Here is a 71,002-nt window from a genome sequence, read left to right as displayed (position 1 = left end):
TCACTTTCATATGTTATTTCCTCCTACTGGCTCTCTATTAGGTCACAAAGAGGGGATAGCCCTAATCGGCAATCTGCTGTTTAAACCTTCTGTTTGCAAGTGGCAACCAATCAGAAATAAGTTGGGTTAAAGGAAGAGGAAGTGAAACTAAATTTCACACATAGAAGATGAACCAAGGGACTGGAAAAGAGCAAAGCCGGTAATAAACAAAGCATGGAGTCATTTGTTGAATCTAGTTTTCTTGTACCGTAACTCTACCTTGGTACACTCAGATTCACATATTTTTCTTGGTTACATTCTATACAGCATCTCTGTTTTTAGTCTGTTCGGAGAAGGAAAAGCTTGACATAACAGCCTTTAGATTTAGCAATGAATGGGGCAAATTCTAGCAATACATGGAGGAGATAACAGGCATAATTTTTTTGGACTGTGTGTTGGTAACACAACTTTTTCTTATCATTTAGAAAAGCTGCAGTACATGTAAACCCCACTGCTTTGACAACAGCAAGCGCGGACACATATCGTCACCGTCCAATCTACAATAACACTGCCAAACACTCGTCAAACAGCTGGACTTTCAATAAGACCCTCTCCCACCTCATCAGGTATTTTTATCACCCTCCACAATTATCTCCACAAGGTTTTACACTTCGCTGTAGACGGGCGGTCATAATTGGCGCATATTTTCTCTTTTCACAGGAAAAACATTCTGAGATTCCTCGACCCGGAGAGAGACATCTCGATTCTGAAGGGCACGCTGAAACCGGGAGATATCATCCACTATGTTTTTGATCGCCACAGTACCACAAACATCTCAGAAAATCTCTACCGTCTCTTGCCAACCGTATCCCCCATGAAAAACCAGCATTACAGGCGCTGTGCCATCGTGGGCAACTCCGGGATCCTTCTGAACAGCAGCTGTGGGCCTGAGATCGACTCTCATGACTTTGTTATCAGGTAACATGGGTGATTTAAGTCTTAGAAGCCTTTTGCTTGAAATAAATCATAAAACACAGCAGTTAAAATGGACTATAATTGAAATAGATTGGTGCATTAAGTTTTAGGCTTGTCTTATCTCCTGCACTGAGTGTATAATTCATATTAGTATGATAATCGATAGCTGGTGGCCACACGGCTGGAAATATTTTAATTGCGCATTTGAAAAAGCTGTCAAAGCCTCTCTGATGGCTTAAATTTGGGAGCCAACTGTCAAGTTGAGAGCTGTTAGATGAACGATTATACATGAAATTGACATTTTGAACAGCCTTTGCATTCAGCGGTAAGACGTTGTGCTTTTCAGAGAAACACCAGTGTTCTCCTGGGCCCTGCTCTCATTTAGCAGAGCGCGCTGTTTGCGAAGCCATCGGCCAGGTCTGTTTGTGTTTGGGTGCAAGCTCGCGAGTCCCTGAGTGGGTTATGTATCACCATTCATACCTGCCACCAGAGGTAAAGAAAAAAAAGCCTGTCAAGGCTGTATTATATTTGGCAGATGGAAAAAAAGAAAAGAAAAGTGTTCTGGTTTAAATTATCTTTGGAGTTAGGCATGATCGAACAGAACCGCCCAACCTGCACACTCTCAGAAATCAGTGTTGTTAGAATTAGAGCAGCACCTCACTGCGCTGGTTGATCGATAGCTCAAAGTCTTGCACACCTTTCACGAGTGGATTCTGTTGTATGCCTGTCTGTCTTGTATCTTGTGCTGCCGTGTTACCCTGATGAGAAGAGGTCATGATTTCTAGACTCCCTCAGCATCATGATAATGCCAGGCGATGGCAGTAATGGTCAGCTGAAGTCACAGAACAGGAAATGTGTCATTTTGAGAAGCGGAGGAATTCGCTTCTGTGCTCACATATCCGATCGGCAGATAATGTTGCAGCTAAATATAGTTCCCTGCCCTTCGCTCGGTTCCCACAAAGTAGGTTGACAGCGTTCGGGGTACATAGATTGCTTCAGCTCATCATGCACCATCTGTTCTTTGCAGTGGGTACATTAGCTGCTGTGGACAGCGACAGCAACCATTAAGATGTAAAACACAACACCCCAGAGCGGAGAACACCCACACAGATAAAAGATCCAGGGTTCATTTGCTCAAATTAATTAATTAATTAATTAAAAAAAAAAAATCAAATCTGTGGCAATTAAAGTTTTAACTCCAAAGCCTGCTGAAGTTTTAGCAAATTTGGCAAATGTGATTCACTTTATAATTACGGTTTAAAACATAGATTATGAAAGAGATAGCATGGCGTTGGTGGCACCTGACCAGTCACAAAAAGGGAGCAATTAAATGAACACGAGGCTTACAGAACAAAATCATTTTTGTTTAATTAAAAATTGCCTTATGAGGCTTTGATGTATTTATTTATTGAGATTCTGAATTTCTACAAGACTGTGATTTCAAGAGGTTCTGTGTTTTTATAATACCTGTACTGATTTTACTAAATCTTGCCTCTGACATATTCCCTCCATGCAACAATAATTAATAAAGACTAAATCTAAGACTGAAACTACAGTGGGGCAAAAAAGTATTTAGTCAGCCACCGATTGTGCAAGTTCCCCCACCTAAAATGATGACAGAGGTCAGTAATTTGCACCAGAGGTACACTTCAACTGTGAGAGACAGAATGTGAAAAAAAAATCCATGAATTCACATGGTAGGATTTGTAAAGAATTTATTCGTAAATCAGGGTGGAAAATAAGTATTTGGTCACCTCAAACAAGGAAAATCTCCGGCTCTCACAGACCTGTAACGTCTTCTGTAAGAAGCTTTTCTGTCCCCCACTCGTTACCTGTATGAATGGCACCTGTTTGAACTCATCATCTGTATAAAAGACACCTGTCCACAGCCTCAAACAGTCAGACTCCAAACTCCGCCATGGCCAAGACCAAAGAGCTTTCGAGGACACCAGGAAAAGTATTGTAGACCTGCACCAGACTGGGAAGAGTGAATCTACAATAGGCAAGCAGCTTGGTGTGAAAAAATGAACTGTGGGAGCAATCATCAGAAAATGGAAGACATACAAGACCACTGATAATCTCCCACGATCTGGGGCTCCACGCAAGATCTCATCCCGTGGGGTCAAAATGATCATGAGAACGGTGAGCAAAGATCCCAGAACCACACGGGGGGACCTGGTGAATGACCTGCAGAGAGCTGGGACCAAAGTAACAAAGGTCACCATCAGTAACACACTACAACGGCAGGGAATCAAATCCCGCAGTGCCAGACGTGTTCCGCTGCTGAAGCCAGTGCATGTCCAGGCCCGTCTGAAGTTTGCCAGAGAGCACATGGATGATACAGTAGAGGATTGGGAGAATGTCATGTGGTCAGATGAAACCAAAGTAGAACTTTTTGGTATAAACTCAACTCGTCGTGTTTGGAGGAAGAAGAATACTGAGTTGCATCCCAAGAACACCATACCTACTGTGAAGCATGGGGGTGGAAACATCATGCTATGGGGCTGTTTTTCTGCCAAGGGGACAGGACGACTGATCCGTGTTAAGGACAGAATGAATGGGGCCATGTATCGTGAGATACTGATGGAAGGAGCCAAAACCTCCTTCCATCAGTGAGAACTTTGAAGATGAAACGAGGCTGGGTCTTCCAACATGACAATGATCCAAAACACACCGCCCGGGCAACAAAGGAGTGGCTCCGTAAGAAGCATTTGAAAGTCCTGGAGTGGCCTAGCCAGTCTCCAGACCTCAACCCCATAGAAAATCTGTGGCGGGAGTTGAAAGTCCGTGTTGCTCGGCGACAGCCCCAAAACATCACTGCTCTCGAGAAGATCTGCATGGAGGAATGGGCCAAAATACCAGCTACTGTGTGTGCAAACCTGGTAAAGACCTATAGTAAACGTTTGACCTCTGTTATTGCCAACAAAGGTTATGTTACAAAGTATTGAGTTGTATTTTTGTTATTGACCAAATACTTATTTTCCACCCTGATTTACGAATAAATTCTTTACAAATCCTACCATGTGGATTCATGGATTTTTTTTTCACATTCTGTCTCTCACAGTTGAAGTGTACCTCTGGTGCAAATTACTGACCTCTGTCATCATTTTAGGTGGGGGAACTTGCACAATCGGTGGCTGACTAAATACTTTTTTGCCCCACTGTAAATGGAAACAAGCAAAGTCACAGTGGATACTAAGTGAAACAACTGAATTAAAATTTAAAAAGATAAGCAAAAGCTGGGACAGGCAGCTCTAGTTAAACTATGGCTTTTATATAAAACTTGTCATTAATCTTTAGTTAAGAATCACTGCACTGAATTTTGATTCTTTTTACACTGATGTTTCAGATGATGAAAGTTTGACTGAAAGTAAAGAAGTCCTGGTAATTTATCATTGAAAATATGAACAAACCCCGCAGATCTGAAGTGCTCAGACTAAACAAACACTGTAATCAGTGTGTAGATAAGAGAATAAAAACGTATTAACAACAAGGCCTCCTGATGTCTCCTCCCTGCCTACAGAATGGAGATGTTTCGCTGTGAGGATAATTACCAGCTTTGTGTTTTTCTGACATTTACTTTCAGGCGGAGACTAACATCAATGAAGAAAATGCCACCCTGCTTTCCTGCTGAATTTCACCTTTACTTCTGCTCTGTTTCACTCTTCAGACTTTGGGTGGTGGTGGGGGAAACAGATGGTTGCTAAATTACGTGGAAAAAATAAACGAATAAACAAAAGCTTCTCGTCAAGGTTTCACGATGAGATGATCGAACAGCTTCCACCATTTGCTTAATGCAACCCGTCAGTTATCCACCTGTGTTTCATTAATCAGAACCACATAGGGAGGTGAAAGTTACTTAAAAGTTGCCTTCATAGAGGATATCAGAGCTTTAACTGTAACATAAAGGTGGAAAGTTTTGACTTTCTTTACTTTTGTATACTTGTAAAAGCCTTACACATCATTAGCGAACCATATATTTGATTCATTTGTGTAAATCCTAGGTGTTTAATAGAGTATTTCCCCATGTTAAAACTGAACGCTCTTTGCTTTAAGGTGTAACCTGGCACCGGTGGAGGAATACTTTCAGGACGTGGGATGGCGGACCAACTTGGTGACCATGAACCCGTCAGTAGTGCAGCGAGCCTTCCAGGACCTGGTCACCAATGAGTGGAAGGAACGCTTCTTACGGCGTCTTCGAAGCCTCAGCGGCAGCGTGTTGTGGATCCCAGCCTTCATGGCCAAGGGCGGAGAGGAGCGCGTGGAGTGGGCACTGCGTCTCATCCTGCTGCACACCGTAGACATACGCACCGCCTTTCCATCGCTGCGCCTTCTCCATGCCGTCAGAGGGTAAGATGCTCAAGCACAGACTTATAAGAACACCTGTGAGCAGCACACTCAAAGGGGCTGACGAAGCCAATCTGCAGCCCAGGTGGCTATTTTTAAGCACAGCTGATCACCGGGGGCAGTCGGTGAGATAAAGCTACTCTGCCTTTCTCCACTCAAGGGCCCACCTATCAAATTTACCTAAAAGGGAAACTGTTATGCTCATTTTTCAGCCCTATAGTTTTATTCTGGGTCTCTGACTGAGTAGCTTTGCATGACTCACAGTTCCAAGAATGACTTATTTTGGTTAAACGTCCCTCCCCACTGTGCAGCCTTTAGTTGATCTTCTATTTGTAACAAGTCATTTTAGCTAACTCCATTTAAGCCAACTTACTGCTTAAACTGTCAGTGCTTTTGTCTTTGGGAAAGCCAAATTGAGTATTATTTTGGACAATAACTTCTTTCTAATAATTTGAGGACTCTCGGTCTGTCCGTCCATCTGTTCTCCAACTGTTCTTTCAATCCACTTCAAATTTTGCAGGGGTATTAGTGGGGCCCCTGGCTGAGTGCAGTGCCCAGTTTGACGTCATTTGAATGAACGGCTCACAAGATTTTGACTAAAAGAGTGACAGCTGTGCTGTGCCGTTATCGTTCTGTGCTTCACTTTTGCCTCTCAGCCCTAAGTTTAGGATCACAGCTAACTGCCAAACACTAACCTGAACCTAATTCTAATTTTAACCCTAAGCTTAGTCTTAACCCTCAAAAAGGGCCTTGAAATTTGAAAGCATGACAGAAAAGTGCCAACTTTTAAAAAATGTAATTAAAAAAAAATCGCACGAAGACAGCTGAACAAGTATGAACGACATTTCTTTGTTTACACTTTTATCTCATTGTATGTGTTTGCTTTCCTGAAACGGTCTGTCTGTTCTGCACAGGGCTGTTTGAAACGGGCACCATCGCACTCATTTGTTCGGTTGCTGTCTCCTTTTATAGCTGTCCTCTTTTCAAGTCTGCAGCTTTAGGATCGCCTGCTTGTGACACATTTATGGGACACTTGTAAATTGTGGAAACTCGGGGAAAAAAGGGAGGAAAAGAAATGGGTTTCTTTTTCCCGAAATGAGCACTGTGACAAAAAAATAAGGAAAATATAAAATAGGCCCACTTTATATATAAAATACCAATTTAACCCTGGATACAATGTGATGGGGTCAATTTGGGAAATGTACTTCTTTCACATGGGCAGATGTTGCTTCAGGTCTAGTCTTGTCTGATGTCATGTCAGGTAAGAAGCATTTAGCTTAGTGTGAATATCTTGAGGAAAGGAAAGGAAAAGTACTAGCCTGGTCTCTTTGGCTCAAGTTGAATGTTTGCATATGCTGCTTAGTTCTGTCCAACAGTGCTGCACCCGCACAATGCTCAATGCTTGCTTTGAGGGCAGGGTGCATGAGAGGATTCAGTACAAGTCCACAAGGACACGCACGGTGTTTAAGTCCATCTCCTTGTGCACACTTTCCACTAAAGCTGCTTGAGCACAGAGGGAAGTTAAAAATTCTCTAGAAATTGAGTGCTGTGTCTGCCCACCATGCTTGGGAAAGGCTTTTCCATAGTGCTTAGCACGCATGGTAATCAACATGGACCAGTCTTTAAGCAGCTGCTGTACTTCACAGCAAAGATACCGTGGCTAAAAAGTGTGAGAGTCACCCAGCGTTTCGTAATCATCCACAGGAGCTCTGTGTGGTTTGATTAGATGGTCCTGCCCAGTTACAGCTGGGAGAGGTTAACCTGCATCATCACTCCAAAATGAAACCACAATATCATCCTCATGGTGAAATCAAAAGAAAAGTCACGGGGTCAGAGGTGGTGCTGGACCAAAATATAATATGACATTTCCATTGAGTCACAGCGCTCCCACCATTTGACTCTATCTTGGTTAAAAAAAAGCAGGGAGCAGCGAGTCCTGCACCCGACACCGTGACATTGCCAGGCAACCAGCAGAGATGCTGCATTAAAAAGCTGTGTGGACTGACCTCATGGTGTTCATAAAGTCAATCTTTCGACTTGATTCTCTGCAAGAAAGCAAACACACACATTTCACAATTCAGCGTCACGCTGAGGCTTCGCTGATGAGGCGAAGTCAAAATCTCGGTGATCACATGTTCCCGTCAGCTCTTTAGCCTGATTTATACGAGCTTGTGAAAAGATCAGTTTGCCTAATTATTTGCAAATGTTGTTGATTTGTTCCTTCTGCTGCTTTTTCCGGAGCTCCTGCATAGCTCAGATAATAGGAAAAGCTGCTGCGCTGTGGTTTAATGTGTTGTGTTTAGTGCATTTGGTTAATCATGTTATAAATTCCATTTATTATCATTACTGTTATCTTTTTTTATTTAACAGCTTGTCATTGATTTTTTTTAAGAAGTCCTCTTTACACTGATGTCAGATGTCCTAAAGTGCATTTGGACATTTATAAAAATCCCTCTCTGCTATTGTTTGTGTGTCCTCGCCTCTGTTATCATTAGCACACTCTGCCCTGGTTCTTTCCTGCCTCGTTAAAAGCCTAACAACCACCGCTGGTCGGTGACCAAATTATGCGATTTTCTATGCTCCAACTCACTCTCGGTATTGCAAAGAGGTACAACCAGCCATGATTTTTCTTGTTTACAGACCGTAAGAAACAGTCTTTGCCCTAAATCGATAGTCGTGCCTGATAAATGCTCCCCTGACCTTTCCTTGGAAAAGCTGAACTTTAAATCGTGCTAGTTTGCAGTAGAGAATAAATCTTATGTGCTCATATTCACCGCAACCAAATCTCAAATCTCACCTCGGATGATGCCACTGATAATTAAACCCTGTTCTCCTGCCCACTGTTTGTCCTGCACGGCTCATGAGCTGATTAGAGTGGGAGGTTACTGCTGCTGCATCTCAACATGAGCTTCCACATTAACTATAGAGGGTGTTAGAGGAGAGGCTGTTGTGGCCTCAAGGCTGGGCAAATGGACCAGTGACTGGAAAGGAAAATGAAGCTGATGCAAGCGAACGTGTGACCATCTGTCCCCGAAGCTGCTCCCAAGGGGAGCATGTGGCACGTCACTGTCACAGGAGCTGCTAGTCACCTCAGGTAGAGAAAATAGTCGTGCAGAGCAGCTGTGGCGTCTGCAGCTTTTGTTAAAAAGGCTCACGCAGTGAAAAGAACGTACAGTCTGTGCTGCTCAGCAACACTCTGCAAAAAAGTAAAACATAAAAAAATCGTCCACCTAAATATTTTTGATTTCATGTCAAATTCAGCAGCCAGGAGTTACTGCAGTTCTGCAACTGCAGTGAAAAAATCCAACTCTCGACAGATAGAAGTCATTTTCTTTCACAAAATTAAAAATCCCATTTCCTACAGCTTCAACCAATCACCAGTGGAAAACTCAAAGGTAAAAGAGAGAGAGGGAAGAAAGCAGCCAGTCATCACGTTTGAAAGACTGAAATTATTAAACCAACTGACCTACAGAAGACTTTAGGAATATGCGAGACAGTTGTGAGGCCAGTGTGTTGTTGTTTACATCAGAAAGGTGTCGGTCAAACTCTCTATTTTTGCTTGTGTCGCACAGGATTCAACTCCTCCTCTTACTGAAGGAGAAAAGTGGTTCTTCCCAGTGAATGCAGAGCTCACTGTGTACCCAGAAAAGAGTTATGGACACCTTCATTGCTCATCCTTTTGTTCTGGTTCTGTCCGAGTGTCTCCTGTTTTGTCCCTGAATGTCTTATCTTACAGCTCTGTCTCTGTCTGCATCTGCAGGTACTGGCTGACGAACAACGTCCACATCAAACGTCCGACCACCGGCCTCCTCATGTACACAATGGCCACTCGCTTCTGCGAGGAGATCCACCTTTACGGCTTTTGGCCCTTTTCGCTCGACCCGCAAGGCAAACCGGTTAAATACCACTACTACGACACCCTCAAATATGAGTACACCTCCAGCTCGAGTCCTCACACCATGCCTTTGGAGTTCAGGACCCTGAGCACGTTGCACAGACAGGGGGCGCTACGGCTCCACACTGGGGTTTGTGGCATCCAGCAGAGACCACAGAAAGATCTCCAGAGCAAATAGCAGAAGGTTCTGCGGCAAGCAGACTTGAATACGAGCAGTTTTTCTCGTTGCTAGCACTTTTATGAGACTTGAATTAACTTATTTTCAACAGCTGGAATGAACAATTTTTCTATTTCAAGCTCAAAGAGTGACCAACTCCACCCTCAGGCCTGAGGTCTCTCCACAAGCACATCTTTTTTTGCGTGTCTGTATGTGTGTTGATTAAATAAATTAATGAATATAATTTCATTTTTATATTCTAAATTAAAAGTAGCTGACATCCCACAAGTGTTAAAAGTTAATAAGGCTGGCTCTGAAATTCATATTCCAACTTTGCGATGACAAGACTCAATTTAGGGGTGTTTTGTGAGCTGTTAAATTACTGGTTCGCTTGTTGAGCCACAAGATGGAAGCACTTAATAATCAGGAAGAATGATGATAGAGGAAAAAAGGGGACCAACATTTCTTTTTAAAACACTTTGAAATGGAATCTCTTAAACGCTTTCTATGACATAACCTTACTTTAATGTTAGAAGGTTAATAACAAGCAAAAACTCAAACCTCCAATAAACCAGAGCCACCATCTAATAAAGTTAGGTTACCTTGAGAACCAAATCAAGAAAGGAAGGCGTGAGCATAATGGAGGAGTGTACCAGCTGTTCACATACGAATGTTTACTCAGACTTTGCCAACGGTAAACCCACTTTGTAAACTTTCCTCAAACAGCACCAGCCCTGTTTCCTCACCGGAGGGTGAGACGGTAGCTGGATGTTTGTACTAAGAAGAGGTTTACTTTTTGAGATGAATGTATTCGTTGGCTTCCTTACAAACCTGGGAACAAGCAAGCTCCATAATGTGCTTTTAAATTAACATTAAGTCGCAATCAGCAACTATTTCAGTGAAATATCACTGAGAGGACCCCGAGCTGGACATCTGTATGCCTTTATTCATGTGGAGCAAGGTTTTTATGACCAATGTAGGGAGAGGAGGTCTGCACACATCACAAACACTGGAAATGTGTGTGACGTGTCTGTTATTTGTGTTTTTAATTGACTTTTCGCGACACTTAATATGTTCAGTGTTGCATTTCTTGACACCAGCTATATATGTCAGTGGTAGAAAGGTTTAGTCTGCTATAATGGCTGTAACACAGATATGTGCTGCTACACTCACTGGCCACTTTGTTAGGCACAGCTGTTCAACTGGTTGTTAATGCAAATATCTCATCAACCAATCATGAGGCAGCAGTGCATTTGGGAATGTTGGCAAATGTGGTCAAGATGACCTGCTTAGGTTTGAACTGAGCATCAAAATAGGGAAGAAAGGGGATTTAAGTGACTCTGAATGTGTCAGACAGGCTGGTCTGAGTATTTCACAATCTGCTGATCTGCTCGGATTTTCCCACACAACCATCTGTAGGGTTCACAGAGAATGGCCTGATAAAGAGAGGAGCTCACTGGATCGTGAGCAGCAGTTCTTTGGGTGGAAATGCCTTGTTGATGTCAGAGGTCAGAGGAGCATGGCTAGACTGCTTTAAGCTGACTCAAATTATTGTTACAACCCAGGTATGCAGAAGAGCTTCTCTGAACACCCAACACGTTGCACCGTGAAGCAGACGGGGCACAGCGACAGGAGACCACAACGGGTGGTCGTGGAATGTTTCCAGCACATATCCCATAGAGCATTAAGGCAGCTTACTAGCAAGGTAACCTAATGAAGTGGCCAGTGAGTGTAAAGAATAGTTTGATGTGTGGATTAGTTAAATATAAACTAGTGCATTTCTTTCTTTGTTGCCCTGAAAGACCTCGTAACATGTTACCAAGAGCTGCTACGGGCTCACAGGTCACACTTTAAGAAATATGGAGGTAGAGTGATGTGTTCATTTTTCTTGTAGAGCATGTTTGGAATTAGTATTAAACCAATATAATAGTTTGATACATAGTATTGTGCCTGTAATAAATCAATTCCACCAGTCCCTAAGTGGACCATCCCCATGCCCAGACACTATAAAAGGTTTTATTCGGCTGTGAGTTCTTTAACCTAGTTATCAGTTTAAAATAAAAACAGAGTATGCAAAAAACGTCTCGTCGTAGGCCTCTGGTCAGGATAGAAACTCCTTTTTATGTACATTTTAAGGCCAGTAGTAGACTGGCTTTTCAAACGGGAACATCTTAACACAAGATTAAATTGTATTTTTGTACTTCGAGGATCCACCTCATCAAAAGGGGTTTTGTTTTGGGCTTTTTTTTTTTTTTTTTTTTTTTGGAGTTATCTCGATGTTGAGATTTTGGCCAAGAAGCTCTGGGTATTTTTCTGTAACAATATGCCTCTGTTATAGAAAATTAAAGGAAGCATTTGAAATAGTCCAAGAGCTCCATAGCTAAACAAATAGCCTCTCATGCGCTCTCAGCCATGTGATTTGTCCACAAAAAGTGTTGTTTTGACAGGATGCGCCTGTTGACTTGCATGTCGACCTTATTACACCGCCAATTAAGTTAAGAATAGACATGAAAGTTGTACTAGAGACGTCAGCAGTCTGAAGCAATGAAAGGTTTATTTGTGTGAGCTTGTCTGACTTTGGCAAAAAATAGAAACGGTTTGTGACCAACGCTATTAAGTTAATTAACCCAGAATGTGGAGTTTGCCACAGATGAGAAAAACTTTCTCACACATGTTCCCTGCTCTGAAGATTGTACAGTTTTTATCTTGCTCCCCCCCCCCCACGTACCCTGTTAACATCTGTTTAATGTGCACGTTTGTCTTGTGTTAATGGATACAGTTTGAGCATATTCCAGTCTTTTTGTTCGTTTTTATGATCCTCAGTGTGACTCACTGATGCTTAACGTGTGCATTTATGACAACGTGAATGTACTTTTCTGTGGCAAAAAAATACACAAAATTTTTCCTTGACACTTCAAAGGAAGCGGGTTTATTTCAGTGGCTTTTCAAATAAATGGAAACTGAGGAAACAGACAGGGCTACACGCACATCTGTGTCAGAAACCAAGCAGGGGCTTGTTTACTATAAACTTTTAAAACAGTTCCACTTGTAATTTTTTTTTCTTTTTTGTTTTTGGGTAAAATGCGGAATCATGGAAATTAGTTTCACCGCTACAGCTTTAATTTCTCTTTACGAGCGACCATGTGCAGCAGATGATTCGGTGAAGTTTTTCCATCATTTCACACAACTCCAGCCAAGAAAAAGAAAAAAAAAAACTTTGACAAAGGTTGGCATCTTTGTCTGAGCAGGCACAAACACATTGATCTGCAGCTTTCTGCACAAACAGTTAAAGACACGGGACAGAAGAGAAAAAGTGGAAAACAGTAAATAACAGCAGCCAGCTTGAGGAATATTACAGAACATCATATTTCAAAAAATTCAGTATGTTTACAAGTTTGATTCACATATGATTCAATGAATGATTCTGTCAAGACAATAAACACATCCAGCTTTACCCAAAATTCCAAAAACACTTTATTTCAGACAGGCGTGGGGAGAGAAAGAAAACGATAAATTGATTGTGCAAGTTTGGTCACGGCAGTCTTTTTATTTTCTTATTAAACCGAGGATGGAGGTCATTTGGAAACAGCTGCACCTGCAGGCCACAGTGCACTATCAGATAACAGTTTGGATTAAAAGAGAAGGTCACAGACGGCAACCGCGCGACCGTGTGCTGCAGAAAAGCTCATCTGTGTCTGTTCTGCCTCGCTCCTCAAACAATGTAATTATCGTTATTGGGCAGACGGAGACGTGAGGGTCTTGTGATCTCCTCTGCTTTTCCTTTCATTCACTGTGAATAAAACTTTAGATAGATAATCGTAATTTAATTTTTTTTAATATGAGCTTTTAATATAGTGGTTTAGTATTTATAAAAAGTAACAATCACTTCCCCAAATGTCAAAAGTGGCCTTTAATACAATCATAGCCCAGGAAAATTTCTTCTTTTATGAGAAGAAGTCAGTTAGCCATTAGTGAATATTACAGTGAGGGACTTTAATTTGTTAGCTCGTATAAAGAATATCAAATTTGGGGATATTTTTAAAGCGAGCAACTGGACTTTGACCCTGAAAAGTCAAACTTTAACTTGGCCTTGAAAGTAAGATACTGGGCGCATGTTAATCACTGTGGCGGCATGACCGCAGTCTCCACAGGCAGCGCCGATCCTGCTCAGCGGTTCCTTTTTTAAGGATTAAGCGTGTTTCAGCGCACTCGATAACAGCAGATTCACATTCATAGCAAACTGGTATATACTCCATAAATATGACACAAAGTCTTTGCGCTTCGAGTCAAATCTGATAACCTTAAAGGTCAACGTCAGCTGTGATAGCAGCGAAACAGGAATGTCTGAAAGAATACACGGTAAAATATATATATATATATATATGTAGCGTATGCTCACTCCTGACCGGAAAGCCTTTAACAGTATATACGCACAACAAAGTGGTTAGTACATATAGGTAATATTTGGTTTTGGTTAAAAAAATATCAATTAAATTTTACAGTTGAAGAAAGTACTCTTGGTAAATGACTACTTTACGCATTAGGCGATGATCTGTAGTGACCACCATGTATTTATTTAGTTATTTAAAGTGTGATTAACCCTGGATTACGGACATGGCTTCAAAGCAGACATTCGCTGAAAGACTTTTGGAGCCTCCTTATCTCTAACATTAGAAATAACCTGGGAGATTATTTGGCTCACGTGATAGAAGCTTTAGGAAAGCAGCGAACAGTAATGTCAAAACACCATTTAACCACAGATACAAGCCATGCACTGACAGCATTAAGTTGCTGATATGGTAAGACTTGGAAATGCGCGCGCGCGCGCGCACACACACACACACACACACACACACACACACACACCAAAAAATACAGGAAATCACTTGTACTTGTCCCGGGCCAAGTGGGAGTCATCAGCTCAAACACGCTGACGTCCACGCCGGTATTCACCTGCAAAGCAGAAACTTAGAGTTACTTAACGAGCACACAGTGAGGAGGAAGTGTGTTTGCCCGTCAAGAGTCCTGTCTGACTTGGAAGTCAGGAATGTCAATTAAACAAGGCGTCCCTTTGAGGAAGTGACTGTGTGAACAATGGAAAGCACGGAAGGGTGAGACCTAAAGTCAACAGTGCATTAGAATTAAAGTAGTGTGTTTCTTTAGGATGACCAAAGCTGGTCAGACACACAGTTTTTAATCAAGCTTTGTACTTAAAAAAAAAAAAAAAAACTTCCGGGACGGCTGGTAAATTTGCCGTTGTGCAAAATTTCACAGTCAAAACCAAAGTGCAATCTTGCATAAGCAAATCAGGGTTTCAGCATTTTATGACTGTAATAGTAAAGATTAAGGCGCCTGAGGAAAACGTATCAGTGTTTTAAAATCTACATTAACCTTACATTTGCTGTGTAAGAACCTGTACAAAGAAACTTATGATCTGTCTTCAAGGCCATCATTTTTAGTACTCATGGCTTCTCATGGTCAGCATCTCATCCACATCTACATTTTCTCTTCTCTGATACACGTAGAACATTCTCAGTACATGAGGCTCTCGTGTTTTCTTTCTTCTCTGCTTATGTGACCAGTAGAAATTGAAGAAAAGGAGTTTTTCCTCTGGTTCTGCTTGGAATATGATGAATGTAACATGATGAACTTGTCATTGCTTAAGTGATCCAAAAGAAATAAAAACAAAACAAACCAACCTGTATTTGACATCGAAAAGGGTTGAGTCATCCTCTTCATCGTTTTCTTCATTGAGAGGCGCCATCTCGACGCGCTCTGCAGGTGTAGTGATAATATCATACTTCCGAGTCTTCCTGATTCTTCTGCCAGATCTGCGAGAAAAGACAACCGTCACACATGAGGTGAGCAAGAGAATTAAAACTTTGCCTTTTGGACCACAAAGCCTACAACCTGAAGTTGTAATCTTCCTTTAGTTCTGCCATATGAAGTGTGTTAAAGTGCTCAGACTGGCCCAAAAAGTGGGGCAAATATTATTTCAATATGGTGATAATCAGTTGCTTAAGTAAGCGCCAACCTCCCAAAGAAGAAGTTCCAGTTTGACTGCAAAGGAAAATAGCAACTAGCAGAATTAGATCTGACCTGGATCTTACACTGTTTTTATTTACATCAACTTCTTAAATGCTAGGGACTAAAAAAAACCTCACTGATTAATTAGAAATATGATCAACAGTTTGACTGCAAAGGAAAATAGCAACTAGCAGAATTAGATCTGACCTGGATGAGCCCGAAAATAAACTGTGCAATCAGAGAAATGTAAACAGAGTAACAATGTAGCCCACTTCACTAGATTCAAGGCTTACGGGCACATAAAACGACTACATAAGGCAGTATGACGCTAAACTTATCAGTGCCTAGAAATCCCCGTAAGATGAGAATCAACAGGCCCAGACCCTTCTCCATCACATCACACGGGGACAAATCAACCACACGCAAATGTATAAACAATCCTGCTCTCATAATGTCTGCATGACTTTTACAGCTTCACAACCGTTGCAACGATTGCTTTGTTTTTTCTGCGCCAACCTGCCTACCTGACCACTTTGATGACCAGGCACGTGACGAGAGCAGCTGTTAACACGCAGATGAAAATAACAATGTTTTTCAGGGTCGGAAGATACGTCATTAGAGATGAAATCCGGGATCCCACGGCAGCATCCGTGGCATTGTTAGTCAGTGAATCTTGACTGATGACGGATGATGATGATGTTGAATTTAAGTGCGTCGCAGATGAAGGAGTGAGCAATAGTTCGCCGCTGACCCCCCAAAGAGCCGCGGCAATAAAGGTTAAGGCCAGGTTATGAGCCACCATTGTCCTGAAATAATAAAAACGCAAGCGGGATACTGCCCGTAGTTTCTCCCGAAATAGATGAGCGGCGACAGCAGCTGTCACATTATAGAGAATCCGCTTATCGGTGTCAGATTTGGTTGTTTACACAATAAAGCCAGAGGGAGAGATGCGCAGACATTTCTCTACACGTCCAAGCTGTCCTCAAAGCTGCGCTTCCCCCGTCGTAACTTGCATTTGATCCCAAAACGTGTTCCTCTCGAGGGGAGCTACAGCGATCCCTTCCTGACTGTACGAGGACTTCGCGCAGAGAAGGGGATTATCCGCCTCCGGAAGAGCTCTGCAGGCTGACCCGCTGTTCCCGGTGCTGAAGAAGAGCATTATGTGGGCTTGTGCTGCGTTCAAGCTAATCGTGTAATTTCAACAACTTCGTGCGATTGGGGGAAAATTATGCTGGCAACTTTAGTTTGACCTGTTAGTAGCTTACCTTAATAAAAAACAAATAAAAAAAAAAAGCTCATAAAATACAAGAGACATATCAAAGAAATGTGCAGGTCCAATTTCATGGATTTCCTTTCAACACGGCTCATATTTTGAATCATTAGAAGTTATTAGAAGTGTGGACGAGACTTTCCTTAGCTGACAGAAACAACGCCTGGTGTAGTTTTATGTTGCTGTGGCCCATCTACTTCACAGTTCAAGATACTGGCTACTGATATGGTTTCAGTGTTAATAGATAACAGCTTTTAAATGTATTTGATTTTTAGAAAATGGTCATTTTTAGTCATCAGCGTTTAAAGAGCTATTGAAGGAAATTAAAAAACAGTTTATTCTGTCCCATCCAAAGCTACTTTTCTTGGTATTTTACAGTGTTTTCATTTATTTATATGTGATTTTAGAACAACATATGAATTTCTGTTCATGTGCACACGTTTATGGCTCCATGAAATGTGGTTTTCATTGTTACCAGACCACCTGCACACAAACAGTTAAATAGGGTGGGGTAAACATTTATGTCCAAGTTTAAGCAAAAACACATACCATAATTTCTTCACAGTGAAATTTTCCTGATAGCTGTAATCAAAATTCAACATTATGTAAGTAGTATAAAAATTAATCTAAGAATAAATGCAATCTCAACTTGTCTGCAGGTATGTAGTCAACGTAAAGTCCTGGACAATTTTACTTTATCATTACTCTCTGACACGGTTCATAGGTGGAAGAGTATCCTGACTTCTTCAAGCACATTTAAAGGTCGATTGGTAGTTCCCAAATTTCCGACTGTACTGAAGGCAGCCCTTTTCCCTTCTAACGGTGGGCCGTAGCATACGCAATTTTACAAGGGCAGCAGACACCGGGTTCACGACCGCAAATTCCTGGGAATCTTGACCAGAAAATACCTAGAAGTCAGTGGGTCAGTGATAACCACTGACAACCACATCAGTAAGGATTAAAAAATGACTAAATCAGTGTCTTTGGGTCTGTCTTAAAATAGATGCAAATAATGATCCCCCTCCCCAAAAAATAAAAATAAATAAATAAAAAATTACGTCTTTAACCAGAATTATTGTAAGAAAAACAAAAAAACGAAGAAGCGATATTTACAAGTTATTTTTACAAGGGTTGCCTGTAACTGAGAGTAAGGAAGGAACTTAAAACTACAGTAGATGTAGACATCAGACCACAGACAAACCTGTGGGGACTCCCTGTGTATGAAAACAAAGACAAAAGCTAGTCTCATTTTGTGTGTGTGTGGTGTGTTTAATTATTTCTGTACTTTTGTACATTTCCCTTACTAGAACTCTTTAATCTGAACAAGGTCCACCAGATGGCAGCACCAAATAATAATAGAGCAAGCATTTTCTCCTCAGATGAGGTTTCAACATGCAGCACACTCTGTTTAGCGAAAACCTCGAGAATCAGAGGCATTTTGAAGCAAACAATCCATTTAGTGGTTGACTCTTTTTTCATATTTAAAGACGTATTTTATGACGTAAGATCTAACACGGATTTGTACGCAAATTACAATAATGTCAGAGGAGCTTAAGTGAACCACAAATACCAGACAGACACACAAAACAACCATTATAAACTGTCCAAAGGCTGGATGTATATTATATATAATCATTTTTGCTCAGATGTATTTGCTTTTTGTGGTTTTCCCCATGTGGGGCAAGAGTTTGTTTCAAAAGGGAGGATACAAATTTTTAGCTGACAAGGATATTGTCACATCCTGAGAACAGGGCTTGAACTTTGCACAGAAAAACAGCTCAGGTTATGAGGCGATCATGTCATGCATTTCCTTAAACTAGATTGAAACACATCAATACTCTATAGGATCTATATTACCTGTGCTATGAAATATGCTCATTATAATCCATGGTATTTATTTTGAATCTTATTTCTCTTTACCTTCAAAGATGGTTTAAGCATTAATTTCCTTGTTTGACTGTCACATTTTGTGTGTATTCACATCTTTCGAAGTGAAAAATCAAACATAAGAACCTGTTCTTATGTTTGATTGTTGGGTCAGTCTTTGCTAGAACCAACATCCACACCTTTCTACAACAGTGCTGCATTTACAGGTTTCAATTCTGAGAACATGTGTTCCAAGATAAATGTTAACACTTTACACTTTACCTTTTTCATCTCCAAAGCTACCATTATAAGCCTAGTTTCCCCAAAACTACAAATTTTTTTAAAGAATTGTTAAGAACGGATGAAGAAAAGAAGTTGCAAGTCATACACATAAAAAACACCACAAATAACAGTATAAAAAAGGTAGGTCGGACACTCTATATATCATTTATCCATACATTTACTCACATATATAAACGGTAGTCCTTCATATGCTAACACATGTGTTTAAAGTATTCTAATCACACTATTTTCTATAGAAATGCGATTCTAGTGATTAATTTATAATTTCCTACCATTTTCCTACCAAACTACGCATAAATAGATCCTCCATTATCTTTGATTTACGGGTCATTTTGTCAATAAAATGTACTACATGTATCATACTTTTCTATATTTAAATTAAGGGGAGTGAGTTTTCCACTTGTTTACTGGCTCTATAGTTTAGTGTTGTTCATACATTTGCCCAGTAAGTGAAAGAGCCTCAGTATGGCCCCAGGAGGAGACACAAATCTCTTGTGAAGTTGTGTGTACAGGTTTTAAAACCCTCTTCTACACTCTATTTTCTTACCAAAATGCATTTATTAATTTCATTAAAACTGGAATCTATACATAAATATAAAATCTTACATGACTGTAACTACACCACATTAAGGACATTACAAAAAGCAACATTAAAATAAACACATTTAAGAACCAAATAGGAGTGGCACTTGTACAATTGGGGCACAGAGGCGAACCCTGTCAGTCTCTCAGAGCACAATATTTAGATTTCAGCATTCAGGAAGGACCATCCATCCAACCAGTCATTTAAAATAAGGCCATGGTCACTTCACTTGAGGCGTCTGAATTTGTAATACCTCAGCAGGGCACTCCTGTTGCTAGGCTGATGATCTTTTTATAGAAATTTTCCACTGGAAAGAGCATGCGCTGCTGTGTGGAGCATCTCATTGGCCCACGATGGGGGTGGAGTGCGTGCATACCAGAGTCTTCAACAAATAGTGTCCAACAAAGGCTGCATTCACTGAACAAGCCAAGCTTGCCATGTTTGGCTGTTCTCAATAGATTTCTCAATGCATCCATTACATTATTAGTTTGAGTTTTCCTTTCTATTTCCTTTTGTTTATTTGCAGTTAAGGTTAATAATGGGCTGAAATCAGTTGATTTTTGCCAGGTTGTCACAAGCAGTGTGGACCTCTGTTGTCTATTTCACACCTGTGCTTATATCCGGCTACATCCTCATGTATGTCTTAACCCTGAAGTAGATTTGGTCTTTCCAGTCCATTCAATTCATCTTTTTTTTTTGGGGGGGGGATTATGCAGTTAAATATTTGAATTTTTTGTTCAAAACTAACAAATAAAAAGTTAATTTCATAGCACATCTAGCATGGCATCATCTTAGGCTAAGAAAGACTGTGTGCAAGGCCTCAATGAAGCTGAGTTCACATGGTAGCAAAAAAACATGTATTATAACTTAATAAAGTGTTATTAAGGTCCCCGGCAAGCCTTTAAGGCCATAAAAAGGAAGGGGGTCAAAGAAGGTCAGCATTATGGTAAAGAAAACCCCCCAACAACAACAAACTATTTCACATTTGATTTGTGAGAAAAGAAAAGAAAAAAGGGTAGCCTGAAAGCACACACTAGATTCAAGTGTTGGTATACCCTCAATAAGCTAACTGTAGCTTCGTGGCCAATATTCATAACAATATTCGTACAAAGTTTTCTCACTTGGACTTCTAGCTAGCGTCCTAATGTAGCTCTATCTGACAAATATACAGCTACACTTGGCCAACATAATGTTTTGTTAACTTCTTTCATTTACGACAATGTTTTAAATATGCTGTTTTTAACGTGGCATGAGCTCAGCCGAAGAAAGAAAAAAAAAAGGAGGACATTTCTTTTATGTTCAGTATGATGCTAGCGCTAGCTAGATGGGGCTGTAGAGGAAGTGGAGCTTGGCTTACGTTGAGAGCAAAAGTGGGCAGAGCCGCTGAAGGATATCAGCTCAGGCAGAGGCAGAGAGGAGGACACACGCAGCAGAGGAGCAAAGCGTCGACGACGGAGTGGAGGAAGGGCTCAGCGATGCGGCTGAAAGACCCACCAAAACGGCGAAAATCGCGCAAAAATGCGGCACTGACCGAGGCAGATGACGGGGGATAGACACGGCCCGTGAAATTGGTAAGAACTTAAGAGTAATCATACATTAATAGCTGAAAAATACGAGCCAGGCATGTAAAGCAATATGGTGGAAAGAACGACAGATAGGCGCAGTGTTGGTAAAAATGGCTATGGTGTGCTGTTAGCGAAGAAAAAAAGAAAAGGGTCTGCAGAGTTTAAATTGCATGCATTTGTTTTTTAGTTTGTGGATTTTGTATGTTTGTAAGGGCAGCTTTGAGTTAGCTTAGTTTAGATTTTTGAAAGTGTATTTGTTCGCGACCTGTTTGGAGTTATTTCAACCTACGCATTTAAAATTTGCTTTGTCCTTGAAAGGGCAAATGCCCTTGTCTGAATTTGTTCGACAAAACCAGCAAAAATAAGCAAAAGTTTCGTTTTAAAAATGTTGTATCGGGAGCTGATTGATATTAACGCAACAACCTCAAGTACATTTTTGCTTATTTTCACAGTATTCGGTTTTTGAGGTTTTTCATCGAGTTTTAGATGAAAAAAATATTTAAAAATCGATGATTTCTTACATTTTATTAACACAGACCGCTCAGATATAGTTTGTAGCAAGATGTAACAAAGTATTATATACTCATTGCTTATTAATTAAAAATACTTTACATAAATTGTGATAAGTTGCTAAAATGTCCAAAATATGACTATTAACTAAAATCCTTTTATTTTAGACACCATACATAAACAGTACATAACTTGATTGTGAAAATGTAGGTTCTGTACATTATAAAAGCCAAGATATACTTAGAAATACAAAATAGGGTGTTGGCTTTTAACCCTTTGAGGTACTGAAGGGAGAAGTCATTTAAATATTCTCATAAATTTTCTTCTTCAAGTCACTTTACATCTGTAAATCATGTAAAGAAAAAGTTATGCTAGAAAGCTTCACCAAAAGTATGTGAATTTAAGGAAATTCTAAATTCTGTAATAAAATTAAATAAAGACATAAAATCATGTTAATATCTCAGTCTCATGGATGAGGTTGTTGATTTCTAAACATATAAAGGGAAATGCAACACATAATAAAAGCAGATGATATTTAGTCTTTTATGGCATAATACATCTAACTTTGACTATATCGTTAAATCCAACGGATTAGTACCACCCTACACATAACAAAATGTCCTCCTTAAGGTATTCTCTAGTGGATGTTACTGTTTAAGACAAATTTAGTCGTGTTTTGAGTCAACAAAGCACGCAAAGATAAAACAGTTTTACTAAGTAACAACTAAATATGTAAATACTTATTTAGGGTTTTTGTAATATGGTAATATGTTAATGAGGTCTTGGCTAATCCTAAAATATTGCTTTAAAAAGGTATTAAAACAGATGGCTTGCTTATGACTGGCTTGTATGCCTATGTAAGTTCTGATTTTTTTTAATTGCGACTACTAGAATAATCAAAATAATGTTTTGTTTTTTGCAGGGATTCGGTGTGATGTTTCCCAAATGACGTCAAAGAAGAGCGGAGATTGCTTTGCCTTATCTAAATGGTATGTTTTATATTTGTACCAACCAGGGTATTTTGCGTAGTCTTACCATTCGTTAGTCTTTACTGTTGCATACCTGCAGCCAGTAGGGCGTGCTGTTGTCACAGTTCCTTTCTGAAAAAAGTTTTTTTTGTTTTTTGTTATTTCAAAGGGTTGACATTTAGCCAACGTGAATGGAAGAATTTGAGTGATCCGTACTGCAAGTAGACACTGTAAGTATCATTTTAAGGCAGTTTGAGTGTCTTTAGAAGAATTCTTATAAGCAGTTTGAGCTTTGAACTCTTAAAAAAAGTGCTGAATTATTTAAAAAAAAAAATCACAATAACAATTAAAAAACAATAACCTTACTAATTTGATTTAAAAAAAAGCAACGTTGTAAAGTCCACATTTATGTTTTTTGCTTGTACATCAGAATCATTATTAGGAAGTACCGCTACGTCTACGCTTCTGAACAAACACAGTTCTGCCCCCTAGTGTATGATGTAACACATAAATTCCAAATGTATAGAAGTGGGCTCACTTACTATGGATGGCAACGTTACGCGGTTATTTCGAAATAATTTTCCCGCCACTTAGAATAAAGTGTACTGCAGACACGTAAGATCACTTCGCACATTTTTATAGCTTACAGCACATTAATATTTAAATTGCTTAATATTAAACTGCTATTGTGTTGTTTTAAGAGAACATCTCTATTTGCAACACGTTGATGATAATTTTACAATTGACTAGCTAACCTGTGACTAATCTTAAGGATTGTTCTTTTCATAACTCTTGTGTCAGATTTTAAACGATGACACCAATTGTAGTACATGGGCAAGAAATGCGTTTCGTGTGTGATCGTAAATTATACTTGAGACAATGTTTTTGTAACAGATGTGTAAACGACAGGCTGTGGAAACTTTAGCACATCATCATTAACGTTTCTGCTTTTAATGCTTTACCACTTAAGAACTTTTGTTGCATCTCATTTGCAGGTGTACTAAAACTTAAAGTGTTAAAAACTGCAATTCAACTCCTCTGGGGCAGAATTGTTAATCATTTATACCTAAAGTGTCACTGAACCTTTTCTTTTCCTCTGAACTTTAGTGTCTGGAAGCAGTTGACAAATTTTGCAAATGCTCCACATTCAATTACATCTTACATTTTAAAATGTTTGATAAATTGGGAAGCAAAATTCAACTTGAAAGTCACTAACTATAAATGGTAAATGGTAAATGGCCTGCATTTGTATAGCGCTTTACTCAGTCCCTAAGGACCCCAAAGCGCTTTACACTACATTCAGTCATTCACCCATTCACACACACATTCACACACTGGTGACGGCAAGCTACATTATAACATAAAAATGGTTATAGTCCCTGGATTATTGGAATGAACGGGTCTCGTAGAAGTACTTGGAGCCAAGAATGTGACCATTTTGAATTTTGGAAAATTTCTTGCACAGATGGGTAACAAGTATAAGTAACTAAGAATTTTCTCAAAATGGAAAAAACAGATTATTTCCCATAAATGTTGCCAAACCAATTAAAGTGGCAACCACAATTTGTTCTCCGCACAGAAATTCAAGTCTTTCGGTGTCCTTTTCAGGTGTGATTTAAAAAAAAAAAAAAAAAAAGCATTCATTTATTAATCTCGTCTTCTAATCGTAAGAAGTAACTGTAAAAATCCTAAAATAAATCCACAGGTTAGATATACCCACACACAGAACATAAAGGAAACACTCTCCAGTGAGCAATACAAAGTATTTCATTTGATAGAATAAATTTGAAAAGAAAGAACTGCAATAGTTTTAACTTGCGAAGCTACTTGAGTTACACAGCACATAAATGTACCATACACCAACACCTGAGTGTCTCGACAGTGACTTATAAATTGCCAAGTATTTTTTTTTATCTGCATTAGATAAATTATAAGTCTGCAAAACGACTAAGAAGATCCTGCCAGCTCTAATTGTCATTCAGTCCAGTACATCTACCATATAATATGTGCTTGTGTGTGTGTGTGTGTGTGTGTATGTATATATATATATATATATATATATATATATATATATATATATATATATATATATATATATATATATATGATCTTTTAAAGCACAAAATACTGATTTTACATTAACAACAAAGGTTGAAGTCAGTATGAGTTTAAATATGACCATTTCTCCTCAACCTTTATGTTAAATAACATTATCTTTCAAGTCATTATTGCTATAAAAGTTGGTTTTGTTTTCTCAGAAATGCGTTCCTCACATTCAAATCATTCTCAACTGGAAACAACGAAAATGAGTGTTTGGAAGCCATCTTTGACAGTTAGAATTAGCATTTATAGATTAAAAGGTCCAAGCACTTAAAGCTCAATAAAGCCTGTAAAGCTGGAAATCTTTCTGTGAATATTTTAAATGGGTGTCATTCATTGTTCCTCATCTTTTCTATAGTGGAGACAGAAGACACTGCGGAGAAGATTTCAATTTGTGAAGAAAAAGAAGACAGCTCTGTAAGTTCCTTTTTTTTTTTTTTTTTTTTTTTTTTTTTTTTTTTTGACCTGATTGCGTTTGTCATGTGCTTTTTGATTGGCAAATTTAAGTTTCAACAGAATATTTACATTTAGATCCAGTTCAACTAGGTTTGCTTTAAGTAGAGTTTGTCCATGTTTTATGACTGACGTTCACTTTTAGTTCTAAGAGGCTAGCAAAAAACAGCTGTGAAAATGAATTAACAAAGGGGAAGTTTGGGACGATAAATTTCATTGTAGGATACACACAACAATTTCATGCGGCTACACGCAATTTTTGGGGATGTTGCCTGTATTGCCTCCTGTAGGCATTTAATAAAAAAGCCATATTTACCTATATACTTAATTTTGCCAAATCTTATAGATTTTCATTGTGCTGAAAAACTGATAGAACAAGACCAATACCAAACCACAGTTAACTTGTTGCTGAATAGTGGACAACTGAAAATGACCATAGTTTGAACTGTTGCTTTAACAGTTATTGGATGCTAATGTGTTGTTCATCTGTTGCTCATGTAATTGGTTAGTCTGGTAATTGATGAAGTGGATCATATTTTTCATATAGTAATATTTGCTTACAGATCTGTGTTGTGCTGTTTTACTCCTAATTTGTGTGAACATCAAAGCTGTTGCGTGAATAGATTGCATACGTAACTGATTGATGTGACTTTAGGTGCAACTCTAGACTCATTTTACTCCTGGTGGTCAGTTGAGGAAATGCTTTTCGCAAATTGCTGGAAGACCTATTCAGCCCATATTTCATTGTGCTAATTACTTTAAAACCCACACAATTTTTTTTTTTTAAAGCACTACAAAAAAGTACCACAGCCATTAAAGCTTGGGACCAACACAACATTGTCTTGGGTTTCATTGTAAACGTATCAAGAGTTACAAAGTTCAGTTGCGAACCCTATCGAATTTAAATTCGCATTCAGTACATCGCTATGCCATTTTATTACAGTTCACTTACTATTTGTATCCTTTTTAATCAATTCCGCGTTCATAGGAACACTTAACTCTCAAAAAACAAAATACACCTGCACAGTGATCGCTAGCGCAGCTGAAAGCTAGCTACGTATGTTGCTTGACTGGCATAATTGTAATCTAGTTTAGGATACCTGGTTTTAACTGCTGGACATTGCATTGTGGGCTTACAATTCTTCCTTCTTTTTTTATCCTATCAAGACCCCATTCAACTGGATATTGCTGAAGTGGAGACTACGTTGTTTAACGTGAAGATGGCAAGTTATTTGGCGGTTAGCCAAATTTTGACAAGATGAAACCTTTTTCTGATTGGACTTTGACATTTGGATTTTTATTTTTTTTTTATTTTTTACCTACAACATGGACTCTGGAACACCTTTGCTGGCTATGTAGTGGACTCGTTGAAAAGTTAACATTTGATTTTGGAAAGTCAGCCTTTTGTACATTTGATATTCAAATGTTGTTTTAAATAAAGTATGTGACCTCGTATATTTTTTCCTGGCTTTGTTTCATTAGCAGAGAAATATCAAGGGCACATTTGCAGAAAAAATTTGACAACGTTGAAGTACCTAAAGTCGGAAGTTCGTTTTTGTATTTGTGAATACATACAAAATATCACATTACTTTTCATTGGCTTTGTGTCAATAATTATCAAGGTATGGCCATAGAAATTGAGCTTCAGACTCGAGTTGGAATTTATCAAGTTGATTTATAAGATAAAAGAGAAAGGAGTGATTAAAATTCCCCTTTTTCCATTTAATTAGCCCCACTGGTGAAGCTTAACTAACCCTAAAACACCTGAAAATACACTTCACTTGAAAGCTTTCTGGTCAGAGCCCAAATGGTTTCCAAAGGCTCTCTAAAATGGCTACTGGTCGTCCTTCTTCCTGCCTGCGCAGGAAGTGATGTAATTGGTGCAAAATATATACTTTTACAGCCTCTCAGTATTGTTACCTTTTATCAAAGGGCAAGAAAGGTTTCACTTTGAGGCTTGTGTCCTGGGGCAGAAAATGTATGTAAGTTCATATAAACGAATTTTAAAAACATAATAAAAGGGGAGGGACTTAAACATCACCTGAGTGTGGGGTAAATGGAAATAACGTCAATCAAAGGCAAAGCTTTCAGAGCAGGGAAGGAGCTCTAGATGGCGGCTGAGCCTTGGGAAGGGTGCCATGGGCTTTCGTTAGATCGTTTCTTTTGCCTGTTTTTCGTCCGAGACTGCTCGATTTTTGATGAAATTTTGAGGGCAACGATCGTGCGCTCGTGTTTTTAACGAAAATCTACGCGATTTGTGCCGTTTTAGTGCTGTTTTTTCGAGCCGTAGGAGCCGTCTGCTCCGGCGAAGTGCTCGTCGTTGTTTTCCATACTGGTCTCTGGCAGCCATGGCGCGCCTCCATTTTTAGTGTGCTGCTGCCTCTCCTCTGTCGCTCTCTCAGTAGATGAAGAATGCAAGGGGCCTACGAGCTTTATAGAAACAAGGCTGTTTTTGTAATTTATTAAGTAATTATCTTTACATCTTTATTTTTATTCGAGTCGGAGGCATATTTAAAGTGTTATAGGGCGAACGAGATTCTAATAGTTCATTTATGGACTAGCACCTTTCTCCACGTTGAATTGACATGTTTACACTGTGTCAAGCTTAATTTACTGTTTTTCTTCATGTTTAAATATTATTTTCCTACCGCTTCGTCTGATGACGCAGTTAGAATTAACGGCATGCGGCTCGATCTGTGAACTATATTGAAAGACATTCAAAGGCATTTAACTTATTGTGAGAGCACCTGTCGTTTTTGTGAGGTCTATTTAACCCAGCGATGTAAATAATGATCCTTACTTTCTTCGATTTGTTGCTTTTTTCCCTGCTCGTGTCGCACCGCCGAGGCTTTAGCTGCCACCTGAGCAAAAGCAATCTTGTGGGACTTGTATGATAGTTCATGCTTCCTCTTAACTTTTTGGCAGTAAATACCAGGACAAAAGCAACATCCATTCAGATTTTCAGGATACAACAATGATGAAGAGTAAAAGTAAAAAACAAGAGGATGAAGGATCGACTCAAAGCAATGCATCAAGGTATGAGCCTTATACTTTTTACCTTTTTTTCGTTTCTGCTTTGATTGTTTACGTTGTCAAGCATGGTTGATCACCTGTGTTAGATATGCTACGTGGTTTTGAAGACGTGCACTAGTGTCTTGAATGACCTTGCTATTGTTTAATAGCCACACCCTGATTTTTTTTTCCCCCTTACCATTTCTTACACTCAATACTGAGGTTTCAGGCCTGTGTTATGGATCTTTGCCCACAAGATGCATGTGTTAGACCACTGGGAAAGCCTTTCCTCCTGTATTATTCTGCAAAAAAACTTGTCACAGATGTCTTAATGTCCGTTCGCTATAATGTTATATGACCTTGTCTTGGAGTTAGTACTGCATTGCACCATTTTTTTTTTTTTTTTTAACTAACGTTGTTGATTTTGGGGTTTTGATTTATTTCTGAAATGGTGCACTGATTTGTCATTGGACACTAATATATACAGTGTTACAACTATTTTATATGTAACATACTTTACCAGACAGTTTCTGGACCTTGCAAGTGCCCACAACTCTCACTTTATGTCAGTCTCTACTTATTTTTATTTTATTCTGTATTTACATTTTTGGCCAAATATTTTAAAGTTTTACCACATCTACCTTTTAATACTGGATTATTTCTGTTTATTAAAAAGCCATTAAAGCTCAGTGGTTGTAAACAGTTTTTGTGTTGTTTTTTGTGTTTTGTTTTGTTTACAGCTGCTAAAAGTAAAAAAAGAGGTTATGTCAGTGTTCACATCCTTACATTATGTTACAGAATTTTAACATGTTTTTAAGGTGTTATTTTTACTTTCCTGCAAGAGCATTTTCAATTCGAAACTTTTTTCTCTTATCCTCATGTCCACTACATTTAAATGATTATGGGGCTCATTTTATTTTGGGTATATGGATGTAAATGTATTTTTTGAACATGTATATTTTGAATGTTTGAAGCTAAACAGTGGTAATTTTTACTTAAATCTAGCTTTTATTTGTATTTCCTGCTAGGTTGATTGTAAAGGCCTCTGGCCTGGAGTCTGAATACTTTAACACAGTGGCATTTTCTTGCCCTATTGTCCACTTTTATTATTGTGTTTTGTTGATGTCTGCAAGGCCCTGTGGTCCTCAGGTACACCAAATCTTCGTATCAAAATCAGTGGAAACATCTGTTGATCAATAAAGATGTCATCAAATAATCTTGCATGGTTTGAGGATAATGCTGGGGTGACTAGCTGCTCTTTTTCTTCAGGATCTGTTTGTTCTCAGTGCATAAATGCTGTTTTCTAACAGTATAAGAATAACTGCCATGTTGTCAAAGCAAATACTGCGACCTGACCTCAATAGACTGTTTAAAAAAAAAAAAAAAAAAGACACATCAGTTTGCAAGCACCCTCACAGCATTACACTGGCTGTACACTGCAGTTAGGTTACATCACACTTGTAGTCTCTGTGTGTGATCCTGTGGCAGCCATTTTAGTATTTTCCTCTAGTGTGACTGAAACGTGTCCTCTGCAGGGTTGACAGCCTGACTTTGTTAGACAGAGAGCTGAGCACTATGAGCATTCAAACAAAGCAACCAAAATAACAACATGAGGGAAATCTATCCGGTTTGTGTAATTAAATGACATGAAAGTAGTATTTACATACTCTCCTGAGTCACAAAATGGCCCTTGCTTTGTGTACCCAGCTTGCTCACTTACCAGTATTAAAACTCAGCTCAGAACTACACAGAGGAGGAACAGGAAGACCTCAGATGCTAGGGAGACTGCTTGGAGGGCTGTGATAGGCTAGGTGGCCACCTAGCAACACGCCAGCCAGTAATAATTCGAGGACGTCTCTATGACCCGCCCACTCCTGACCTCACTTAAAGCGGAAGAAGCCATCTACTTCCGAGTTTGGTCTTTGAAGGAGCGCAACATGTGTATGCTGTAATAGCGTACTTTCAACCATTTTAATTTATTTTTGCCTTTAGCATAATTCCCATCGTCTAAAAAAGGGCACGAGATGGTTATTATAAGCACTTTCTCCATTTTCAAAATAAAAGTAATGATGCTCATTAGACGTAATGACACCAAATGTTTTTAATGAAAACATTTATGGGACACGATGCCGTTTTCATGGTTTAAAATGTGATCCATTGTAAAAGGCAGTGATTGCTTGAGATTTATGCCCAGCCATGCTGGGCTCTGGTGACGCCTTGTGTCCAAAAAGATAACTGCACACAGAAATCTATCCACTGATAACCCCTGTTTACTGAAACTTCCGGCCAAAACCTATATGTTTACGCACAAGGCTAGTTCATTTGCATCAAAGTTGAAAGCGTCAGAAAAAATATTAATCTGATGAGATGTTTAAAATTCTTATTGCTTTATGCATTAGTTTTATCTCCTTTTGGCTAACGAAATGTCTCTTCTTTTTTTTTTTTTTTTTTTTCATTGAATCCTTATACGTCTTCAGGCCTCTATAAAACTTTCATACAACATAGAAGAACGTAGCTTTATTAAACTGCTCACAGCCCAAGCTTCCCTTAAAACGTTTTAAACTGAAGAAATGTGCACTTGTGGTCAGAGCTTATAGTTTAGGATTTTTTGTAAACCATTTAAATGACTTTCCACAGTAATTTTGCTTGTTTCAGTTTAGCTTTGATTTGTTTCAGTTTTAGTTTCTCTTTTATTGTATGAAGGACCCATGCCACAGGAAAAAACAAGTAAGTGCATTACAATAAAAACTGACAACTTTCTGGAAGCAGTTGACTTTAAGTCTTGTAGACTTCCAAAGTATCAAAGCCTCATCAGCAATATCATGATAACATATTCTTACCAGATTAACTAGTAGTGGTAGTATTTTTGTTAGTTTCCCAACTATATTGACCTTCCTTGTGACCATTCATGTGGTTTTAAGGGATTGAGTTAAAAGATTAGGAGTGAGTGATCAATAAACACTGAACAGTGACCATTCTTACAGATGGCTGCGGTGCTTCTGTAAATTCTTTGGTTGTTTTTAATCTTTTCTACGGATGAAATTCACCTATTTATTGCATTTTCTAATTATATATTTCTTGTGGTAATTCATAGCTTTGCATTATGCCACAAGCATTTAGAGGATGGCAGAGTGGAAAAGACTGATCCTGCTAAATGTGTTTGACCCAGTTTTAATGTATTTTAGTTGTGAAACCAGGTCTGTTCACTGCAGGCCTGTTTAAAATGCCTGTAAGAGGATTTATGAGCCTTGGAGAGAAAGAGGTTATTATAAGATGGTTAGCTGAGTAAGGAACATGGAGCATGATGTAATGAGGCTTCTGCTTCCTCTCGGCCAAGTCACGAATTACTGATGCCATCCAGCTTTTGCAGTTTCGCTGTGCCCTTCATGTGGGGGTGTGCTCTGAAATTTAAGACTTTCTTTTTTATTTACATAAATATTTATTCTTTTTATTGCTGCCACCGACAACTCCTGTTACTGCCATGATGCTGCACATAGCTCTTTGAGCAATAGCCCATCATTGACGGCAAAGTCAAATGAACATATTCTTTTTCCTGTAGCATTTCGGCTTCAGAGGAATCCAACCGCTCTGCGTCGGAGTCGGGAAGTCAGTCAGAGAGCGAACATGGCAGTGAAAGGAGGAGATCGCACAACTCCGAGTCAAACAGCTCCTCAGAGTCAGAGAGTCACTCAGAGTCAGAGAGCGAATCTGCAGAGTCCAAGTCACAGCAAACCGCAGCAGAGGTCAAAGACAAGCCAGTTAGAAAGAAGGAGCGCCTGGCTGATGTGAAGAAGGTAAAGGCCATCGGAGACGTTCTGTGTTCAACCAGATTGTACTTCCTGCCCTCTCGCAGTGGTGATGGAAATGACTTAATTCATGAGCGTGGTAATCTGATCATGAAGGTGTGACATGCAGCAAACTTGGGCTTTAGCTCTTTGCAGTAAAAGCTTTTCTTTATCCAGACTGTCCTTCTATCTGTGTCAGGCTCTTGCTGTGTCCTAGGTCATCGTGATTATGCAATGTTCTCACATTACTCTCCCACAGACGTGATACAGACACTCAGCCATAAAGATTATTTGAATTTTAGGTGGAGCTGGATAAAGGCTATTCTTTAATGATATAAATCCTTGATAAAGGCCATAAAAGGTTACAGTAACAATAAAGAGTCAACAGAACAATTGATGTTCTGAAAAATCCCAGTTAATGTTTAACTCGTGAGCGAAGATTTGCTGCTTTTCTTTTCTCAGCTAATCGTAAACTGAATATATGTGTACACTCGTCGTTCGTCTGACAGAACTATGCATTTTGACGTGTCACAGTGGCTTGTGGATGGTTTGCAGCAATGACGAAATGAGCTGAGGCAAAAATCGACACACTCATCGTTACTTTCAGCCCTGTAGTGCAAGCTTACAACAGCAGAGTAGAAAAGACGACATGTTACATTTACAAAAAGAAATACAGAAAACCCCGTGGCTTTTTTTTATAGCATCTGATTGTTTTCTTTCGAAGATGTGGGAAGAACATCCAGATGTGTACGGTGTCCGGCGGTCCAATCGGAGCAGGCAGGAGCCAGCTCGATTAAACATTGGAGCTGGGGTAAGCAGATGTGAATGAGCAGTACTGGTTTGCAGTTATCTGCATTGACATCAGCTGCTATAAACAAGCCATGCACGCCATCTAGTGGATGTTTTGTAGTGTTGGTCTGTTTGACACTTATTCTCTCTGCCAAGGTGGTTATTTTTGGTAGCATTTGCGTGCGTGTTTGCCTGTAGCTTTAAAGATTGCAATGAATTCTGATAAAATTTTATAGAGGTACAAAAGTGGCGTCATGTTAGCGGTACATACAGATTTGCCTTACAGCCACCAAGATCTTTAAGGTCAATTTAACCCTTTATTACCCAAGTTGCATGCAGGCCTAATGAAGTTATGTGGTCATTTTGGCTCATCTTTCAGGCAGCATTTGAATTACCTCTCTAGCCCAGAATGATTGAAAACTTACGGTAATCTGAAGAATGCTTGATAAGATCCATGGTTGAGTTGGGTCTTTTGGGTATTGTTGCCCAGCTGGGCAGGCGGACACCCAAGTTTGTGAATGCGACAACTCGAGAACAAGACAATGTTGGATTTTAAAATTCAAAATACAACAGGACGACCTGCTAAAAATCTTGGACGAGTTTGAATTTTAGTGACCTTGAACTTGAGGACAAAGTTGAAAATCTTGTGAATTTCATAACTCAAGAACGAAGAAAAATTCATACCACACACCTATCAGCTAGTAGGCTGATGGGTAGCACTAGCACAGCAGTGTGTGAATGCCTTGTGTTAGCGTGACACACCTGAATATCCCTGTAAAACTCGTCTTTCTGAAACCGTCCGTTCCCAATTTTCTCTCATTCCAATCAAAATGATTATGTCATATAGGCATATAGGATATGTTTTATGGGGATTGTAAATGTCATGTTGCTGTGGACCTTTGACCTCTTCTTTAAGGTCAAATAAGGTGAAACTTGCATAAAATGTCTTATCTTTAAAACTACGCTTAAAATTCTGCTGCCTTTGTTTGTATTGGCAACGTTTATGAAGTGATTCTGATAAATGAGGATTCTAAATATCACATTTCAAATTTTCATTTGACCTGTGATTTCACGTTTACATTTCACATCTGCTTTTCTTTCAAGTTGACCCCAGAATGCTTTATTTCTTCAAAGAAAGTATTGTTAAGGGAGGGAGAGAATAAGCTGCCTTGGTGGAGGGTTTGCGCTGTCGGGTGCTTCTTGTTATTGAAATGTTTTTCTGCTGGCTGTTCTTGCAGGGCAGCAGTGAGTCTGAGAGCGAAAGCCCCAAAAGGAAAACCTCCCGGGCTAAGAAAAAGGAGTAAGTATAGAGACTGTCAATACCTTATTGAGGACTATAATCTCACCATTATTTCATTTATTTATAATTTGTCAGTACAGCACAATATTGTTTTCAATATTTTTGAATTTTCATGACACGTGCACTGAACTCAACCCATGTTTTTAGAGTTCATGTCAGTTTGTGTCATTCTGCTGCCAGCCTGTGTTCATATTGTGAACCTTATCATTTAAAGCTTATTTTAAAATGGGTATCTGTTTGTCTCAGAATGGGCTCAGTTAGCTTTAGCCAGCCAGCCAGGTGCTGTTCGACATTAAAATCCAATTAGTGGCTTAACCCTGGTTTTAAAAAATTGGGCTGTGATGAACACCCTACGGCCATTATTTTTTCAATTAAAATCGGTAAAATGGCAAAGTCATGGGCGTGGAGGGTGAACTTGTGGCATTTCTTTGTTATAAGAAATATCTGGAAAGATGATGACTCAAATGATGAAGAGGAGGAGGAGGATGCTTCCGACAGTACAGACAGTGAGCAGGAAGAGAAAAAAGTTAGATCCAGACGACTTCCTGCTAGAAGGTAAGAGTGAAGTGAAGCCTGGCCATCAGACAGCTACCCACTGGGCATCTCTAAATCATTTCATATTGTGTGAGCGAGCTGATTGGTTTGACTTTTCTTTGGTTTGAGTAAAAACGTTTTAACACTCCAGCCTGATGAAACTGTGACATGTCCGAACATCTCATTTGTTTTTGCTCAAATTTGCTACAGCTGTGCTCTGTGTGAAATGCTATTGGCTGCTTCAAGCTTTTAGAATCACCTATGAAACAATCAGAAACCAAAAAAAAGTGTGACATGAACGAGCCAGGAATTTTGGTTTAGCGTGTCTAAGTGGATTTTGTCTTTCTTTCTTTTGTTTTTGTGTTTAACTCTGTTTTACAGGCCTCAGGGCAAATCGTCAACAGCCAAAAAGCAGCTCTCTCAGAAGGCGAAGAAGTCCCGGAAACAGGAGTCGTCGGCAGAAGAGGACGACGACAATGACGACGACGACGACGACGATGAGGAAGACACTCCAAAGAGGCAGACGCGACGAAGGGGTGCCACAAAAGTCAAAAGGTGAATTGCTGAACCTAAAGTTAAGGATATTTTCTTAAAAGTAATTTAGAGTTTTCACTATGACCAGTGTTATTAACCCTTTATGAGTGTCCGCACTCATTTCAATGGCAGTAAAATTTTAGCCAAATGAGATGGAGAAATGTATTTTTATTTTGCATATAAAGCCAGATGAGTTACACTTACATATCAGGAATTCAACATATCCCAGAATGCCTTTGCCTTTCATTAATGGGTTTGTAGAAATCAACAAAAAGTGCACACAACAAAATAAAATTATAATCCAGACGCAGGTGCTTTGTCAGCTGTTCATAGCACTTCCAAGAATGGAATATGTGTCGTCAGTCTTGCTGTATGAGCTATGAAGGAAGTGATATTATTTCCTGGGATTTTTTTCCCTCTTTCCTGTAAGTCCTACCGCAGCTATATATATGCATTTTATTTTTATTGATGTATAGCAAGTTTAAATGCTCCAAAACTGGCACTACAGCGTGCAAAAATGTAAAGATAAGTGCTGGTGTTAAAACGGGTTGAAGTCCAGTAACATTTTTACCTCGCATGCACCACCTAATCTTCATCACATCTTTCTGTTGTGCTCTAGTTATAAAGAGGACCAACATGACTTTGAAACGGACTCTGATGACCTGATCGAAATGACAGGTGACGCGTGTGAGGAGCAGCAGGACGACGACAGCGAAACCATCGAGAAAGTAATGGATGCCAGGACTGGCAAAAAAGGAGGTGATACTTTTTCACTCGTCTCATTATTTTTAAACCTATATTCACTCAAATGCTTTCTGTGGAGTCTAAAGGTCAGCGTTGTCTCTTGTAGCCACTGGGGCTTGCACTACTGTGTATGCCGTGGAGGAAAATGGGGACCCGTGCGAAGGCTTTGACCCCGAGAAGGATGAAGGGGAGTCTCATTACCTGATTAAGTGGAAGGGCTGGTCCTACATCCACAACACGTGGGAGAGCATGGACTCTCTGACACAGCAGAAAGTCAAGGGGATGAAGAAACTGGAGAACTTTAAGAAGAAAAATGATGAACTGAACTCATGGTGAAAATCCCGACCCTCGCATTTACACAGAATTTCTTTTCAAGTGTGCACCACCCCTGAAATTCACCATCAATTTTGTCCATGTTTGTAGGTTGAGGAAGGCGTCCCCTGAGGACATTGAATTTCACAACTGCCAGCAAGAGCTCACCTCTGACTTGAACAAGCAGTTTCAGTTTGTGGAGCGTATCATCGGTAAGAAATCATTATGTTCTCGCTTTTGCAGAAAACACCGTTTCGATGTAAGTTGTGGGCAAACTATATTTTTGCGGCGACTGTGGCTCAGGAGGTAGTTAGGGGTTTAATCCCTGGCTGCTCCAGTCTTGGTGGTGCTTGTATGAAAGTGTTTGTGCATGGGTGGATGTATGAATATAAGAATAAGAACTAATTCATTTACCATTAAAATTATTTTTGTTATTAACAGCAACAAAAACAGGAAAGACACCGGGATCCTCTGACTTCCCCTGTAAGTTGCTAAACTTCTTCCCCACCATCTCTGCAACAAGAACAGTTTTAACAATCACCTTTCTAACATTTTTCTCATTCAATGAACAGCTCATAGTCATAAGACTCCATCCTCCAATGAACCAGAGTTCCTGTGCAAGTGGATGGGTCTGCCCTATTCCGAGTGCAGCTGGGAAGATGGAGCTTTGGTTAGAAAGAAGTTTCAGCACTGCATAGACAGCTTCATGAACCGAAACTCCAGCAAAACAGTTCCCTCTAAAGACTGCAAGGTAAGGCTGCAAGGAGTCCTATCAAAGCACAGTTTAATCCGACCCCATGCATTAGGGCGAAACAGTTCAAGGAAAGCATAGGATACTCACACTCATGTGACAAGCGACCAATAGATTTTCAAGCCACATTTGTGACTCCAAAACAGCTGTTCCTGTAACCACAATTAAAACCTTTTGGGAAGCAGCTAGCAGGAATCCTTCCTCAAGCACCTGATCAACAAACTCTGATGTGAAGGAAAGCGAACCTTGTTGTTGTTCAATCCACTCCTGTTTGTTTTACACAACAAAAGTCTGCACTAGGCCTCTAGAAGTTTTATTAAAACATGCAGATGATCTGTCAACATAGTCTGATACACGTTTAACTTATACAGAAAGCTGTATAAGTTAACTGTAAGTTAACGGCAGCCGTCCTATTTTACATGGATTCGATACCTGCAGCAAACAGGGGTGAGTCTAAAGGGGGAATGGGGTGTACTACATCTGATTAATTATAAGGCTTTCATAATATTTTCAGACTAAAAGTTAAATAATATAAAATATTGTATTAATTAAACTGTGTTAATATTTGAAAATATAAAAATAAAAGCTTTTTTTGTAAGCCAATAGAAATGTACTTGGGCTACTTTTTTATACACATCTGATTTTATTGACTTTGACCTTTTGATTGTACTTTAGATTATTTATATATTTTTGCATAAAAAATGTAGAAAAGAATGTTTTCTTTAAAAAATGCAATTTAATATTGCATCTCAATACAATTGAAAAAGGATTAATTTGTTTTATTTATTTATTTTTTGACAGATGTTTGCATTAAAACATTGCAATTTCTGAAATGGAAACCAATGAGAAAAGTATTTCCCATCCAATTAATCAATGGAATAATCAATAGATTACTCGATTACTAAAATAATCAATAGCTGCATACCAAGTGTGCACAGTAGAACGTGGATCCTACTGAGTGCTATGAGTAATTGTTTGTAAAAGCCCAGTAACTACAGGTCTGTCTCTTTGTTTTGTCTCTTTTTAGTTTTACGTGAGCATGTTTTGCTCCTCATAAATGAAGGAGTGTGTTTCTATCATTTCAGGTATTAAAGCAAAGACCAAGATTTGTTGCTCTGAAGAAGCAGCCGTCATATATTGGGGACTCCAACCTTGAACTGAGAGATTATCAGCTGGATGGGTTAAACTGGCTCGCTCACTCCTGGTGCAGGTAAATAAATATAACCAAGGCCGCCCCCTTCCCCTCCAAATAGGATTTTACAAAGCCTGCATAACTATCTTTTTGTCCCCCTCCGTAGGTGCAATAGCGTTATCCTTGCTGATGAGATGGGGCTGGGAAAAACCATCCAGACAATCTCCTTCCTGTCTTACCTGTTTCACCAGCATCAGCTCTATGGGCCCTTTTTACTGGTGGTGCCTCTGTCCACGCTCACTTCCTGGCAGCGGGAGTTCGACACCTGGGCCCCTGACATGAATGTGGTGGTCTACCTTGGCGACGTCATGAGCAGGAAAATAGTAGGTCGAATTCGAATACTTCTGTCCTCCTGCTGGCTCGACAAATAGTTGCATACTTTGAACTGGTGCTTCTGTGTTGTGCAGATCCGTGATTATGAGTGGGTGAACCATCAAACCAAAAGAATCCGTTTCAATGCACTACTAACCACTTATGAGATTCTACTTAAAGACAAGGTAGGCTTCTTCTTTTTTCTTTTTTTAAATGAATGTTTATACTTTGAGATAACTGACGGCATCTTAAAATTTGACTCTAGGGGGTGCTCGGAAACATCAACTGGGCGTTCCTGGGCGTTGATGAAGCTCACAGGCTGAAGAATGATGACTCCCTGCTCTACAAAACATTAATGGAGTTCAGGTCTAATCACAGGCTCCTCATTACCGGCACGCCGCTACAGAACTCGCTCAAAGAGCTCTGGTCACTCTTACACTTCCTCATGCCTGACAAGTACGTCCCGATTCACACTTTGAGCATTCTACTGAACAAAAGCGGGGTAAATGGCATCCCGTGTGACACGAGTGGCATTTCCTATATCTGCTGTGCATCGTAGGTTTGACTCCTGGGAGGATTTTGAGGATGAGCATGGGAAGGGAAGGGAAAACGGCTATCAGAGTCTTCACAAAGTCCTTGAGCCTTTCCTGCTCCGGCGTGTCAAAAAAGATGTGGAAAAATCTCTCCCGGCCAAGGTGGAGCAAATCCTCCGTGTTGAAATGTCCGCACAGCAGAAACAATTTTACAAGTATGACTCTATTTCTTCCTTCTGTAACATTTATTGCTTCTGTCTTTCTTATAAATGCCATTTGTAGCGGCTGCATTTCTCTTCTTCATTAACTTGATTTGTTCCTGAATATTTCCAGGTGGATTTTAACAAGGAATTACAAAGCTCTTGCCAAAGGCACCAGAGGCAGCTCCAGCGGCTTCCTGAACATCGTAATGGAGCTTAAAAAGTGCTGCAACCATAGTTTCCTCATAAAACAGCCCGAGGATGGAGACGCTGAAACGCAACAGGAACACCTGCAGGTATATCTCAGTGTGAACCCGATTTAGCTCCGAGCGTCACCCCAGGATAGCTCTGCTAAAAGAGACTAGCTGCAGTTTAACACAGGAAGAAAACACGGCTCTTCCCGCTCACTGATATTTTGCTTTGACTTTTGTGCCTTCTAGGCTCTGGTGAGGGGCAGTGGGAAGCTGGTACTGTTGGACAAGCTGCTGACCAGGCTCAGAGAAAGAGGCAACAGGGTCCTAATCTTCTCCCAGATGGTCAGGATGTTGGACATTCTGGCTGAATACCTGTCTAAGAAACGATATCCGTTTCAGGTAAGATTTGAAAAAAATAAATAAATAGAAGGCTAATGTTAGATTTCACTAAGGATTGATTGGTGTGGTTATTCAGGCTGTGGTGTTCAGTTTTGTGATTTCTCCAGGGTTAGGAGGGCAGTGATGCACCTCCTGTGATGTGCAATTTCTTGTTTGATAAGTTGTTAGAGATCAGGAGGACCTGACGGAATATAAATAAGTACCGTAATTGTCGGGCTATAAGCCGCTACTTTTTGCACAAGCTTTGAACCCTGCGGCTTTTAGTCAGGTGCGGCTTTTCTATAGATTGTCCATGATTTTTGTCATATCATAAGACGATTTGTTTTGTTTGTTCCACTGTTGTACGGCACTACGTTGCCTGGCGGAAGGATCGGGGTTCAAGAGTGGTATGTTGGTCACATGTCCATCCGCCAGGCAACATAGTGCCGTACAAGTAGCGCGAAAAACAAACTTCAAAGTAGCGCTACGCGTTCAGCGGGAGGCGTGGATGATGAGCGGCGATAAACTTGCGAAAAGCAAGTTGTGCTCAACTCTACCGGTGGATTCTGACAGCGTGGAAAAGTGTGCAAACATCCACGATCACCAACGGATTTCGAAGGGCTGGACTGCTGCATGATGAAGAGGAGGACACCGCCACGGCCCTTCAGAGGGTGTTCGACTCCGACACTGACAATGACAATGAGGATTATCTTTGGTTTTGAAAGTGACAACGAAGGAAAGAAGCTGAGAGTGGATGACGAAGCCATCCTGAGCCTGTTCGTATCCGACACTGGAGAAGAGGACTTTGGTGGTTTTAGTGCGCAGGAAGATGGTGGTGAATGACTGACTTTTCTTCTTGTTAAAGCCGTGTCACTGCACCTGAGCCTAAAAGGTAGTCCGAATCTATTTTTCTGGTGTGCTGTAGGTTACTGTTATGTACTACATTTGTTACTCATTTATGAAGCACAGCACATGTGCAAATATGTACCCATAACTTGATTTTCAAAATATTAATAAAAGGGGTGTGTCTCCAAACAGCCATCTCTTTCCTGACAATTCCCTTTGTGCATATTCTCTTACATATGATAAGTCAATATTGAAACACCTGCGGCTTTTGGTCAGGTGCGGCTAATGTATGTACAAAACAGGATTTTCCCCTGATTTTAGCTTGTGCGGCTAATATTCAGGTGCGCTTTGTAGTCCGGGAAATACGGTATTTTCATAACCTTCACCATACATTTGGTGCTGTCGCCTTGCCTCCTGTTCATGATAACAACGCCACCATCAGTGGGAACATCAGTGAATAGAGGCCTCAGGCTTTGACTGTTGCTTTTATTGGTGTTTACAGCGAAAGCGCCTTTGGGGATGGCTGCACTGGGCAGATTAGACTCGGCATCAGATGTCAGTGTTGTTGCACGCATACTTCTCCCGGCCTTAGAGTTCATGTGTTTATTTATATCAACAAGTTATTTTCTACCGAAGACCAGACGGACTCCTGCAAGTCACTCGACTCGGGTTGTTTTTGCTTACAGTCTTAGTCTTAGGCTGCTGTGGTCAGTTTAAACATATAGATCAGTGCAATGCGTGGCATGTAAGGACGAGTAACGCAGTGGTTGGCGGGAAAATCTTCAAAGGGTAAATTTCTCTTTGCTTGTCTCCTCTTCAGCGGCTCGACGGCTCCATAAAGGGAGAAATCCGAAAACAAGCACTTGACCACTTTAACGCAGAAGGCTCAGAGGTATGTAAATAAAAGAGTTTCAGTTTTTATTCTAATCTTTTAACAACGTAGAATACACTTACAGCAATTTCTTTATTATTGGCTCAACTGCTGACCAAATCGATGACCAAATGTTTGGGGCATAAGGCACGTGGGCTCTAATGCCCTTAATAGCAGAGTCCTGGCCAGCTGGACCATTTCCTGCATGTCCTCACGTTTCCTGGGCTGCTCTTTATTGCACACACAGAATATGGCAAATTTGGTGAAGGGTATAGTTTATAAATTATACAGTAAGGCCCAAATAGCGCCATTAGTTAGTTTCCAGTTGCTCACATAATCGTTTCTGTTGTTTTTCTTTGTTTTGTAGGACTTCTGCTTCCTTTTATCCACCAGAGCTGGAGGTTTAGGTATTAACTTGGCCTCGGCAGACACCGTCGTCATCTTTGACTCTGACTGGAACCCTCAGAACGACCTGCAGGCGCAGGCGAGGGCTCACAGGATTGGTCAAAAGAAACAGGTAATCTTAACGCTCAGGTTCACGTCTGTAATCGTAGGTGTGCTTTGTAACTAGTGAGATTGTTGTATAAAAATGTATCTGCGCTCTTCCCTCGTAGGTGAATATATACAGACTTGTCACGAAGGGAACAGTGGAGGAGGACATTATCGAGAGGGCGAAGAAGAAGATGGTTTTGGACCATCTTGTCATTCAGAGAATGGACACGACTGGTCGAACTGTTCTGGACAGCAACTCAGGAAACACAAAGTAAGACTTTGAGAGTTTAGCAGTGAATGTTTTAGGGGATGTGGACGTTCTTTGTGTGATTAACACTTTTAATTTGTTTTAACAGTTCAAACCCGTTCAATAAAGAAGAACTGACCGCTATTCTCAAGTTTGGTGCAGAAGATCTTTTCAAAGAGGCTGAAGGCGAGGAGTCTGAACCACAGGTATCAAAATGGGTGAATAAGCTCGTGTGTGCTTAAAATAGTTTTCACATATTTGGGAGTTAAAACAGACGATCTTTGTTTCTATAGGAAATGGACATTGATGAGATTTTGAGGTTGGCCGAAACCAGAGAAAGTGATCAAGGCTCAAGTGCTACAGATGAACTTCTGTCGCAGTTTAAGGTATCTGCAAGCTGTTACGGCATCCTCAAAGACCAACCCAATTTAATTAATTTTTTTATAAAATACTGATCAAAAGTGTCTCTTTTCTTTCTCTCGCATCGATGTGTCAATGCAGGTGGCCAATTTCTCCAGTATGGAAGAGAGCACTCCAGAGTTCGAGGAGAAGCCCATTCCAGAATGGGATGACATAATTCCCGAGGAGCAACGTCGCAAAATTGAAGAGGAGGCGAAGCAGCGGGAGATGGAGGACATCTTCATGCTGCCTCGAAGCAGAAGCTCTAATAAGCGGGTAGGAAAGGTTATTTGTGAAAGCAGCACTGGTCTCTGTTTCATATTGCATACATATACAAGAAAGAGATGAATGACAGCATCTACCTAACAAGCTTAAGCCTTGAAAGCTTGCAAGACTATGAAATTGTTAACTTCCACAAGACAATTGAATCTCCCACACTGCATGGCCAAATGGAAGAGCCCTCTCATTACTCATCCAGCCTCCATGAGGGCCTATGAATAGTGAACATACAAAGTTAATCAGTTTGGTCTTATTAAAAGTTCAGCTGAAGTTTATTGAAGCAAGATGCCCCTCTCCTGGGTGTTGATGTGAGGTGGAGGTTAAGCTTTCAGGCTTTGCATAGTGCTTTTCCCACTGAGTACCTCCCAGCTGATGCAGTGTAGCATTGATCGAAAAGAAAAGCTGGAATTGATGTAATGTTCATTTGAGTGACTATAAGAGAGACAGGTGTGAAAATGCAAGGGGCATGGGGTATTGAAGGTGGATGAGTTTAAATACCTGGGGTCAGCCATCCAAAGCAGCAGACAGTGCTCGAGTGAGTTGAAGAAAATTGTTGAAGTTGAAGATTCCAGGCAGGGTGGAGATGAGTGATAGAAGGAAACCAGCAAGGCTATAAAGTGTGGTTTAGAGATGGTGGCACTGACAAAAAGACCGGAGGCTTAGCTGGAGAGGCAAAGAGTTCATTGTCCAGGACAGGATTAGGAACGAGTACATGAGAGGAAGCTGGAGCTGCCAAGCAGGAGTAACACAGGAAGACCTCAGAAAAGATTCAAGGATGTAGTGAAGGAGAACATGAAGGGGGTTGGTGTGACAGAAGAAGATGTTAGGGATAGGGTGAGATGGAGGCAGGTGATCTCCTGTGGTGATCCTTAAAGGGAGCAGCTGAAAGAGTAATAATGATGACAGTTTTCGATTGTCTGGTTTTAGACTTTGCGTTGGCTTTATGTCGACATTTTCTTTGCATTATGTTTTGCATTTCCATTATTTTTCCTGCATCACCCTTAATTGTATGAACCCATAGCCTCGTGACTGAGTATATATTATGGATTATGTCACTATTACACATAAGAGTTACAGAAAACTGGGGGGGAAAAAAGGCAGCTGCTCAATATGTGGCTCTTTTGGCTTTCAGGCTCAGGCCAATGACAGTGACAGTGATGTGGGCTCCAAACTGAAGCACCGTTCATCAGGCTCTGAAAGTGAGACCGATGACAGCGATGATGACAAGAAGCCAAAGAAGCGAGGAAGGCCAAGAGCTCGCAAAAACAACGTGGAGGGTTTCACTGACGCGGAGATTCGCAGGTAAAACTTGTCCCGTGTGTTGTTTTTTCTTATTGTTCTTAAAGTGACATTCGGTTTTCTTTGAAAGCATCTTTTCGTCAGCACAATAAAAACGTATTCATAATCTCATCATCAGGTTCATCAAGGCATACAAGAAGTTTGGATGTCCACTTGAAAGGTAAGCCTATTGTCACAGATGTTAAGGTAGCAGTGAGCAGATTTTTTTTTAATTTATTTATTTATGTTTAAATTCTGCATATTTATTTATTTATTTATTTATTTTTGTGTGTCCAGGTTGGAAGCCATTGCCCGAGACTCTGAACTGGTGGACAAATCCATCGCAGACCTGAAGAGGCTCGGTGAACTGATTCATTCTAGCTGCGTGACTGCAGTGCAGGAGCACGAGGAGCACCTTAAAGAGAACCCAGTCGAAGGTATGTCGCTTTTAGTCATTTAGCTAATAAAGAAACCGGTTTTTGAGTGGCAAAAATGAGGAAGCAGCATCATTATTATTATTATTATTCCAGCTAAAGGTCCTGGGAAGCGACGAGGAATTAATATCAAGATCTCAGGAGTGCAAGTCAATGCAAAGTCCATCATTCAGCACGAGGAAGAGTTCGAGCCGCTGCACAAAGTTGTGCCCTCCAACCCAGCTGAGAGAAATAAGTAAGATATCACTGTAGAAATAAGAAGGAACACAGTGTCTTGTATCATGTTGAAGATTTGATGTTCTGTTGTGGATTAAAACTACCAACACTGCTTCTGCCAGGTTTAAGCTGACGTGCAGGGTGAAAGTGGCTCACTTTGATGTAGACTGGGATCTGCAGGATGACATTCAGCTCTTGCTCGGCATCTACGAGCACGGCTTTGGCAACTGGGATCTGATCAAGACTGATTCTGACCTTAAACTCGCCGATAAGGCAAGCGTTACATGCTTACTTTTACTGCTAAGCTGAAAAGTAGAGCTTCAGTGTAGAAGACAGCAAAAATGACACAAGCACACGATGTAAAATAGTTTTATTATAAGCATTTAAAGAAAAATGGCTTGATGGAGCTATTGTAAAAGCTTTCGAAAAAGCTGTTTTAAGTTCTTTCCAGTTTTATTTCTGTCTTCATATTCACTGCACTCCTTATGAATATATAAAATTGACAGATTAATTAAAGAGTCTAACAATAAAATCTGTCTGTACAGATTCTTCCAGATGATCCAAGCAAGAAGCCTCAGGCCAAGCAGCTGCAGGCGAGGGCAGAGTATCTTCTCAAGCTGCTTAAAAAAGAACAAGACAGCACAGATCAGGCTAAAACCGGGGAGGAGGTGTGCTACTATTAATCACTGAGTATCTCATTAAATTGGATTTGCATGTACACAAAGGGACTTTCGGTACCTCAGCCTCACTCGTTGTCTTTTCCTTCAAGGTCAAAGTGAAGAAGAGGAAGCCCCGGGTGAAGAAGGAGAACAAGATTCTTAAAGACGAGCAGGGAAACGACATCTCTTCCCCTCGCCTGTCAGACAACCCGTCAGAAGAGGGCGAGGTCAAGGTCGGTCAGACTGAATTCTACTTCTTTATGGATGTTAGAGGCTGCGTGTGGACGCAGGCCTGCCTGCAGTACATGTAATGGTAGTAAAAGTAAATAAATAATGACTAATGACCTGCTGTTATATGTTTTTAATCAGGAGGATGGAACAGAAAAGTCCACTGTGAAGAAGAGACAGAAGAAAAAGGACAACAAAGAGAACAAAGAAAAACAGGGAACTCCCAAAAAGGAAAAGGATGGGGACAAAGAAAAGAAGGGTGCCAAGCCCAGAAAAGAAAAGGTATTTCAGAGACGCTGATAACCTGAATTTAAGTGCCTTCCTCACATTTACACAGGCTAAATCGGACAGGATTTGTGCTTTAACGTGCAGCTGAAGAACGTTTTGATGTCTGCTCTTTCAGGCTAAAGGAGCCAAAGGGAAGAAGACTCAAGGTCCAGTTCATATTACAGCTGGATCTGAACCAATTCCCATTGAAGAAAAGGAGGACGATGAACTTGACCAGGAGACTTTCAGTATTGTGAGTTTCTTCTTAGCTCTTGTGAACAAATCACATTTCTGCATTTATTTTTTGAATGCCCGAGAACAAAGCATTGCATTAATCATTGTCTGTGTGTTTGTAGTGTAAGGAACGCATGAGGCCTGTGAAAAAGGCCCTAAAGCAACTGGACAAACCAGATGAGGGTCTAAGCGACCAGGAGCAGCTCCAGCACACACGCACATGCCTACTGAAGATTGGAGACCGCATCACAGAGTGCCTTAAAGCTTACAGTGATCCCGAACACGTCAAAATATGGCGAAGGTGAGAAATTAAAATGGGAATTTTCTGTGTGTAACTGAACATGACGATTGTCTCTTGAATTCTGCTGATCGTTTATTTATTTATTTATGTTATTTTTTGGGGGGGGGGTTGGACAGAAATCTCTGGATTTTCGTGTCCAAGTTTACAGAGTTTGGTGCAAGGAAGCTACACAAGCTTTACAAAATGGCACAGAAGAAGCGATCGCATGAGGAAGAGGTGAGCAGCTGTTTGGGGTTAAACCTGACCTGTTATACTGTGGCTAAGCAGCGCTGAAATTATCCTGTGACATTTGCAGAAGGAGCAGAAGAAGAAGGAGGACGTTTCAGGGAGAGTAAAGTCATTCAGGCCAGAGCCGTCTGGTTCCAGTCGAGACTCCACGGGGACTCAGCCGTCCTCCAGATCTGCATCGCACTCCACTCAGCCAGGACCCCACGGACACCACAGAGAACCGTACAACGCTAACAAGCGGCACTTTAGCAACGATGGTACGTGTGTTTGATGATTATTCAAAGGGAGAAAAATCAGACATCGGTCAGTTAATGTCAGCTTGCTTGTGTTTTTTTTTTTCTTTTTTCTTTTTTTTTTACAGATCGAGGAGACTGGCAAAGGGACCGTAAATACAGCTACCCAGGTAACAGCAACTCATCGTGGCAGGGAGATCGGCATCATCCCTATGACCCTCATCGCTATAAGGACCACTACGGTGATCGACGGCCGCACGGAGACCCCTACCGCAGCTCGGGCGGTTACCGCAACAACTCCTCTCCTCGAAAAAGACCATACGAGCAGTACAGCAACGACCGGGACCACAGGGGTCACCGACCCTACTATGACAGGTGAGTTTACGTGAATATGGTGACCTTCAGAGGCTAGTAGATTAGCCAGAAACTATACTCAAGTAAAAATGTTTTCACTTTGTTGAAAGGGCGACCGTGGCTCAGGGGGTTGGGAATCGCATCTGTAACCGGAAGGTCGCCGGTTTGATCCCTGGGCTCTCTGTCCTGGTCGTTGTGTCCTCGGGCAAGACACTTTACCCTACTTGCCTACTGGTGTTGGCCAGAGGGGCCGATGGCGCGATATGGCAGCCTCGCTTCTGTCAGTCTGCCCCAGGGCAGCTGTGGCTACAACTGTAGCTTGCCTCCACCAGTGTGTGAATGTGAGAGTGAATGAATAGTGGTATTGTAAAGCGCTTTGGGTGCCTTGAAAAGCGCTATATAAATCCAATCCATTATTAGGGCCCGAGCACTGACAGTGCGAAGGCCCTATTGTAATTGCTCTGTTTATTATTATTATTATTATTTCGGCAAATGAATTGGCCTTTTGAGGGCCTAAACATGCTCGAAAACTCATGAAATTTTGCACACGCGTCAGGTCTGGTGAAAATTTACGTATTTTAATGTTCTCAGACATGGCCAGGGAAAATTAGCTCAGTAGCGCCACCTAGAAAAATGAAAAACGTGAGCCCCCGGTATGGGTATGATCTACATGTTTGAAAGTCGGTACACCTATATAACTTTCAGAGTCGAACAAAAAAGTCTATTATGGCAATGTCCTAAACCCAACAGGAAGTCCGCCATTTTGGATTGAAGGTGACATTTTGGGTCTGATTTTACCGTTTCCATGCCTTGTACTTTAACGAACTCCTCCTTGGGATTTGGTCCTATAAGCTTCAAATTTGGACAGTGTCAACTACACCCTTGTGCCATGTTAAATTGCGGAGCTTTTGAGTTTTCACAATACTATGAGGCCGTGGCGCCATGGCGAATTTCGATGACTCGCCATGAAAATCTTATTGCCTCTCATTTTGTCATACATTTTCTGACCTTGACCAAAGTGAACACATATGATAAGGCTCCACCCCTGAACATATTTCAACTGCCATATTTGACATGAAGGACAGCGCCACCTAGTGGGAACAGGAAATGTCATGTTTTACACTTTGGGGTACAGTATAGTGATGGGTGACATCTGCAGCCTCAAATTTCTCCAGGAAAGCCTTAAGGAGTTGGTCTTGGGTTACAGTGAAAACTGTGACTTTTCGCAAAAGGGTGTGACCCCGGCGGCATGGCGAACTTTGATGTCACGCCATGAAGAAACAAATTAGTATAACTCAATGAAATCCAGTCTGATCAGTACCAGACTTTAAAGGCATGATGACAGACCCGCCCTGAACAGATTGATGTGCCCATTGTCGGGAATACGGACAGCGCCACCTAGTGGGAACAGGAAATGTCATGGCTTTAATTTTGTTGTACTGATTTTCACAGGTTCATCGTGGCCACCTCAAAAGCGGTGAATATCACCATCAGTCCCTTGTGATGCTTCAGTGCAAAAATTGTGACTTTAAACTGAACGCCGCACCCTGGTGGCAACGCGGTTCACCATGAAAGATGAAGTGGCTTTTGAGGGGCTTGGAAAGTTTAAAAAGTCTTGAAATTTGGTGCACACCTCCAATGTGGTTAAGGCTTTGTTGTTATGTGATCATTTTCATTGAATATCCCAAAATGGCTCCACAGCGCCCCCTACAAAATTTCAAAATCACAGCCCCTGCTCTGTGTTTTATGTATGAGTCTGAAACCTGGTAAGCTTATAGGAGATATCAAGATGTACAAAAAAGTCTCTTGGAGCAATATCCCAAATCCAACAGGAAGTCAGCCATTTTAAAATTAATGTGCAATTTTGGCAACATTTTCCCCTCTTTTCAGGCATCGTTCTTTGACGAACTCCTCCAAGGGATTTCATCAGATTGGACCGATCTGCAGTTTGTGGAATCTAAAGACCTTTGTGATGTTAAATTGCGAAGCTTTTTACGTCCAGGGAAACGGGGTGGTTATGGCGGCACGTGGAGTTTCAATCACTCGCCAAAAAGCAGTAATCTGCTGTCACTCAAAAACACAATGTCCAATCTCTCCCAAACGTCTCAGGTGTGATGAGACTCGAGCTTGGAAGTGTTTGTTATGCCATTTGTACATAATGGTTAGAGCGCCACCTAGTGGAACGACTAACTAATCATGAATGAATGAGTTGAAATGTTAGCTGGTGGTTAAATGCATGAATTCCATCAATGTGACATCAGATCGGACGTGCTGGTTTTAGGTGTTGGGCGTGGCTCGACGCGCCGGGGGTGCGAGGGCCCTCATAACGCTGCTTGCAGCTTTAATTATTATTATTATTACTTCAGGTTTTGAATACAAAAATGAGGTGGCACCAAATATTCCTCTATTCAGGAAAAACCAGAATAATTAACAAACAACAGGAGGAAATGGGAAAAGCGTCAGGCTCGATGGTAACACCAACATCTGTGAAGGGATGTCTAGTATCAGGTGACTTATTTAGGCTCATTAGGAGATAATGGGGTAACATTTTAGAGAGAGCTCTCTGTTTAATGCAGGCGTGTTCACTGTGCGTAATAAGCTCTTTTCTCACCTAAGTTACAGAGATGTTAGCTCCATTATTATTACTGGAACGAATTTATTTTTAGTGATAAATAAATTCGATGAATACTATACTAAATCACAACACAGTTGCCTCAAGGTGCTTAATATTTTAAGGTAAAGACCCTACAATACTACACTGTAAGGAGAACCATTGTTTCTTTAATTTAACGACCTTTCAACTATATTTCAGGCATCCAGACCCCAAAAGAAGACGTCCTGATGATTTCCGCCCTAACTACCACCAGGGAAGAGACGGTCCTCTTCAGGATTTCAGGAGGATGCCGGACCACAGGCCTGCAGGTCCTTCAGGGCCAGATCATTACAACAGGCCGTTCCACCCTGAAAAACCTCCTCCACTTCTAGACCCTCGTTCCCCGCAGGCTCAGAAGTCGCCACAGGACTCCCGCTCTCCACTGGAGAGGCCCGGAGAGCTGAATGCCATGGCAGATCCGAACTGGAACAACAGGAAAACTTAAGTCTGCCCAGAGCAGGCTGAAAAAACTCATTTAAGCGTTTAGTCCAGGGTCAAAGCCACATGCTGCTGCTGATGGACAAGTCTGGACTGGCCAAAACATAAGCTCACAGTTGAAAAGGGAATCAACATGTACCCTCTTTACCAGCAAAACCAAACTATTTTTTGCTCTTCCCCGCCCCCGACAGTGACTGTGGCTCTGAATTTGTGCCGTGAAGGAAGAACTTTGTTTTCTGTCGTAAAGATGGAAAAACAAAGAACCTAAAACATGCAACTTTATTTAAACGAACTCATCAGTTAATCACGGAAAGACTGAGTGGCGCGCTCATGGATGCTTAGTCCCATGGACTATTATTATATAAAGAAAATTTAGGATACAAGAACTAAATCTCCATGATCTCCATCCTAAAAGTGCCTGAAGGTGTTTTGGCCTTTTTGAATGGTAAATGTATGGGATAATTCCCAAAGGAACCATGACATGAACTTTTATTTTTGCGTTTAGCTTTAAGTGCAAATGATGTCATAAGAAGGTTTCCGTACGATAGAATGTGTACCGTGTTCTCACCTGCACCTTCAAAATGTTTTGTGTCGAACATGTAGCCGAACAGAACCATGGGGGTTTCAACATGCAGGTTAAAATGAGATCTGTTGACACTTAAATGACGAAACAAGCCAAGTTGTTTCTTCTACAAGCGCAGCGATGGTTTTTAACAAAGTCACACTTCTCACGTGTTTAAAAAGGAAAAAAAAAAATCATTGTGTAGTAGTATAAATCATTGAAATCCTCCTGCTCTGTTGACTTTAACCACTTTACTGTTAGTAGGTCCGATGAATCGAAAGCTTTGGAAGCAGTATTTATTGCAACAACTTGTACGAAAGTTTATAACACTACGACTTCAATCGATCCCTGATTATCAGTATTACGATGGTTAAATACTCAGTTATTTCTGGGGTGGGGGGGAATTAAGCGACATAAGCTTCTTCTTCTTTTTTCTCCTCTCTGTACTTAATCGTTTGGCAATATTTTTGTTCTTGAATTATAATTAGGAAGTTGCTGTTGAAATTTCTTTGTGTTTATTGTCTTTAGTCACTTTTCCTGTGCCAAATCTGACCCTGTCCACCCCCATTTTTCTTTTTTTTTTCCCTACCTTTTTCTTTGCTTCTCCGTTTGTGCCTTATTTACGTCTGTATTATCAAACTGTATATCAGCTCACGAACAATACGGAGGGCTCACGCAGGCACATTTTTAAGTACAAAATTGTAATTCTTTGCAAACTGGTGAAGGGACCCACTCTGGTAATTTGTGTGCTTTTTCCAAAAGAGTTAATGATTTGAGAAATATTTAAACAAGAATATAAAGGAAAATCAAGCATCTTCTGTCCAGGGGTACTTAACCGATTTGTTACAGTGAGCAGCCAGCCCATGTTTTCTTCCACATCAAGCAAGCTACAGTTCCTGTATCATATGTTCTTTAAGAAAGTCTAAATAATTTATATTTGTGACAAAAAAACCACTCTTAGTGAGAAATGTGTTGTACATATGTTTGGACATATGTAATAAACTTTGTTACACAATGACTTTCATCTCTGCTGTCTTCATAAAACTATGCCTGATGAAACTGATCTATTAGAACTGCTTCATCTTTTGCTCTACAAACATGAGAAGTGCTCAAAATGCTCTGAAGTTTCTCTGCTCAAAGTGTAAAAGCACTGCAGGAGCTAAAATGCTAATCATGCTTTCAGAGGTGTGAGAGGAATACAAAGTTTGTCCTAATACCTGACCTCGTCTCCAACATGACACGGTGGCTTCAGCATCAGTTCAACTAAATGTTCACAGGAACCACATCTACAGTGCAGCCGGACGCTTGTTACAAAGTACTTTTGGCAGCAATTGCAGCCTCAAATCTTTCTGAGTATGATGCTATAAGTTTGGCATTTTTGAGCAGTTTCTCCCATTTTTATTTGCGGAACCTATCGAGCTCCATCAGGTTGGATGGGGAGCGTCGATGTACAGCCATTTTCTGATAACCAGAGATCTGGGCTCTGTGTGATTATGGTTGTCATCCTGTTGGAAGATGAACCTTTGCCCCAGTCTAAGGATCGAGAGCGCTCTGGGGCAGGTTAACTTTAAGTACATTGCAGCATTCATCTGTCCTGCTGCTGAAAAACAGCATGATGCTGCCGCCACCATGCCTTACTGTAGGAATGATTTTGGCCAGGTGATTATTGGTGCCTGGTTTCCTGCATGAAATGTTTGGCATTCAGGCCAAAGAGTTCAATCTTTGTTTCACCACTCCTTTTGCATTTTGTTTCTCATGGTCTGAGAGTCTTTCAGGTGCCTTTCGGCAAACTCCAGGCGGGCCCTCGTGTGCGTTTTATTGAGGAGTGGTCACTGCATTTGGTCACTACCAAACCATGTAATTAGGCATACCTCACCCTTTTCCAGCAGATAGTTTTTAGGCCTGACACTTCTTCTTTCGACCTCCATTTATCCAGTTTCCTCAAACTTTTAAGGACACACTGCACACTATGCCAAGATGTGCCAAATTTATGGGTAATCGCTCTTACAGAATCACCTTCTTGATGCAATAATGCTTTTTTATGCCTGCCAAACTGTGTTATTATTGACATTTGTCATAGATTCAGCTAAAGATAACAAGCAGCTACATTCATTAACCTGCTCCAGACCCCAGATCCTATAGTGCCCATGTGTACTGCATCTGTAGTACTTTCTTCTTCTTTATTAATAACAAACATGTCTGCATTCATGGCCAACCCCAAATTAATTCATAAATTCATAAATTCATAAATAATTAATAAATTATTCACCCTGCTCACTCCCCCCCACCCCCAACAACAGCATCCAATACACACTCAACACAAGGCTCCAGCCTGTCTCTCTCAACCACCCAGGTTAGGAGGGAACTGAGGAGGATTAATGGCAAGAAGGCAGCGGGTCCAGATGGCATCAGCTCGAGGGTCGTCAGGTCCTGCGCGGACCAACTGTGTGGGGTGATGGAGCACCTCTTCAACCTGAGCCTGAGGTTGGGAAGAGTCCCACAGCTCTGGAAAACCTCCTGTGTTGTACCAGTGCCAAAGACTTCACGCCCCAAGGACCTCAACAGCTACAGGCCGGTGGCTCTGACATCCCACCTGATGAAGACCCTGGAGCGGTTGGTCCTGGCTCAGCTTCGGCGCCTAATAAGCTCATCACTGGACCCACTTCAGTTTGCCTACCAGCCTGGCATTGGAGCGGATGATGCCGTCATTCACCTCCTACATCGTTCCCTCGCTCACCTGGAGACCGCTGGAAGCACTGTGAGAATCATGTTCTTTGATTTCTCCAGTGCCTTCAACACCATTCTTCCCTCGGTTCTAAAGGACAAGCTGGTGAACTCTGGAGTGGACCATCACCTCACTACCTGGATCCTGGACTACCTCACCGACCGACCACAGTATGTGAGGACTCAGGGCTGTGTGTCGGACAGGGTCGTCTGCAGTACGGGGGCCCCACAGGGAACGGTTCTGGCTCCGTTCCTCTTCACCATCTACACTGCAGACTTCTCCCACAATTCCACCCAGTGCTTCCTGCAGAAGTTCTCTGATGACTCTGCAATAGTCGGCCTCATCACTGATGGGGACGACAAGGAGTACAGAGGTCTGACCCAAGACTTTGTGGACTGGTGCCAGCTGAACTACCTCCAGATCAACGCCAGTAAAACCAAGGAACTGGTGGTAGACTTCCGCAGGCACAAGCATTCTCCACTGCAACCACTGAACATCCAAGGTATGGACATTGAGGCTGTGGACAGCTACAGGTACCTTGGTGTTCATCTGAACAATAGACTGGACTGGACTCATAACTCAGACGCCCTCTACAGGAAAGGGCAGAGCAGGCTGTACCTGCTGCGGAGACTCAGGTCGTTTGGAGTGGAGGGCCCACTCCTGAAGAAATTCTATGACTCTGTTGTGGCTTCTGCTATCTTTTATGGCGTGGTCTGCTGGGGCGGCAGCATCTCTGCTGGGGACAGGAAGAGACTGAACAGGGTGATCCGAAGGGCCAGCTCTGTTCTAGGATGCCCTCTGGACCCAGTGGAGGTGGTGAGTGACAGGAGAACGGCGGCTAAGCTGTCATCCCTGATGGACAACATCTCCCACCCCATGCAGCAGACTGTGACAGCACTGAGCAGCTCCTTCAGTGGGAGACTGCGGCACCCACGGTGTGGGACGGAGAGATTTCGCAGGTCTTTCCTCCCCACTGCTGTCAGACTCCATAATAAAGACTTTAACTGATCAAGCACACACATCCATACATATGCAATAATACTAAGTGCAATAATCCTTTCTGTCCTCGTTGTATTTTTACTCAGTTGTATATAGTATTTGTATTTGTATTCTATTTTTATCTTATTGTATATTTATTTTATTTTATTCTACTGTATATAGTATTTTATTTTATTCTATTCTGTACAGTTGTGTACTGTATTTATTCTTATTGTATTCTAATTTTTGCCTCATAACTTTTGCACTGTCCACTTCCTGCTGTGACAAAACAAATTTCCCACGTGTGGGACTAATAAAGGTTATCTTATCTTAATACGCCAATGATGGCCTGTAGTAGGAAAATGCAGCACGGACTAACAGAGTTTCTCCTCAGTTTCATGTTTTCTGTTGAAGTCATTAGAGGAGAATAAACTTCAACATACATAAACCACCATTCTCACATTACACACACACACACACTAATAAATCTTTGCTCTGTGTATATTTCTTCCTGCGTGGCCTTCAAAGACACCACTCCACATAATATTCTAACATGGAAACCTTCCTCCTGCACGATTGAATTATCCGATGTTTAAATGAGGGCATCACGGCTACAACCGATTGCGGTTCTCCTTCCAGTGAGGTGAAGCAGTTTCATGCTCTGCGTTTCGTTTCCTGCAGATAAATGTGAACGGACTAATAAGACAGGAAGGCTGGATCAGGGTTCTTCAGTGCAACAGCAAACAGTAAACCTGAGTGTTATTTTAGATTCATTTGGCTCTTCCAAACAGGATAATAAAATTTCGGCATCACATTGATGTCCATACCTACTCAAATTCTGCCTGGAGCTTTCTGGTGACCACCGCAAGGACAAGATGATCTTTTGCAGAAAGAGGAGTTTGCTGTTCCTCCCTCCTCTGGGTCAGAAAGACATGTTTTATGGACATTTTGACCTCACATTTTATTTAATTTGCAGCAGACTGATTCTGGCCTTGAGACTTCTGTATGAAGTTTGGACGTTCCTCCTACTCGTTCCTCCTACTCTGTCTGCATAGGATGTTCAGTAAATTGTCAATTCTAGATTATTTATTATGCTTTTCTCTATAAATTGTCGATACACCTGAAACTTCACTTTTACATTTAACTGTGTTTACATTTTAACTATATAAAGCTCATAAATCCCATTTTTAATATCAATTTTTAACTCCAAAGTCAAAACTTAAAACTTCTTTAAAAACAAACAAACAAAAACAACAAAAAAAACAAAACAACATTTTAACATTTGCTCATATCTACAGCAGGGGGCAGTCAAGCACTGCAAAGTGTAGGCAGAAAACCCACACGGGGTGGTTTTCAAAAAATGCTTTCAAACTCACACCACACAGGACAAAAGGAGAGCTGATAAACGAGACATCTTCCTTTTATTTAATAAATAATTTACATTACAAACAGCTGGCATGTGGGATCACATTTACAACACAGTTTGATCTTTCTGGCATTTCCCCCCATTCAGCTTTTTTTGTATTTTTTAAACCCTTACAAGTCAAACAAAAGAGCTAAATGTCAAAGAAAACATAAAGTGCTTTAAACTCAAAAACATGAACGCCCCAAAAAAATACTTTGCAACAATCTCTTCTGTGGGTAAGGTGGGCAGTCTTGTTTGATACTAAACAACTAACGTTTATCACTGCTACACAGACCGATGTGTACGCTGTACTCAGTAAAGACTAATCGGTTCTATGGCGTTCATGTTTTTGCAAAAAGACAAAAGAAAAATCCCTTTTCAAATTAAAGAAAAACAAAAGTTCACATTCACTGAAACATCTTGTGTACAAAAAACTGGAGTGATAAATTCAAAACACAACAGGTAATATACAAATTTAAACTCAACAATACACAAAAACCATGTACAGTCTCACATTACACATGTAGAACCATTTACTGTGAAACACACAAACACAAATTACATCTATCAACACAAGATTCAACATTACAATCATCAGTTTTTTGTATGCGTTTTTTTTTTTCCTTTTTTGTTGCCGTCAAACTGCACTGATACATATTCCAAATAGCAGTAGTAAGGCCTGCCAAATACTTCAGTGTAAAAAAAGATAAATGACCATTAAACTGCCCCAGCGGTAACGGGACCTACGGGGGAGGACTTGCACACTAACAGATACTGCAGCTGAGAGCCAAAGTTCAGCTGGAAACCTCGAAGCTTTATTGTGAAACAAGAAAAAGCAAAAAGTGAGACTGCAGTAACAGAAACCAATGCTGCCTTTACAGTACGTGTTACTGTAATTCACCCACAAACACGAGTTATATACACAGGAGTCGCAAACTGTTTTTAAAGGACTGAAAGATGAAAATTCAGCTGTTTGGAAAAATGTTGGCACAAGGGCTTGTTCTTTGGCAATGACTTAAGCCATGAAATCACGTCTACAGACATATGCTTATCGTTTACTCACTAAGCCACAGTCAGCTCAGCACGCTGGTAGTCTATAAAAATGCTCAACTGACTAGAGGTGATGTCTTTACAGCGAGTACTAACGGCATCTACACCACCGACGCTTAAACGGAGATTCAAATTCACAAAATGCTCTCGAGGAGGTGTCGGGCTTTGATTGGCTGCTCGACCTTCTGTAAACGCTTTAAGTGCCCTTAAACAAGTTTGCACTTCTAAACCTTCTTCGCTACATTCACATAACCGACCTAAAAGTACAAACGCTGTCTGATCCACACGTCAGCGTGTTGTGTGACGGCTCAAAAGGAGGGGAAAAGGTTGCATGACAGTGAAAAATGACGTGCAGATGACTATTTTTGAGTTCCCTTTTTGGAATTTGCTACTTGGCTGATAAAGAGTCCACTAGATGAACTCGAGCGCTTCATCTTTTTCTATTTCTGAAATTTTAGGTGCAACACAAAGACATGGGAATGGAGTTCTCCCGCTGGAGGTTTGTTGTCTGGAAACTGCTGCACGCACAAACACAAAATTAACCACAGATGCTGAATTCGGCACACATATTGTACTAACGCACACACACAACCTAACATATGACCCATTAATCTCCACAGCAGACAACTGGAGACACTGCTCTGACATCCTTTTGGCTGAGTGTTTCTTCCAAAAGGCTCCGGCTTTTCCAAAGCTGGAAACTAATCAAACATAGAGCTGCTTCTGGCCTAAGGTTAACAAAAGCCCCTGTCAGGTCCTCTCGTTTTGCCACATGAGCCATAGAGCTTCACTGGCTTGGCACCAATGAAGGGGGGGGGGGGTGGGGGGGGTCAGAGGAGGGAGGAACAGCAAACTCCTCTTTCTGCAAAAGATCATCTTGTCCAGCTTCCCATAGGTATGCAGGCCCCATTGAGAATGTGGGATTTAATCCCAGGTGGATATCCTGAGCTCAGCAGTAGCTGGGCTCTCTCACCGCTGCCCTCTTCAAAGACCAATCCAATGAAGCAGCTGAATACGTGTGATGATAGGTGGGAGAACGCTGAGCTCGTCCTGTCATTAAGCTGACGTCAAGACACGACAATAGCACTAAAATGAGACTTGGGTCGGGAATGACCTACTTGCAAGCTACCTGTCAAGTCACAGAACCAGAGCAGAGAGGAGCCGATGTAGGACGCAGCGATGGTGCTCTAATGCTCCTTGACAGACACACCACGAGGACACTGTTGTAAAGACGCTATAGACAGACTGTCCACAATAACACAGCGAGGAGGTTGATGAGGAAGACTGAAAGTACATTTCTGCCCTTCTGTTCTGCACTATTCATTTCGGCAGCCTTTTCAAAGATGTGGTATCTTTTGCTATTTGAATGGAGCATTTTAACATCCTCAAAAGCGTAGTAGGCTGCCATGGTGAAGTTTATGTCTCCGGACGAGAGGAGGTCGAACACGCAAGAATGGAAATAGAGATCCTCCACTGGAAGCCGCTCTTTGCACTTGGTCTTTGCAGACTGGTAGGTAAAGCCGTTGGCACCGGTGCTGCTCCTGGTCCTGCTGACGCTTTGGGCCTCCGCCGCTCGAGCTCTGAAGTTCCTAAAGTCGATGCGCTGGTTGGCAGGACAACCGTGAAGACACAGGTACAAGTCCTGGTTGTCACCTTCCTCCACTGAGTTCACAACTTCTTCCGGCATCCGCACGGCAAAGGTTAGGTAGCGGCCTACCTGCCGGACTACGATGGTTGTTCCGATGTATCTCGCCTGAATCTCCACATGCTGCCCGGCAACCTTCTCCACCACACGCAGAGTGTTCGCTCCGTAGCGGTCGCCTCCGTTCTTTGAGCCGTCTGCAAACGCAGCCGGCAGCTCGTCTGTCTCTGCGTGGTACATCTTCTGGTCCACACATTCCTGGAAGTTCTTAAAGATGATCGTCAGCTGCAGAATGGAGAAAGAAATTGCATCAATATTCAACATTCATTTTACGGTCAACTTTTACGATTCTCAGGAAGTTATCAGTGACCATTTCCCTACCTACTCACATACTAAATCCTAGTAAACTGCAGTAAATGTAAACATCGGAATGAAAATGGGAAGTGCTTATACTTTTGCATTAAGAACAAGTTTGTGCAATCTACCACAACGCCCCACTTAAGAGTCACATTTCAGGGCTGGCTCAACATGAGGGAGGCCAAGGCAAACGCCTTCAAAAAACACAAGTCTCGGCCATGTAAAAATCAGGCCTCAGTTTGCAGACACAAAGACGATCCATTCATAGTACTGAAAAACCTGCCTGTGAACCCCCAGAACTATGCTCCATGGAGTGGTGTCGGGCCAGGACACAGCGATATACTCTGCAGCTAATTAAGTGAGACTGGCCAGGACTCTGTAAGCTTGGTTTCATCAGGACACCAATGAGCCTTTGTGTGAACATGGACGGCCTAGGAACTGGGATGTCTGCTCGTTTGAGACAGGGGACACAGGGTGGGGGTCCACAGTATACTCTTTAAGCTTGACAATTTATCTGCTGCACCAGCTCTCTCTCTCTCCCTCTTTCAATTTCCTTTATCCGAGCCACAATAACTTCTGCTTTTTCCCAGTTTCCTTCTTAAATGTTTAATAAAAGCAAACAAAAGAAAAAGGCCTGCCTTATCTACTGGTATGAAGATGGAAATAACCAGACAGTTTTATTTGCTGTAGCGAGAGCTATGTACCAACACGGAGCTCTGCTAATGCAGATCTTTAACCAGAAGGGCCTTGTTTGCACAGGTGGCATTGGCTGCTGCTTTGTTTTCCCTTTGTCCAGAATCATGATCTTTAAAAAGCCGTCTCATTTGCTTCCAAGAATAGCAGTACAAAAATGCAATTACTTTAAAAGCTAAACCCCCCCACAAATGCTTAATAGAGTATGATTAGAAACCTTGATTACAGAAAATTATAGTTTCTAAAAATGTGATTAGGGACAAAGTCCTCTTATACCTCAGTCTGAGTACTTCAGCTATGATCCTCAGCAAACGACTCAGGTCCTCAACCAAATGGTGCTGGAGCATTGCCAAGTCTAGGCCAACTCCTATGTTATGGCCTCCAGTTTGACCATTTTAGGGGCGGCTATCCAAACTAACCAATTCACTATTCAACAAAACATCAATAATGACTTGTGCACTGCTGATAAATCTGAAAGAAAATATCTCATAATGTGGACAAAATAATCTGCAGTTCTGTGCTCACTGTGTGCTACAATAAGAAACCCAAACATCAGACTAAGCTCAACAGAGAATGAAGCTTCACATGCGACAAAGCACAGCTGTTTTAATACTAACATATGATTCATAAAGCTTATCAAGATCTATGAGATGAAGAAGCCCAGCCCAACAAATCTCAAAGATCTTGATAAGCTTTATCAAAGATCTTGATTTTAAGTATCAAAAGATTTTGATAAAGCTCATGGAGCCCTTTGAGATTTGCTGGATCGAGCTTCCTCATATCCTAATTTAGAACTCATCCAAATAAGCAGGATCCACAGTGTGACAGGAACACAGGCCCACAGCACCTTTCAGAACACATGGCATTTGCTATTACACCTGTATATGGCAATCTTATGTGCAATAATGTGTAGAGGGGGAAAAAAATAAAGATAAATAAATAAATAACCCATCTCTTCAAAAAGGACCTGCAGGTCTTCCTGTAATGCTGATCTAATGCACGTGTATGTAACATGTTCCCCAAGCAGATAAGAAAGCAGGGCAGTAAGAACATCTACACACCTGCGGTCTCTGCAGCTGCCCATGTATATGTCAACAAAAGGAAATCATCCCAGCTCTTCACACAGACACATATGTGCAGCTGGTTAATTTGTACTAACATTTATGAAACCCTACAAGCAATATTGCAAGGATCAACAAATTATTATCTTAAAACACCTTTTCAATTCACCTACAGAGAATGCTACAAAACCCAGTTTTGCTTGACAGTCCAAATCCTTACATACCATATATTTATACAGAACCAGGCAGTGCTTCCCATTTTAAAAGCTGTACCCAGCACATTTTTGCTACTTAATTGAGTCAATGATAATAGAAATTGTTGATTGCGCTCCCCCCCCTTTAATTACGGAGGTAACACAACACAGACAAGAGTCCTTTTCTTAACTGCGCATCAACCAAAAATTGTTCACCAAATTTTGAACAACTTCTTAGGAATGTGTAAATGGCCCTTTAATTGTTAACAGTGGCCCTAGCTGACTGACTGTTGGCTCATCCCAGCGATGCAACACACATAGCATCCTTTGAACTTCTTCAAAACACACTTTCAGCAGCACAGCATTTAGTCTGCACAGGGTCTTTTATTTTGAAAAGTGACTGGATGATTGTATACCATTCCTGTGTCAGACATCTTGCCCTCCTGTTCTCCTCTGTGTAGCTTTTAGTGTATTTTTAGTAACACAGAACAGAATCCCTTCTAGAATACTTAGTACAGCACATTTTGTGGAAAAATAAACATTAGCTTGATTAAGGATGATCAGTTCGGCATTAAGCCTCGATAACAATCCACTGCAGTTAGCTGTAGTGCATCCAGTGCAGTCTCTGTGGGGTACTCTGCACTGTCACAAAAAACTGGCACATGGACCCTCTTGGATAATGGAATTTACATCACTCAGATGCAAGCGGACTGACTGGATTCAGAAAGAAAAAACTAGCGCCACTGATGAATAATGCAATCATTGTTTGTCAGTGGTGCTAGTTTCAGTCATTATGCAAATGTGCTGTTTATAAGGTTGGGGAAACCTGCAGTCAGCTGAGACTGAAGAAGTCACTTGGATGAGTGACGAAATGTTTCTGCCACTGAAAACGCTACGTCCAGAACAAATTCAACTTTTTGGGATTTTCTTACCTGGATGAGCATGCATCAAGACATATATTCAAAGCCTTAGCCAATCAGCTAGTGCTGCAGTCATACACAGGAACAACAGAGGGTCTCACCTTGCTTGTGGCGGTGGCGAAAGAGCCTGGTACTACGGGAGTGTTGGTCACCTGGACGGACAAGTATTTGTTATGGATGAGCGGCCAGGCTCCTTCCACCTTACATGTCTGGAAGTCGTCGCCAAAGGTTCGGAGGTGTGGGTCTCCAAAAAAGCCACAGTGGGTATAGTTAGGTGGCGCCGTGTTGCGTGGAAGACTGCGCTCATAGTGGCACACTTCCGGGCCATCGGAGCGTTCTTGGCTGTCATTCATAACCGGCGGGGGTGCTGGAGGAAGCGGCGTCCGGGTACGTGGATGGGAAGTCGGTCCTTCCTTGGAGCAGTTGTGCTGGCTCATTAGGTCCTCTATGCCATGCTGTGCAGAGTGATATGTCAAGTCACCCCTGCAGGTACGTGCAGTCCGACGTACACAGCTGTTGTACGCCCGCAGAGCCGTGCAAAACTCCTCCTCCGGTCCAGAGTTTGAGGTGGAGGCCCAAAATTCAGAGTTGCACTTGAGGATCTTGCACTGCAGGCTCACTGTCAGAGAGGAACAACATCCAGTTGGAGCAAAAGTAATAAAGTCATCTAGAAACATGACACTTTAAAGCACACTCTCTATCCAAAAGGCTACTGTTGTTCCTCCTTAAGTTAACCATTTTCTTTGTGCATACTATACTGTAAATGATAAAAAAAAAAAAAACAATCTATAGAATTAATAACAATTACAATAACATTAGATGTAATTTTCATCCAATATATACATTTTATATGATGTAGCCACAAACAAAAGCGAAGCCTGGAAAGAAGGTAGCTTCGCTTCACTTCCCTTTCACATCCAGTTGTTTCCATTTCTCTTTCTTCATATGCACAGGTAAAAACTCGATTAGGGATACTAATCTACACGATAACCGATTAATAACACTACTCCTCTGGGGTCTCCAGCTTTGTTGCAATATCCGGCGAACTTTTGCACCAATGCTACTTTAACATTTCCCAGGATGAATCATTGCAACACCATGTTTGAATACTATCACCTTCGATTAATAAAGCATTTATTTATTTGAACTGGCTGTGAGAGGTTTCCGGGGGGTGGACTACCAGCACTTTGAAGTCAAACTTTAAACAACTCAAAGCGTCCACACCACCCATCCACTTATCAAGATGGCAATAAACTAATCTTGATCTCAGCTATCAGCGTATTATCACTTTGTTGTGTAACGACATGTGATCAAAGAAGAAAACCGATTAGGCTTTGCGCTAAGTGAGCTGAAAAAGTGACTGACTGCAGTCACACAAATATATAGTTAATAAGATACATTATTTGGCTTCTACGGTGCAGTTCTCGGCTTGAAAAAACACTTTGAAGGAGCCAAAACCCCGAGACCCGTCCCATCCCCCAACAAAACACTTTTGGAGAGCCGCATGCAGCTCCGGGAAGACCTTTCAGTGGTTTTTGTCTCAAAACTAATACCTGGCAAAATGTTATTTTTAAATGTCAAGATTTCTAACAATAAATAACTATGAAAAATTAATATTTTCAAATTAAAAACAATTATAAACGTACAAAGTAAACGCTTCGCTGCAATTCTCTAGATTTTAGTCACTTTTTGTATAGAGTTTGGTGGATTTTTAACTAAACGATAAGGACTATTATAAGCTTTCATACTAGTTTTCGGATTCCCGCTAAAACGTCACTTTTTTTTGAAAAATAAAAACAAGTGGTTCAATAATAACAATGATACAAAATACAATATTTCGGCAAATAAAAAGTATATAAATCAGGCAACTTTGGACGCCAAGGTGGAGAAAAATCAATGCTAATAACTTCTGGAGTTTGCTAGCACTGTGATTAACAGTTACGTGAAGTCATATAAACCGTGTGTGTTGGCGTAAAACGCGCTTGTTGGGTCTAAAAGGAAAAAGGAAGAAAACGAAAACGGACAAAAAAAAAAAAAAATTCTTACCAGAGGGGAAGAGTGAGAAAAGCACGGCGAGGACTCTGCACACTTCAAGCGCCGAGGGTCTCCCTCTTTCCCCCATAACCATCCATCCAGCTCGGGCTCGCACTGTACTCCTCTCCCTGGTCGCATTAAGGACAAAAAACAGTGGAGGACAGTTAGCTCAACTCGCCAAGCCTTCGCTAAGAAAACACTAGAAAGTCCATGAAAACGGTCTGAAGCTGGGGGTCCCGTCTTCTCATCACCGCCTGGTAAGAGGCTGTTTTGTTCCTCTCGTCGGTAGAAGTTAGGCAGCTAGCTGAAACAGCTCCAAGCAGGCAGGCAGCCGAGCTATCCTTCCTTTTAGGGAGTGCCGAGGAGGCGAAGCCTCTGCGGGCCATCGGACAAGCTGAACCAATCACGGCTGCCCGTTTCGCCCTTAAACCCCCACCTTTCTGCGAGACTCAAATTACACCTCAGTGTGCAGACTTGTTAGACGACGACCGACTTTTCATGACCCACAAAGTGGTAGTCCACACCGCCATATAAAAGAAAGATCTGATTTGTTATAAGATCACAACAACAACCGCACCGTTTAAAGGCTTGAAATGAAAACTGTGTCATGCCTCCACAGAGCGTGTGTGGGCAGATTAACAAGAGGAAAACCACCAACAATACGAACAATCATCAGTTTTTTTTCTTCATATCACTTCTCGAAAAACTATACATCATTTGCATCACCTTAAAATGCTTGCTACAACCCTTCCACCCAACATAGCCCACTGTGGGCAATGTGCAAAGGTATTATTGAACAAGATGTTCTCATTACCACAAATACCCAGGATTGAGTGAAAAGTTGGGTCAAAATGATAAAGCATACATGTAATTGTGGGTTCATCTCACTGATTTGCTTCCTAATTTCTCCATTGTGGTTTTTAATCTAGGGAAAAATCCCCATCACAGATTCCCAGACCCTGAGTTGATCCAAAGATAATTGGGTTCCTGGTACACATAACAAGGAAAACCATTAAACTGATCGTGTTTAACATAGTGGAACGAGTGAATGTTTGGAGATTATCTTAGCTTGAGGATCAATATCTGTATACTGACAAAAAGTTGAATCATTTAATAGCGTACTTTACTAAAATGTTACCTAACTCCATGTATTCAGCCATACAATTCAGCCATAAGCCATAATTTTAAAAACAATTACTAGGAGGGTGAAAAACAAATTGCACAGTATTTGTTATTGCAAATGTTATCTTCTTACAACCATGTTTCAAGGCATTAACTTCAAAATAAGCATTTAACCATCCGCTATGTGTAATGTGCCTGTAATTATATGATGTAAACTCATCCTCAGGTTGTTAAATGACTTAAAAAAAGAGAGAGAGCGAAACAGTGTGGAAACACCGCAGTTCTTTGATATCACAGCGGCCATAGTTTACCCAGCACAAGTCATTTAAAGCACCCGGGCATGAGGTACTCAAACTTACAGTGAGCCCCACCTGATTGTAAGAATTTTGATGGCATTTTACTACCGTACTTAATTACTTCACTGAAATGAGAACAAGCAGCCCCTCGTTGCAGTGAGCATTTCCTCCATGTTGGTTCGGTGGATTTAAAAGCATTTCTCCAAATGACAAGAAGTGCAGGTGTTGATCTGCTCCTCTTTTTGATTAGCTTTGAATTGTGCTGATGACACATTAGTGGAGCATTTCATTTACACCAAAATATGTACCATCTTGCTCAGGTTGTGGCTGGCTGTACAGTATTTTTCCACAGAGCGCTGATTGTCTTTGTGGTTGCTGTCCCTCTTGCGGGTGATGGATATGTTCATGTACAAAGAGGTCCGAGCCTACACATGTTTTCAACAAGGGTGGCCCCCGTGCAGAGTTACTTCCAAACCTAATATACCGAGCATTCACATCTGAAAGGAAGGAATGAGATGTTTTGATGAATTGTGGAATATTTTTGGATTGTAGCGTGGCTGCAGCAGAGGAATGAAGCTGTTCAGCAGCACTCTGAAGGGTTTGATGCAGCTTGTCTTAATCAGATGTCGGTCAGCTGCTGGGCAGAAGCAGCCCAGTGATCAATCTGCAAAATGCACCAGATCTGAAAAACAGATGCTGCACATACATCACCTGTTGCAGACTAACCTACAACATCCATATCAACCATCTACTCTCATTATGTGAAGATGTTTTTGCACTATTTGAACAACAAAACAAATAGAGGAAATTATTGTTGTTGTCAGTGCTTTAGCCAACTAGTCATTTTTATGATCCATTTATGGAGAACAAGCATGAATGATAGTTATCTGTTGTTATCCAGCTTCATTAAGGGATTCAGTTATTACTATTAAAAGTGAATGAGAAACCAGTTATGTCACAGAGGGTTCGTAAATATCAATAAAAAGTCACAGCTCTATTTCTTTGTCCAAAACGACCCCATGTATTCCTTATTCTGAATCACTAATTGTTTCTGCTAGAATACCAGAATAATAAATTACAGTATTAGTATCAGCTAATTTGATTGCTTCCAGTTTGATTAGTTAAATTATTTATCAAAGAGGCTCTTAAATCTCTCACTGAAATTGAACCTCTTTGGGGTCTGGTGTATTTCCTGGGTGGGGAAATAGGAAGAAACTTCTGACATTTTATTGATTAATCGATAAATCACTAATAAAATAATCAATCAAAATGAGGTTAGGACATGTCTTTTCTAGTCACCACCTCTCCGAGTCAACACACTGATCATCGAATTGCTTAGCTTAGTTATGTTTTTATCTACAGCTCAAATTTTTTGCTTTTTAACCACCACCATGTTCCGTCATATAAATGAGGACATATTTATCCGGGAGACCCTGTCGTCCACATGCTGTAACAGGTAGCGGTGACACAATATAACAATAAAACATCTCCATAAATCCAGCATAATGGCTTTATGATGTGCTGCTTAAATCTCTGATATCACCTGTCAAACCAGGTTGCTGGGGGAATTACAGCAGACAGTTTTTTTTAAATCCTCCCTGTGTAATCTAAATAACAAGCTGCTCCATCTCTTTTGTGTGCAGCGTTAAACTGGTTGCACAGGCCAACATATCTCTGTCCATTTATCTTTATCTCCACAGCCACAGGGACTGATCCTCTTTTCCAACAGATGGCGCTTGTTATGAGCTCTGATATGAAACCTCAAATCATGACACAGACGCACATGGCGTTACGAGGACAACCAAACCTGTCATTAAATTTGAGCTTTGTGGACAGCTCGGTTATTGGTCTAATTACAGGTAGCTGTCACGCAGTTGGGATTTAAAAGGTGAAAAATCTGCATCCGACAGGCGCATTTGTCCTGTAGCACCGTTAAGATCATCATTGGCTGCATGTTGGATTAAAGTGGCCTCAAGGGTATTTTTAGTCGGGAGTAACTGCTAAATCCAGACAAAATAACATATAAAATTGTGATTAATAGTTTTACTCCCAGTTGTCCAATAATTTAGAAGTAATGAGGCGTGTAGATGCATTTTTTTTTTTTTTTGGTGGGGGGTCTGGTGCATTTCAAAATTCAGTTTTCTCCTAGTTTTTTCTTGTGTGACACTGGAAAAAGGATCAGGTTATTAAATCTGCTGAAATCCAAACACTCCGGGCAGGATGATAGGAAGACAAGACACATTACAGGGCTGAGCAGCACACAACTGATCACATTCCTGCCTAATATGAGAAATAAGGAGTAAAATTTAGTCTCGAACCAACCTTGGCGACTGCATGGGATCTCCGCGACTCTGGAGTCCTGGAGGACAGCAGCGAACAGGAGCGAGAGGGAAGCAGACTCCTTAAAAAAAATCTCCCCCTGAAAACTACACAGCCAGTGTGTCACAGTAATCCGAAATCAAACGCACCCAGCGGCTTTCTGCGCGTAAAATCCGCCACTCTGCACATCATGTCCGCCGCACAGCTTCTCCAAGTCCGCGTTGCAAGGAAATCAAAGTGTTTCCCCCCTCTCTCTTCTCTCTTTTAGTTGTTTTCTTTTAAATTTAAACAACCACTTCTGGCACCCGGTGGCGGACTCGGAGCTCTTCAGCCATCGCTTAACTCATTTGACTATCAGCCGATCGGAACGGGGACGTAATGATAGATTAAGTCCGGTAATTGGCCTCATCCGCGTGCCGAATTCAAATTGTTAGTTATGGGTCGACGTCGTGTAGGAGAAAAAACGAAAGAAAGAAAAAAAGCCCTGAAGGTAAAACTGCTGCTGCGTACAGCTCGATCCGCTGTGTGGATGTTGTGAAATGGCTAGTTAGAAAGTGTGAGAGAGACAATGATCGGCTCTGCATGACGCCGCATGGGAGCCCCAAATATCAGACCCCCCCCTCCCCTCTCTCTCTCTTTTTTTAAACTAGATGCTTTGCAGCGAAAAGAGGTCTGCACTGAAAACCAGGCAGAAACGCACTTTTGAACACTTTTTATCTTATAAAAAAACCGAACCCATGCGTAGTGACAACTCTGCTTTCACTTAAACCAAATGGCTTTTTTTTTTAAACCAGGCAGTGAGGATATCTGCATTGCTTTCACCTCTGTTTTTACATACTCTTATTTCTGCAGTATTTGGATCAAGTTTAATTAGTCTCATTGATTGGCAGCAAACAGCCCTTGCCAGATAACCTTTATCAGTCTCTTATCTTTGCAAATCACCAATTTGAAAAAGACAAATCCATAATAATCAGGATTTAATGGAGGATCAAGTGGACAAACACTTTGCAGCTGGGAAGAGGGGTTGGGGTGGGGTATGCTCAAAGGGCTTCAAGGAACCTGCACCTGTGTTTTAGGATCAGGCTGCATGCAGGAAAATACCACCACAACCCCCCACCCGCTCCTCTCTCCTCAAGCGTTTCAAACCTCCAGCATAACTGTTTCTCTCTGCTCCAGTTTCCCTCGGACTAGCAGCGTCTGAGCGAAGCAGCAGAGTGGCCGGGAGAAAGCCAGCAGAAATGCAGAGCTGACACAAGCCTTTCCTAATGAGCTTCTGATTGCACCTTCTATTGACACTGATGCTGCTTGCACTGAGCCGCTGGCCAGAACTGTCACATTACATCATCCCTCGGTGCATCCAGCAAGAAACTGACCCCTGTAAATACTCTCATTTTACTATCACAGCCCAGACCTGCCCACTCCAGATGGCCACTGAGAGGCAGCACATTTTACATTGATGTAGCAGAAGAACATGAAAGAGTGACACCCCGGTGTGAAAAGAATGGCTTTAGAGGTGCCGGATGCCGGCCTCATCTTAAACGCAGCTGGTGTACACGCTGCCTTGCTGAGGTATTACGGCCAGTTAACACAACGGCTTTACATGTCACTGGATTATTATAATGCTTCAATTTTGTGTGTGTGTGTGTGTGTGTGTGTGCGCACGCCTTTGTGTGCATGTGTGTGACAATCAGCTACGTTACTATTATAGGAACAAAAGCATTGGGTGATGCCTATATGCTCAGGGCGCTGTGTGATTTCCTTTAATTGTCTGTGATTTAGTCTGTTATAAAATGTGTTAAGCAGAAACTATATGGTAGAAACCAAGGAGAGACGAAGATGCCTGTGAGACTAATGTAAAAAAAAAAAAAGATTACAAGGTCCTGGCAGAAACATTTATTCTTCACACTTTGTAATGAAGAGATTACATACTTGTATACTAGAAGAAGACTGATTCATTTTTGCTCAATCTTTCCTGGAGACCGCAGTTTTAAGAAAAAGGTTTCTGCAGCACGATTAATCATAAACCACACAGACGATGTGGACAAATGCAGATGAGTAATTCTTGCTTCACTATCAGGTGATTTCCTCAGATCATCACATGCTAGGCTTCCTCATCGCCGGATCAAAAGTTCAACTGTGAGATTCTCGGGACAGAACAGTTGCACGGTCTGTGATTTTGGGTCATAAATTCCTCAGAGAAAAAATGGTTTCTGTACATCTTTAGGTGATGTTTCAGTCTTTTGACACAAACTACATTCATCCACACCCGGCCGGTTGCGCGTTGGGCGTGGATGAACTGTGTAAGAAACCCGATCTATTGCAGTATTTCTGAGTCAGACAGGGATTAGTAAACATCATATGCTCGAAGTGACCTTCCGGACGCCTTCTGCACTCCTGCAGCATAACAATTAGGCCATCATAGCGTTGCTGGGCTTTTCTTTTCAGAGGTGTCAGACTTAGAATCAAGACTGGGCATCACTTTCTCGTGTCGATTTAATCAACAAATCGACACGAGAAAGTAATTTCTTATCCACAAACGCAAAGAATTAGCTTGCTGCTATTCTTTGTCTTGTGATGCTAAACTGAACAGCTTTGATTCTAATGGATTCTAATGGCATCACAACAAACTTTGTGCTCTGCATTTTTGCCATTTGCTGACAATATTAATTCAAATAGTTAATCTATTCTTTGGGCTTTGCTAGACTACTCTGCAATAATAATAACAGCAGCAGCTGAGTATTAAAAAAAGAACGACGAAACCTGAAAAAGATTAAAAATACATTTCGGACTTTGATGAAGCGTCTCTGTATATATTTGTGCAATTTTTGTGCTGGACTGATCAGGGAAATATTTCTGCTTTGTTTACCTGAAACAACATTTCTAATGGATATTATTGTCTATACAATATATTAGAGACAGTTTTATTCCACAGACTCAGTTGTAGGTATAATATCTATGTAAGGAAGCTATAGTAAATTGAATATGCCACTATGGGCTGACCTCATGTGAACGTGGAGTATTTTTAGTGTTTAAATTCAACTTGTATCGCAGCCAGAGGTTTCATACACAATTACAGCAGAAGGGTGTTAACCTGTGAGAGTCCCTTTAGCATTCATTGATAAAACAAACTGTCTAAGATCTATGTTTCATGTGCACGATTGGCATTTAAAAAGAGGGGGTGGTGTGCACAGCAGGGCTGTCTTTGGTAATAAGGTGTGGGCATGAATTCAGAAAACTCTATTAAGGGTTGATATGGGAGGCTCAGATAATTTGTGGAATTACTGCCACAGTCTGAAACAATGCGGATGCAGGAGGCTTGCAAATTGGCCTGTTCATTCACACAGACGGAGGGACTTGAATGTGCAAACCCTCGTTGCAGATTCTCTCTCTCGTACTGAGCAGAGATGGACTGCAATCCA

The 71,002-nt window shown here is 41.1% G+C and overlaps 4 protein-coding genes across 6 annotated transcripts in view; 2 read left to right on the top strand and 2 right to left on the bottom strand.

Moving 5' to 3' along the window:
* Positions 1-9,374, top strand: part of st8sia2 (ST8 alpha-N-acetyl-neuraminide alpha-2,8-sialyltransferase 2) — a 12,761-nt gene extending 3,387 nt beyond the window's left edge. The window contains exons 3-6 of the mRNA XM_085357400.1: positions 465-605; positions 700-957; positions 5,011-5,304; positions 9,062-9,374. Of these exons, the coding sequence (XP_085213526.1) occupies positions 465-605; positions 700-957; positions 5,011-5,304; positions 9,062-9,374 (1,006 nt within the window). The remainder of the gene's footprint in view (positions 1-464; positions 606-699; positions 958-5,010; positions 5,305-9,061) is intronic.
* A 2,893-nt stretch (positions 9,375-12,267) lies between these two features.
* On the bottom strand, positions 12,268-16,516 carry fam174b (family with sequence similarity 174 member B). Of its 2 annotated transcripts, XR_014906330.1 has the most exons (4): positions 15,905-16,516; positions 15,053-15,184; positions 14,218-14,306; positions 12,268-12,627 (listed from the first exon to the last, which is right to left on the bottom strand). XR_014906330.1 is itself a non-coding variant. In XM_085357399.1 (3 exons), exons 1-3 carry the CDS (start codon positions 16,180-16,182, stop codon positions 14,303-14,305), a joined length of 414 nt encoding a protein of 137 aa, XP_085213525.1. In that variant the 5' UTR covers positions 16,183-16,516; the 3' UTR covers positions 12,268-14,302. The 2 variants fall into 2 exon arrangements, 1 of the variants encoding a protein (XP_085213525.1); XM_085357399.1 differs by having other exon boundaries at positions 12,268-14,306.
* A 4,271-nt stretch (positions 16,517-20,787) lies between these two features.
* On the top strand, positions 20,788-51,794 carry chd2 (chromodomain helicase DNA binding protein 2). 2 transcript variants are annotated; one of them, XM_085359207.1, is made up of 42 exons: positions 20,788-20,973; positions 22,400-22,466; positions 22,615-22,675; positions 24,904-24,962; positions 26,166-28,034; positions 31,570-31,804; positions 32,520-32,606; positions 33,823-33,884; positions 34,323-34,439; positions 34,800-34,973; positions 35,572-35,711; positions 35,803-36,028; positions 36,120-36,220; positions 36,450-36,491; positions 36,581-36,759; positions 37,845-37,969; positions 38,058-38,274; positions 38,359-38,448; positions 38,529-38,719; positions 38,823-39,011; positions 39,130-39,292; positions 39,437-39,589; positions 41,235-41,306; positions 41,653-41,802; positions 41,900-42,048; positions 42,134-42,230; positions 42,318-42,410; positions 42,526-42,699; positions 43,835-44,004; positions 44,120-44,161; positions 44,278-44,417; positions 44,511-44,649; positions 44,753-44,903; positions 45,176-45,298; positions 45,400-45,522; positions 45,659-45,799; positions 45,921-46,037; positions 46,141-46,319; positions 46,436-46,535; positions 46,615-46,804; positions 46,909-47,155; positions 49,947-51,794. In XM_085359207.1, exons 5-42 carry the CDS (start codon positions 27,973-27,975, stop codon positions 50,230-50,232), a joined length of 5,436 nt encoding a protein of 1,811 aa, XP_085215333.1. In that variant the 5' UTR covers positions 20,788-20,973; positions 22,400-22,466; positions 22,615-22,675; positions 24,904-24,962; positions 26,166-27,972; the 3' UTR covers positions 50,233-51,794. The 2 variants fall into 2 exon arrangements, with proteins under 2 accessions (XP_085215333.1, XP_085215334.1); XM_085359208.1 differs by lacking the exon at positions 34,323-34,439.
* Positions 51,795-57,773: 5,979 nt separating this feature from the next.
* On the bottom strand, positions 57,774-67,689 carry rgma (repulsive guidance molecule BMP co-receptor a). The gene is made up of 4 exons (XM_085357398.1): positions 67,587-67,689; positions 63,859-63,974; positions 61,914-62,431; positions 57,774-58,872 (listed from the first exon to the last, which is right to left on the bottom strand). Exons 1-4 carry the CDS (start codon positions 67,598-67,600, stop codon positions 58,180-58,182), a joined length of 1,341 nt encoding a protein of 446 aa, XP_085213524.1. The 5' UTR covers positions 67,601-67,689; the 3' UTR covers positions 57,774-58,179.
* Positions 67,690-71,002: the final 3,313 nt, after the last annotated feature.

The sequence above is a fragment of the Diplotaxodon limnothrissa genome, linkage group LG7, assembly GCF_057381915.1.
Source record: "Diplotaxodon limnothrissa isolate DT_005_m linkage group LG7, D_limnothrissa_male_GT1.1, whole genome shotgun sequence".
NCBI lineage: Eukaryota > Metazoa > Chordata > Actinopteri > Cichliformes > Cichlidae > Diplotaxodon > Diplotaxodon limnothrissa.
The sequence above is the reverse complement of the archived record's forward strand: the minus strand, read 5'-3'. Positions and strand labels throughout refer to the sequence as shown.

Excerpts from the sequence above, each read along its gene's own strand:
- fam174b (XM_085357399.1), bottom strand. The coding sequence starts at position 16,182 with ATGGTGGCTCATAACCTGGCCTTAACCTTTATTGCCGCGGCTCTTTGG. Across the intron at positions 15,185-15,904 it reads CTGGTCATCAAAGTGGTCAG|ATCTGGCAGAAGAATCAGGA; the intron begins GTAGGCAGGTTG and ends CTTTTCTCGCAG.
- chd2 (XM_085359207.1), top strand. The coding sequence starts at position 27,973 with ATGATGAAGAGTAAAAGTAAAAAACAAGAGGATGAAGGATCGACTCAA. Across the intron at positions 36,221-36,449 it reads GTTTGTGGAGCGTATCATCG|CAACAAAAACAGGAAAGACA; the intron begins GTAAGAAATCAT and ends TGTTATTAACAG. Across the intron at positions 38,449-38,528 it reads AGATTCTACTTAAAGACAAG|GGGGTGCTCGGAAACATCAA; the intron begins GTAGGCTTCTTC and ends ATTTGACTCTAG.
- rgma (XM_085357398.1), bottom strand. Across the intron at positions 62,432-63,858 it reads TTTCTCACTCTTCCCCTCTG|TGAGCCTGCAGTGCAAGATC; the intron begins GTAAGAATTTTT and ends CCTCTCTGACAG. Across the intron at positions 58,873-61,913 it reads TCGCCACCGCCACAAGCAAG|CTGACGATCATCTTTAAGAA; the intron begins GTGAGACCCTCT and ends TCCATTCTGCAG.